This window comes from Humulus lupulus, chromosome 9 (genome assembly GCF_963169125.1).
Source record: "Humulus lupulus chromosome 9, drHumLupu1.1, whole genome shotgun sequence".
Taxonomy (NCBI): Eukaryota; Viridiplantae; Streptophyta; class Magnoliopsida; order Rosales; family Cannabaceae; genus Humulus; species Humulus lupulus.
The window spans coordinates 142,712,288-142,784,376 of record NC_084801.1 but is presented as its reverse complement, the minus strand read 5'-3'; positions in this window follow the sequence as shown (position 1 = coordinate 142,784,376).

Sequence of the window (72,089 nt, the reverse complement as noted above, 5' to 3'; positions counted from 1 at the left end):
TTAAAAAGACAACGGTAAAGGGTTAAATGAAATATTCTCTTACATAAAAAATGCTAAATGAGAAAATACAGATCCAAAAGATACGATAAATTTAGGCCTATCAAGTTAATTACAATATTCAAATTCAAAACTTCTAAAAGAAAATCAATATAGAAAACTCCAACTAAAAAACCAATAGAGTTCAAGCAACCAAGATTCACTACAACAAAAAAGGTCTTTAGGGGCGACGAATGTCGCCCTTAATAATACCCAAAGTCGTCGCTGATAGTCAATAGCGACGACATGTCACCGCTAATATTTCGACACTAATGTCAATTATTAGTGGCGACAAAAAAGCCGTTCCTAATAATAAGTATTAGCGACAACAGTTTTGCCCCTAATAAATTGATCGTCGCCCCTAATATTGGTGATTCCCGGATCATATTTCGCCGCTAATAATAAAAAGTTGCCCCTAATAATATAATGTTAGCGGTAACAAATGTCGCCCCTAATAATTTTATATAATTAAAAAATAATATTTTTTTATTAAAATAAAATTTTTAATTCATAATATCAAAATTAAATAAGCATAAATATAATAATATTAAAATTAAATATGCATAAAATTAATAATTTATTAAAATTACACAACTAATAAAATATTATCCAAATTAAATATGCATAAAATAATATATTAATTAAAAGTTATTGTTTAATACAATAATATATAAAACATCTCAACCCTCGGCGTCCTCCGTATTGTCCCATTCTTCTGGTGCTCGCAATGGCTGCGGTGCCTGTGGTGTGTGTGGAGGCATTGACCATGGATAATGTGGAGGTAATGATGATCCTTCAAGTCCATACATGTATGGATAAGGATAGGGCGGAGGTTGAGACAATGGTCCATTCATATGAGGAGGCGGGGCTTGGGGCGAGGGTTCACTCATATGAGGATGATAAGCCTGAGGGTACAGAGGCATCGACCATTGATACAGATATGGCTGGGCCGAAGGTTGAGATGGAAACATTGGTGCATGCATGTCAGGATGGCCTGGTGAAGGCTAAGAAGCTGAAGCTTGAGACGTGTGCTGTGTCTGACGTTCAAAAGACGAACCTACATACTTCTTGAAAAATCACTGACATGTATTCTGCATCTCCACATTTGTTGTCAGTCATCTTTCAGGTGGAAGCTGTTGATACACGTATTGAAGCTGCTCATTCATGGTCTTCACAATATCAACCAATTCACGTATATCCTCAGTCGACTGGTGAGGTGGTGCCCGAGACTGAGTGTTTTGATAGGGACGGGGAAACGCTTTACCCTTTAATTTGTGGCCAACTCCTCACTGGTGGCCACACCTTTCACCAAGAACTTGACTTAGTATCTTCATTTGATCGATTGAGGAAGAATCATCGGTACCAGATTCAACTGTCTGTTGAGTCTCGGCTTCAAGAGTTGACTTCAACTTAACCTGTTTTTAAAAAATTTTATAATACAAAAGAAAAATATAATTATTTGAATTGATAATAAAGTTAAACTTACATAATCTCATTCAACATCCTCGTTGACAAAATTCTTGTTCTTTTTCATCCCGTGATACTCCTTCCATTCCTCAATGAGGTTCAAGTTCAAATAATAAAGAAAATGTGAATGTTAGAGAACTTATAAATTCATACAACTTAATTAAGTCGGTGTTTTCATTTGATTTTTTCATGATGAGTGGCTATTAATGATTTTGTGCCTTGTGTTGTAGAGTACTTCATTTGGCCTCGGTTTAAATTGTTCTTCACTGAGTGTGCAATAAACTCTGGACTCCTGAAAAACTCACAAATTTGTTTCCATTCATCGACGTTGAAATCTTTGGGTGGATTCTTTAGGACCTCGTCCCAATCATCTGGTCATACAAAAAATTAGGCAGCATCTCCCCTATACTAATGACCTAGCCATTTGTAAACAGTTAAAAAAATAATTCAAACAACACACTATACGTTTCTTCCTTATATCTTCGCAGCACACAAAATTTCTTAGAACCTACTTCACTCATGCATGCAAGTTCATAACCTCCCTTACTACCACAACACACAATGTGTATCTCAGAACCTACTTCACTATGGATGAATATTTAAGATATTCAAACTCCTCTAACAAGAATAATAATAATAAAGCAAGAAATAAGAGACACATACCAATTAATAAAATGCTCCAAAAATTACCCAAATTTATTTTCTCCTAAATAGAAAACAAAGTAAAAAAAAAATTATAACATGTAACGCTCTGATTTCCCGAGACGTTACTTATAAAAGTCTGTTTTAAATCGATAAAAATTTATGATAGAAAAGCTTATTTATTGAAATAAAACTAGGCATGAGATCTCATTATTTAAAATAAAATGTTTGACACTTAACTAAAAACCATAATGACATTCATAAACCATTTCAAGTCCAAAACCAAAACTAAAACCTTCCAATCTGAAAACATTTTAGAACTCTAAAACATCGCCCACTGCTAACATGTAAGATCCATGCCTCGAGCCCGCACCACTCACTGCTTTACCTTGCCTTTACCTGCACATAGAGTACCTGTGAGCTAACGCCCAATAAGAAGAGCTATGTAGGACATAACCCCCCAAACCAAATAACATAAAATTTCAACTAAACATAAATAAACATTGTAAGCATAATAATAATTGTGTGATATATACACACAATATCACACTAACATAATGTGTGTTATACTCATACACATAAATACTAACAAGTCATGTTGATCAAACATGAAATGTAATCTGCCTTGCTTGCGCTGTACTCACACTCGACATTCCCACGGTGGCACCAAGTCTAGCCCGCGCTGTACTCACACTCGTCCATTCCCTCGAGACATCGTTGCTCTGTCTATGATGTATTCACACTCGACACTTCCATGGTGGCATCCTATTATCCTGAGTTATACACACCCAAGATAATTCCTGCAAGTGCTACACACAAACAAGCAACTAGACTCTAGTAGCACACCTACTCTATCATCTAAGCATGTCTACTGTAATGCTCTGCTAATTTGGGTCTATTACCAAGTGTGTTTAAAATTAGTGTTGGACTCGCTAAACGAGTCATTAGGACTAAAACATGTGATTAAGCCACTAAGGGTTCAGGTATTTAAAATTTTGGTCAAGACATAAACATTTTCATTAAACAAAACTTTAGTCTTTACATGGGATCCCAAAATACAAGTTTAAAAGTTTGTTACAACCCACATATTACAAAATAAGCCGGACTACATGGAAAAATAGGGTCCAACCCTAGCTCCCCTATGATATCTCGGCCACGGCGGTCGAGCGGACTGCATATGTACACATCAAGACATACACACTTCTCCTTACCCTTACCTGCACCACAAAGCATCATTGAGCTAAAAGACTCAGCAAGAAAACATATTCAGACAATTCACTGAATATAACAGTAATAACTGAAACTAAGCATACACACTATACAGATAAGTGACCATAGGTTCACACAAGTGCATGTCGCACTCCCATTTATTCATATGGTATCCGAGCCCTTCAAGTGCATAAGGCACTCCCAGGGTGGCCTAGCCATAATGGCCTGCGCTCAACATGCATAACGTCGATCACAACTTATAAGCCGAGCCTTACAGACCCTCAACTTAAGTCAAGCCTTGGAAACCATCGACTTATAAGTCGAGCCACTTTTTAACCAGATATACCCTTAACTAGTAGGTCAAGCTTTAATTAGATACAACAGACAGATCCTTAGTTAATAGACCGAGCTTCCTAGCCAGAACAACATCCACATAACACATTGATCATACATGCAAACACAATGTGCTACAGTATACTAAACAGATATGCACAAGCATAATTATAATCATGCTCATTAGCTGGGCCCGAGCCCTAATCACATTACATTTAACATACGGGCCAAGTTCCAATCATATTACATTACTAGCTGGGCCAAGCCCCAATCATACATTTCACGTAGCAGGTGCAATTTTCTTACCTCGATCCTCTTGCAAATAATGGAACGACTTCGAGTCCTAATCCTGACCCGAGCCTGGCGGAAACCCTAGTTACAACATAAGTAAACGTTCATTAGGACTTAACCCTAGAATTCGAGTTCCAAACTGAACTCTAAATCTTAAAACCATGGTTCCCATCCCTGAGGCCCTGAGCCCCTAAGCAGCTCTCAAGTCAGATCCCTTGAGCTCCCCGGGCCTAGCCTTAAAAATTAGAAAATAAGCATTTTGGGGCCCTTGGTGTGGTCATGCCCACAAAAAATTGGGGCTTCTGGGCCATTGGCACGGTTGCGCCCCTCAACTCGAACCCCCAAATCAAACCAAATTTCCCCCTTTCTGGGACACTAGCGCGGTTGTGCTAGGTCACCAGAAACTCAAAAAATGGCCTAGAACACAAGTGTTCTTCCCCAAATCGCAAACTCTACGATTTCTAGCAATTTCAAACCTTGAATTCAACCCAACCAAGTGTTTCTAACAGAATTCCAACCACAGAAACTATATACCAAGCCTAGGTAACAAAACCCACTAGTTAAACCATCCCAAATACCCATAAACCTTCGATTTAGAAATCAAATTCAAAAAACTTCAAGAATACCAAGAAAAACAGGGGCCTCACCTCTAAATTCGAATTCCTTGAAGTGATAATGACTTTAGAAGTCTGTAGCCCCAAATCACAGCTGCTATTCCACAAAATTGGCTCCAATCTCCTCAAAGAAATCCTAGCTTAGTCTAGCTTTAGATTGCCTTATGTGCTCTTCAAAGAAAAATGATCCCAAAACTCAAGAAATGTGTTTGAACATGAGTGAGCCTATGTGCCCAGCTGCTGGCCTATTGGTAACCCATGTGGTCAAATCACCATTATGCCCCTCAACCCTTATTATCTTAAAAGTCACCCCAAAGGGCAAACTAGTCATTTGGCATAATTCTCGCTAACCTCAAATTATCTCATACAATCCCAAATAATCTATCAAACCAATGTTCATCAATTCATTCCCGCTACTCAATAATTCTCGGTAATTTACCAAATTACCAAAATACCCCTAAGCTCCCTCGAGCTGGGTATTTTATCCTGTTGTGACTTTTCCGCTAACTAGCTCCCTAGGATCGCCTCGTGTCAGGTAACTCAAATATGTCCACCTAATAATGTGGTCACAATCATATAACACATATTTACAATTATACCATTAACGAGACAAAATTACGAAAATGCCCTTCTAATAAGAAACGGGTCCACATGCTTATTTAATACACCTAAAAATGCAATTATAATCATATCATAATACAATTAACATAATTACATGCTCATAACACATAAGCACTCAATTAATTAAAGTATTGCCTCCCGGCCCCCTATTCCAAGCACTCAATTAGGGAATTTGGGGCGTTACAATTATCCCCTCGTTACAAGAATTTCGTCCTCGAAATTTTATCTGAACAGCTCAGGATATTGGTCTCGCATGGTTGATTCCAACTCCCAGGTCTCTTGCTCGACCTTGCTATTCCTCAATAACACCATAACTAGAGGTATGGTTTTGTTCCTCAAGACCTTGTCTTTTTTGTCTAATATCTGGACTGGCTGCTCCTCAAAGGATAAGTTTGCCTGTAGCTCCAGATCTTCATAGCTCAGTACATGAGTCTCATCAGATACATACTTCTACAACATTGAGATATAGAACACATTGTGCACTGCTAACAATGCCAGAGGTAAGCCAATCTATAGGCCACATGACCAATCCTCTTTAGGATCTCAAAAGGTCCTACAAACCTAGGGCTTAGCTTTCCCTTCTTCCCAAACCTCCTCACCCCCTTCAGTGGTGAGACTCTAAGGAAGACATAGTCTCCCACCTAGAACTCCACGTTCCTGCGCTCCAGTTCCAAATAACTCTTCTGTCTACGCTGTGATGCGAGCATCCGAGCTCTGATCTTCTTGATAGCCTCATTGGTCCTTTGAACTGCATCATGACCCAAGTATCTATGTTCACCCATCTCATCCTAGTGAATAAGTGATCTACATTTCCTACCATACAACTTCTCATAAGGAGCCACTCCTACGGTCGCCTGGTAGTTGTTGTTGTAGGAAAACTCTATCAGGGCTAAATATTTACTCTAGGGCCCCTCAAAGTCTAGTACACATGCTCTCAACATGTCCTCCAATATCTGTATGGTACTCTCATACTGATCATCGGTCTACAGATGATAAGCTGCACTAAACTTCAGCTATGTGTTCATCGCCTTCTACAAGCTTCCCCAAAACTTGGAAGTAAATGTGGGGTCTTGATTTGACACGATCAACCTCGGAGCTCCATGAAGACGTACTATTTCTATCACATAGAGCTCCTTATATTGGTCAAATGTATAAGTCATCTTCATTGGCAGAAAGTGAGCTAATTTGGTGTATATGTCCACTATAACTCACACCGAATGATGTTGACCCACCATCCTAGGCAACCCCACCACAAAATCCATTATGATGTCTTCCCACTTCCACAATGGGACATTCAAGGGTTGTAGTAGCCCTGCTGGTATTTGATGTTCAGCCTTGATATGCTGACACGTTAGACGCTTGGCCACATAATCGGTTACGTTCCTCTTCATCCTTAGTGTAGAGTCCCAGAATTTACTTAGCTAGTTAGATAGTAGTAGTAGTAGTAGTAATAGCTAGTATTAGTTATAGTATGTTCATTACTGTGGATTTTGGTTCAAGCCGGGACTTAGTTGGAAACTCCTAGCAATAGTTATGGATTTTATAAGTTTAACCTATATTTTAAGAATATTAATTATAACATAAGGTTTGATTAATATTGTTGGTTATTAATATGATAATTATTATAACCTAAGGTTTAGATAGAGCTAATAAGAATATGACATTTTTCATGAGCATGGATTATTCCTAAGGTTTAGATAGAGCCAATAGGAATATGACACTTGTCATATGTATGATTATTAAGGAATTGTTATTTTAATGATAAAATAAGGGAAATATAAGACTTAGTCTTCACCAGAATTTGTTCGGAGCATGACATTTGTCACAATTTTATTTATTTGTGATTTAGATAATTAAATAGATTTTTCGTAACTTTAGGGTACTGTAACTTCCGACTTATTTTTGACCCAGTTATGTTATGAATTTCGAAAAATAGTATTTCTAAACAGTTGTAGATAATTTAATTAGCTTTCTAACAGTATAAAGATATTCTACATCAGAGTCCTACAGATCCAGATATGTTAATTTTATTGTAGGTTAGTTTAGAGTTACATGATTTAGAAAGTTAGAAGTTAGGATTCTATTTTAAATTTAAATTTAAATTTGGATTATAATTAGAAGATTTTTATTCCTAGAACTCTATAAATAGGACCTAGCACCAATCTTTTTCATTCATTCTTCAAGCATTGATCAGAGCCTTCTAGGTGCTAATGAGACTATAGAGTGATAAACACTTGGGTTGGGGTTATAAGCTTTGTCATTCTAAGCTTATTAGACACTTGGGAAGTAAGGTTCATAGAGTGTATTTCGGTTTCGAGGTGTAGTTCGGTCATAGCAATTTCAAAGGTATTCCTATTCTTAGTTCCTTTTCTGTATTGTTAGTTCTTATAGTTTTTCTCTACTCAATTCCTAATCCAATCTTCTCTATTCTTGGTTAGGCATCTAAGTTCTTCGAACTTGAGATTTCTTGTTGGTAAGTATCTTCTCGATGGTTTAGTTCATTCCTCTTCATCTCTTTCTTTTAGAAAACTCACCTCTCTATTAATGGTTTTTAGGAGTGTTCCAAAATCCCGACTTTGTTCTCATCATCTCGGTATTTTGGTAAGGAAAATATGATAGATCTTGTATGTTTGTACGATATGTTATGATATGTTTATGCTATAATATGTATAAGTATAATATGTTTTGTAGTCCTTGGGCATATGACTTATTTATATAGCAAGCCCCAAGATTATGTTTTTAGTCGCTTGGGCATATGACTTGCTTAGATAGCAAGCCCCAAGATTATTTTATCATTTTCATGGTTTAGAGTTATGGTTTACCCTACCTCAGATATTAGACAGAGGACCTAGATGGGTTATCATATACTACCATGTGATCTAACCTACCTCAGATATTAGACCGGGGACCTAGATGGTTTATCACATACCATGTTAATGAGTTAATGGCCATTAATATTGTAGTCCTATATGATATACGTTTTTATAGTCATATGTTTTTAGTGTATGCTTATGATTTATTATGTATGTTTTAGATAGTATTATGTTTTATAGTATATGATGTAGTTTTATGCTTATGATATATGATGTATGTTTTTAGTAGGTTTTCCTTGCTGGGCATTAGGCTCATTCCTTTATTTTTAGTGTGATGCAGAAAAATGAATATGGAAGGCGGAAGGATTCTTGGTAGCTTGGTGTTGACGGTGAAATCTCGTCAACGAAATTAGGTCAGAAAACTCAAAGGTAAATGTGGCGATGTTTAGATAAAAACTTAGAATGAACTTATGGAAGGATAAACATTGATGAACAATGGAGTGAAAAATGTATATTGCTCAATGGCCCCTACATACAATGAATTTTCCAACCCCCATCTCTGTGGAAGGGGGGTTCATTTTATAGTAGGCTCTAATGGCCTTGGATACATGGTGGTCCAGGGGACCAGGTGGTACACAAGTACTCTGTCAGGAGAGTGGTCTCAGGGGTAGTGGTGCCGATACTAGTACATAGCCAGGTACCATGAGGAGGTCTCCACTACTCTACCGTATGAATGTCAGAGGAGTGGTATAGGTGATAGTGGTGTCGACTCTGACATCTGATTGGGAGTATGCAGGCCATGTCCTTTCTCCTAGTGTTCCCACTACCTGACTAGCATGAGTGCCACGGTCAGACGTACGGGGTCTTACAAGACGTACCCCGTACGAGATTGTACCATCGTGACCTTTCGGAATCATACTTGGGTTTTCACTTCTAGACGGCGGGGTTTCCATAGGTGATGCCATCACAAGGTGAGGGGCGCGAGATGTTATCACGTGAGGCCCTCGCATAACCATGGCGGGGCTATGCAAGGTCGCCCCTCGTGGAGATGCTACGGGATGCTCCCACGCGAGGCCCCCCCCCCCCCCACAGGGCTAGGAGATGCTTCTACACGCGGTCGCCGGGTCTAGGAGAGGCTCCCACGTGAGGCCTTCGTGGCGCGGCCGAGGCAGGGCTACGCGAGGCTGCTGCTGAGTGCCGCGGCGCGCGAGGTGGTGGGTGAGGTGCGCACGCGAGGCGGTCCACGCTGGGGCACTGGGCGCGTCGAGGGGTGGCGCGAGGCTGGGGCCTCGCGAGACTCCTGCTGAGTTCCGCGACGCGCAAGGTGGTGGGCGAGGTGCGCACGCGAGGCGGTCCACACTGGGGCGTTGGGCGCGCCGAGGGGTGGCGCAAGGCTGGGGCCTCGCGAGACGTCCGCTAAGTGCCGCGGCGCGCGAGGTGTGCACGTGAGGCGGTCCACGCTGGGGTGCTGGGCGCGTTGAGGGGTGGCGCGAGGCTGGGGCCTCGCGAGACGCCTGCTGAGTGCCGTTGCGCGTGAGGTGCACACCCGAGGCGGTCCACGCGGGGGCGCTGGGCACGCCGAGGGGTGGCGCGAGGCTGGGGCCTCGCGAGATGCCATGTGCCTTGAGTTGATGCGAGGCCGTTGCAAGAGGATGGTTTCCCGAGCGTCCTGCGGCTCAAAAATGTATTTAGGCCTTTATGGGACCTTAGCACGCGCCTTGGATCATTTACAGACATGGGATATTGAGCATCCACAGTGTCCAAGGTGGAGTGGTCAATTTGAGCAGGGTCATTTTGAGCACTAATTTGAGGGTTCAAATGGACTTCAAACACGATTGCTTTGGACCTTCCAGGGACCTTAGGCCTGAGGTGTGGGTTCTTTACCCGTGTTGAATTTTGAGCATCCACACTTGGCTTGTGTGTTGAGGATGGATGGAATGTGTGGACTGCGTGTCGATCGAGGATGAAGTTGTTTATTTTTTTTAGTCTTTTAAATCATGTTTTTTTTGCATTTAGTTTTGTAACACAATTTTCTGTAGTTTAAAATTATGTTTTATGTTTTAAACAATGGGTACCCATGCCATATTTTCTATTATTATGTATTTGATACAATATTTCAAGATTTAATAAAGTTAGTTATATTATTTCTTATGTATCTTTCCCAAAATAGTAGTTATGTATAGTAGATCTAATGGTCCAAGGTCTTAGAAATAGTTGGGTCATTACACTCAGCCACCAATGTAAAGTTCTCAGGTCCTAGTACATGTTCGTGGTGCTGGAGTTCAAGAAGTACGAGGTAGTATGAGATTCATCCAGAATCACTCGTCTGATAACAGTATCCATTGGAACAAAGATTTGACCTTTAAATCTCAACAAGCCCATATTTAATACTGTATAGTCCCTAGCCACTCCTGTAACATCACAAATTTCCTAATAAGGCTTAGGGCCTTGATTAAGGGGCCAAATTGGCAAATTATGGGTTTTATATGATTAAACGTGAATTAATTGTCATTTATGTGTATATGAGATATATATGTATATCATCACTTGATTATGTGAGTTATATTAAGATATGCATGTTTAGGTGCATTAAATATGCACGTTGGCCCGTTTCTTATTAGAAGGACATTTTCGTAATTTTGACTTGTTATGGGTATATTTGAATATATATATATATAGGCATATATGTGATATATGTGTGAGACCACATTATTATGTGGATATATTTAGATTATTTGGCATAAGGCGATCCTAGTGAGCAAATTAGCGAAAAAGTCACAACGAAAATAAATAACCAGCTCGGGGTAGGCCTAGGGGTATTTTGGTAAATTAGTGCATTGCCAGGAATTGTTGAGTAATGGGGATTTGTTTGGTGTTTTGGAGATAACTAATAATTATTTAAAGAAATGGTGGGATGAGATGGTGAAAGACTAAAATGCCCTTGAAGGCATTAAGTGGCAAGTTATGGGCTTAAGGGCATATTGGTCATTTGATGTGTTGAGGATTCATATACTTAGGCAACCTAAAACTCTGTTGAGTTGCAAAGGAAACAAACAAGTGGAAAAACTCTCTCTCCCTCCCGTACTCTCTTCTCTCTCTCAAAGGGTTTGAAGTTTTGGGAAGAAACCTTGAATTTTTGGAGTGGAGTTTTCGATTCGAGGCTTGGGAAAAGTTTAGGCAAGCTAGGGGATTGCTAGGAACCCATCTTCAGTAAATAAGGTAATGGTTTTAACCCTTGATTCTCTCTGAATTTTTGAGTTCTTACTCTGTTTTTGCTATTCTTGAGTTTTACAAACTCAAGATTTGGATTTTGAGTTTTACAAACTCAAGACTTGGATTTTGAGTTTCTATGGAGATTTTGGGTGTTTGTTGCTGTTTTAATGTTGCTAAGCTATTGGGTAAAATATTTGGAGGATTGAAATGTTGATTTGAGGGGCTAGGGACTCATAGGGATCGGATTTGAGGCTTTGAGGTTCGGAGAATTTTGGAAAAAAACCCAGAATTTTGGGTTAGCTGGGATCAGTGCTGTAGCGCTAGGTATGTAGCGCTACAATGCTAGTCTGATAGGCGATTGGAGTTTTTGACTCTAGCGCTGTAGCGCTACTCAGCTTTAAGAATTTTTTTTTTGGTACTTAGGGCTTTTGCTCAAGGGCTCGGGGGATAATTTCACCACCCTATTTGGCAGAATTGGAGGTCCCGGAAGCATGGGATTGGACCCGGGGTTCTATTATGGAATCAAATGTTGATAAGACATTATCTATGGGTTGTGACTAGGTTGTCGCTAAGGCTCAGGATGGGATTGTACTCGGGGTTGCTTATATCCAGTGTTTGGACCAATGGTAAGAAAACTACACCCAATGCGTGAGATACGTGATTAGGGCTCGACCCTGTTGTTAAATGTATTATGATTAGGGCTTGGCCCCGTTGTTGAGTGTATTATGATTAGGACTCGACCTCGTTGTTAAATGTATTATGATTAGGGCTTGAACCTGCTGTAAAACGTATTATGATTGGGGCTTGACCCAACTGTTAATTGTAATATGATTGGGGCTTGGCCCAACTGTTAAATGTATTATGATTGGGGCTTGGTCTAGCTGTTAAATGTAAACATGATTAGGGCTCGGGCCCAGCAAATGAGCATGATTATAGTTATGCATGTGTATACCTGTGTAAGTACATTGTAATGTGTTGTGTCTGTGTATGATGAATGTATTATATGTTTGTCTGTTCAGCTTATAAGATAGAAGCATGTCTCTCACACCTAACAAAGAGCTAGGCCTGCTAGTCGAGGGTATATTTGATTAAAAAGGGGCTCGACTTATAAGCCGATGGATAAAAGAGCTTGACTTATAAGCCAAGGGACTATAGGGACCCGACTTATAAGCCGAGGGACTAAAATGGGCTCGATTTATGAGTTGAAGGATTTACAAGACCGACTTATATGTCGAGGGATTACAGGGCCGACTTATAAGTGAAAGGATTACAAGGCTCGGCTTAAAAGTCGAGGGTTTACAAGGCTTGACTTATAAGTCAAGAGTTCACAAGGCCCGACTTATGAGTCGAGGGTTTGCAAGGCTCAGCTTATGAGCCGTGATTGGCATTATGCACGTTGAACGCAGGTCGTTATGGCTAGGCCACCCCAGGAATGGATTATGCACTTGACTGGCTCGGATGGCAAAGGAATGAATGGGAGTACATTATGCACTTGACTGGCTAAGATACCAAAGGAATGAATGGGAGTTAATTATGCACTTGACTGGCTCAGTTGCCATATGATTGAACGGGAGTGCGACATGCACTTGTGTGACCCTATGGTTACTTGTACAATGTGGGTGTGCTTGGTTCTAGTTATTACTGTTGAGAATGCTGTCATATTCTATAGACTATCTGAATTTTCTAATGTGTTTTCTTGTTGAGTCTTTTGGCTCACGGGTGCTTTGTGGTGCTGGTAAGGGTAAGGAGAACCTTGGCCAACCATGAGTTGGAGAACGTTAGAGGCGATGTGTACATATGCATTCTGTTCGACCACCACGATCGAGGTATCATAAGGGAATTGGGGTTGGACCCTGTGTTTGTCGCTTATGTCGGCTTATCTTGTAATCCCTGAGTTGTAAACAAATTTTTAATCTTGTATTTTTTGGATCCCATGTAAAGACTAAATTTTTCTTTTAATGGAAATGTTTATTCGTTGACCAAGATTTTTAATACGTTAAACCTTAGTGGGTTAATCACATGTTTTAGTCCAAATGAATCGTTTAGCGAGTCCCACACTATTTTAAATACACGTGGTAACATACCCTAATTAGCAGGGCGTTACAAATTGGTATCAGAGCTACCAAGTTTTAAGGGTTCCTGATGATGGACTGGGCATGTACACTTTCCTCTAAAGACAAGCTCGACTTAGGGTTTGGTAACTATCAATATAGTTATGTGTGTAATTGCTTAGATGAACTATATATGCCTTCCTAGCTTGTTTAAATAAAAAGCATTAGCTATTCTGATAGGGCCTAGCCCTTGACTGCTGTGTGCATGTGAAGGATGTGCTTATTAGCACAGTAGACGTTTATAAATGCTATGTGAATGCTTATAAGCATCATTATTGTTTTTGAATATCAGAAATGCTTATTAGCACTGCTGTATGTGCACGTATGCCAGGAGATGCTTATTAGCACTGTTAAATGTTAAAAGGAATGCTTATTAGCATCGTTAATTGTCTATGCATGCTAGGAAATGCTTATTAGCATCCTTCTTGCCCTTAAAATGTTAAGAAATTCATAATAGCATTATGTTATGTATGGGAATGCCAGGAACATGCTTATTAGCGCTGTTAATGTTTGTAAATGTTAAGAACGTGCTTACTAGTATTTTGTTTGAGCATGAATATGAATCTCCATGCTTATTAGCATTGACATCGCTTATGAATGCAAAAGGAAGCACTTGTTAGCATTGTAATATGGACATGTAGGTCATTAGTGCTGTTATAGATACATGTATGCTAGGAAGTGCTCATTAGCACTGTTAAATATTAAAGAAAGGCTTGTTAACAGTGTTATTTGTATGTAAATGTCATGAGATGATTATCAGCATCGCTAATTGTTTATGAGTGCCAAAAAATTCATATTAGCACCGTTACTTGTTTATAAATGTTAGGAATTGCTTATTAGCAACCTGTTTGGATATGAATATGGATTGACATGCTTACTAGTATGATGGTTGAGTGTGAACATTTGTTTGTTCGGTCTTGAACCATAAGGCCGCGAGAGGTTTAATTATTACTACTTAATTGGCCGAATTGATTACTGCAACAACATACATGTTTGGAAGTATGTTTCCACGGTAGTTAGATCTACAAGCCGGCCAGGGAATACAGGCCAAAAAATGGTAATTAGGGTCAGACCCCTTCGCCAACTCCTAAAAAATGGCAACAGATGCTTGGTGATATGCAAGCTAGGCTGTAGAGGCAGGAAGAAGAGATTCATCAGTTGAGGCAACAACGGCTTCCAGCAGGGAACAATGCGTCAGAGGCCCCACCTGCTGCTATAGTACCGGCCGTACAATAGTAGTTAGGGATAGAGAACCATTGGGAATTATTATATAAACGATTCAGGAAGTAGCACCCTCTTTTTTTTTAGGGTAGCGCAGATCTACTCAAGGCAGGACAGTGGATGGTCATGATCACATCCATCCTATATTTCATGAGAATGGTGGGCAACGAGAGAGTGGCCTATGCCACTTATATGTTTCAGGAGGATGCCAGAATCTGGTGGGAGGTAGTATCCCCGACTAGGGACATTAATACCTTTGATTGGGAAGAGTTTAGAACTCAGTTTAATAAACATTATTATAATGAGGCAGTTAGGGCTGCAAAAGCTAAGGAGTTCAGCAAATGGTTTCAAGGGAATATGACAGTGGCAGAGTATGCAATGAGGTTTGATAGATTATCCAAGTTCACTGCAGACTTGGTGTCCACCAATGGGATGAAGAAGGAAAGATTCCTTCAGGGGCTGTGGTCTATGATAGCCCGGGATGTCAAAATCACAACAGTACATGGAGTGACGGGATACGCTCAGGTAGTGAAAAGATCCCCATACTGCAGAGGGCATTGAGAACAAGATCTAGCACGTGAGTGCGGCTAGAAGGGATAGGAGAATGGAACCTCCCTTTACAGGACCGGGTAGGGGTGGAGGCCCTAGTGACCAGAAAAGGAAAGCTCTGGATACTGTGTTGGCTTCCGGCCCTGATAGGAGCCACATGGTGTATAGATTGGCCGCAAGAGAGGCAACGGGAACTGGAGGACATATCGAGAGTGTACCAGATGTAGAAGACATCATCTGGGGGGAAATTGGTAGTATCTAGGAGATGAGTTAGATCACTGTCAGTGATAGCAGATGACAAAAAGTTGTCAGTTTACCTAGCAGCGTTGGTTATGATCGACTTTGACATGGTTTCTGGGTAGGGATTGGTTAAAAGAAGTATGGGGAAACCATAAATTGCAAGAAAAAAAATAGATGGTAACCCTTGGGTTTGAGGGTGAGAAACCTTTTGTACTTGTTGGCACTATGCATGGACCCCACATACTTATGATATATGTACTTAGAGCTAGAGACCTATGGCAAGGGGAATGCATAGGATTCTTTGCTAGTGTGGTGGATACCACTCTAGTCGTGCCAGTGGGACTAGGACATACTAGATGAGCCGGTGAATTTCTATATAGGTTACCATAGGATTTTCCAGGGTTACCTCTACACCGAAAGATAGAGTTATGATTAATGTGGTGACAAGGACGAAACCAATGTGTAGGGCACTGTATTGAATGACTTTAGCAGAGCTGAAGGAACTAAAGGTTCAGTTACAGGGTAAGACAATATTCTCCAAGGTGGATATTCGATCTGGTTATCACCAGTTGGGGATTAGGGAGAAGGATATACCGAGGGATGCTTTTGTACTAGATATGGGTTTTATGAGTTCTTAATCCTGTCATTTGGATTGACTAATGCACCGACATCATTGATGGATCAGATGAACAGGGTGTTCAAAGAGTATCTAAATTGGTTTGTGACCGTCTTTATCGACGATATTTTGGTATAAGTTATGTCCTTGTATGGACATAAAAGGTGATTGCCTAAGCTTCATGTTAGTTGAAGAATATGACCAGATCTAGAATAGAGTTACTGGTGAGCCAGTTGGCCAACATTATGCTTAAGTTTACTCTTTTAGAAAGGATTAAAAAAAATAGTTGAGTGACCCACAATTGGGAAAGATTAGAGGGGATGTCCTAGCTGGAATAGATGAGTTTGTCGAGTTATAAAGGATCGGATTTGTGTTCCAATGGACACTGGGGTTAAACGAGAGATTCTGGATAAATCCCATACTACCCCTTATTCTCTACATTTAGGCAACATGAAGATGTACACGGATTTGAAAGCTTTTTATTGGTGGTCTGAGATGGAGAGGGACATAACTGAGTATGTGGCAAAGTGCCTGACCTGGTAGCAGGTCAAGGTAGAGTATCGGAAACCAGTAAGACCATTACAGCCTTTGAGTATTCCATGATGGAAGTAAGAGGACATCACGATGAATTTCAAGGTAGGATCGCCCAAGATAGTGGGCCAGCATGATTCGGTCTGGGTCATTATGGACCAGTATATAGAGTCAGCTCACTTTTATTAGTGGGGACAAACAATATAGTAGACTAGTATTTAGCTCTTGAGGTGAGAGAGATAGTAAGTCCTTAATGGACTTTGAGGTCTATCCTGACGGATAGGGACCCCATATTTGCTTCCAAGTTTTGGGGAAATTTATAAAAGGTGATGAATATACATCAGAGGTTGAGTACCGCTTATCATCCTCAGGCCAATGGTTAGTCTAAGAGGACCATCCAGATATTGGAGGACATGCTGAGAGCATGTGTACTAGACTTTGAGGGGTCCTGGAGTAAATATTTACCTCAGATAGAGTTTTCCTACAACAACAGCTACCAGGTGACCATAGGAGTGGCTCCTTATGAGATGTTGTATGGTAGGAAATGCAGATCACCTATTCACTGGCATGAGATGGGTGAGCATAGATACTTAGGCCCTGAGGCATTTTAGAGGACCAGTGAGGCTATCGAGAAGATCAGAGCTCGGATGCTCACATCACAGAGTAGATAGAGAGTTATGCGGATCCGAAGCACATGAACATGGAGTTTCAGGTGGGAGGCTATGTCTTCCTTAGAAGGGGTGAGGAGGTTTGGGAAGAAGGGCAAGCTGAGCCCTAGGTTTGTAGGACCTTTTGAGATCTTGGAGAGGATCGGTCAGGTGGCCTATAGATTGGCCTTACCTCCGGCATTATTGGCCGTGCACAATGTGTTCCATATTTTGATGCTACGGAAGTATGTATCTGATGAGACTCATGTACTGATCTATGAAGATCTGGAGCTGCAAGCAGACTTATCTTTTAAGGAGCAACCATTCCAGATATTAGATAGAAAGGACAAGGCCTTGAGGAATAAAACCATACCTTTAGTTAAGGTATTATGGAGGAACAACAAGGTCGAAGAGGCGACCTGGGAGTTGGAATCAACCATGCGAGACCAATATCCTGAGCTGTTCAGGTAAAATTTCGAGTACGAAATTCTTGTAAGGAGGGGATAGTTGTAACATACAAAATTTCCTAATAAGGTTTAGAGCCTTGATTAGGGCACCATATTGACTAATTATGGGTTTTATATGATTAAACGTGAATTAATTGTCATTTATTTATATATGTATATCATTACTTGATTATGTGATTTATATTATAATATGACTAGATATGCATGTTTAGGTGTATTAAATATGCATGTGGGCCTGTTTTTATTAGAAGAGCATTATTCGTAATTTTGACCCGTTATGGGTATATTTGAATATATATAAGCATAAATGTGATATATGTGTGAGACCACATTATTATGTGGATATATTTATATTATTCAGCACGAGGTGATCCTAGTGAGCAAATTAGCGAAAAAGTCACAACGGGAATAAATACCTGACTCGGGGTAGCCCTAGGGGTATTTTGGTAAATTAGTTATAGAGTAATGGGGATTTGTTTGGTGTATTGGAGATAACTAAGATTTATTTAAATAAATGGTGGGATGAGATAGTGAAATACTAAAATGCCGTTGAAGGCATTAAGTGGCAAGCTATGGGCTTAAAGGCATATTGGTCATTTGCTATGTTGGGGATTAGTATACTTAGGCAACCTAGAACTCTGCTGAGTTCCAAAGGAAACAAACAAGTGCAACAACTCTCTCTCCCTCCCGTACTCCCCTCTCTTTCTTAAAGGGTTTGAATTTTGGGGAAGAAAGCTTGAATTTTTGGAGTGGAGTTTTGGATTCGAGGCTTGGGAAAAGTTTAGGCAAACTAGGGGATTGCTAGGAACCCATCTTCAATAAATAAGGTAATGGTTTTAACCCTTGATTCTATCGGAATTTCTGAGTTCTTACTCTGTTTTTGCTGTTCTTGAGTTTTACAAACTCAAGACTTGGATTTTGAGTTTCTATGGAGATTTTGGGTGTTTGTTGATGTTTTAATGTTGCTAAGCTATTGGGTAAACTATTTGGAGGATTGAAATGTTGATTTGAGGGGTTGGGGACCTGTAGGGATCAGATTTTAAGCTTTGAGGTTCGGAGAATTTTTGAAAAAAAAACCTAGAATTTTGGGTTAGCTGGGATCAGCGCTGTAGCACTATACCTAGCGCTACAACACTAGTCTGTTGGGCGATTGGAGTTTCTGACTCTAGCGCTATAGTGCCCAGTAGGTAGCATTGTAGCGCTACTCAGCATTCAAGATTCGATTTTTTGGTACTTTTTAGGGTTTTTGCTCAGGGGCTCGGGGGACTAATTCATATCCCTGTTTGGTGGAATTGGAAGTCCCAGGGTTCTATTGTGGAATCAAATGTTGATAAGACATTATCTATGGGTTGTGACTAGGTTGTCGCTAAGGCTCAGGACGGGATCGTACTCAGGGGTCGCTTATATCCAGTGCTTGGACCACAGGTAAGAAACTGCACCCGATGCATGAGATACGTGATTAGGGCTTAGCCCCATTGTTAAATCTATTATGATTCGGGCTTGAACCCGTTGTTGAGTGTATTATGATTAGGGCTCGGCCCCGTTGTCGAATGTATTATGATTAGGGCTCAACCTTGTTGTCAAACATATTATGATTGGGGCTTGACCCAACTGTTAAATGTAATATGATTGGGGCTTGGCCCAACTGTTAAATGTAAACATGATTAGGGCTCGAGCCCAGCTAATGAGCTTGATTATAATTATGCATGTGTAAACCTGTGTAAGTACATTGTAATGTGTTGTGTCTGTGTATGATGAATGTATTATATGTATGTATGTTCCTGACTGGGAGGTTCGGCTTATAATTCGGAAGCATGTCTATTGCACCTAACCAATAGCTCGACCGACTTGTTGAGGGTATATTTGATTAAAAAGAGGTTTGACTTATAAGCTGATGGACAAAAAGGGCTCGACTTATAAGCCAAGGGACTATATGGGCTTGATTTATGAGTCGATGGACTAAAAGGGGCACTATTTATGAGTCGGGGATTTACAAGGTCGACTTATAAGTTGAGGGATTACAGGGCCGACTTATAAGTTGAAAGATTACAAGGCCCAACTTATAAGTTGAGGGTCTACAAGGCTTGACTTATAAGTTGAGAGTTCACAAGACCCGACTTATGAGTCGAGGGTTTGCAAGGCTCGGCTTATGTGCCGTGATCAGCATTATGCGTGTTGAGCACAGTCCGTTATGGCTAGGCCACCCCGGGAGTGCATTATGCACTTGACTGGCTTGGATGCCAAAAGAATGAATGGGAGTGCATTATGCACTTAACTGGCTAAGATGCCAAAGGAATGAATGGGAGTGAATTATGCACTTGACTGGCTCAGATGCCATAGGAATGAATGGAAGTGCAACATGCTCTTGTGTGACCCTATGGTCACTTGTATAGTGTGGTATGCTTGGTTCCAGTTATTACTGTTGAACATGCTGTCATATCCTATGGACTATCTGAATTTGGTAATGTGTTTTCTTACTGAGTCTTTTGGCTCATGGGTGCTTTGTGGTGCAGGTAAGGGTAAGGAGAACCTTGGCCAACCATGACTTGGAGAGCGTTATGGGCGATGTGTACATATACAGTATGCTCGACCACCTCGGCCTAGGTATCGCACGGGAACTGGGGTTGGACCCTGTTTTGCTGGTTAGGTCGGCTTATCTTGTAATCCCCGAGTTGTAAACAAATTTTTAAACTTGTATTTCTAGGATCCCATGTAAAGACTAAAGTTTTCTTTTAATGGAAATGTTTATTCGTTGACCAAGATTTTTAATACGTGAAACCTTAGTGGCTTAATCACATGTTTTAGTCGAAATGACTCGTTTAGCGAGTCCTGCACTATTTGAAACACATGTTGTAACAAACCCTAATTAGCAGGGCGTTACAACTCATGCTAGGACGTCCTCTCTAATCATCACCAGTTGTGGCTCTTGAAGCTAACTCTCCTTTATCCTTTTGAGAAGAGTAGACTGTAGGGTAATGTTGGCTAATTGGCCCACTACTAACTCAATCCCTGCCCTGGTCATATCCTTTGCCAACTTCTTGGATATTTTCCTCGAACTGTACAACTGCCCTGGACCTCTCCGACTTAGAGCATCTACCACCACATTGGCTTTCTTCAGATGGTAAAGGATGTCACAGTCATAGTCCTTCACTAGTTCCAACCAACGCTTCTGCCTCATATTCAAATCCTTCTGTGTAAAGAAGTAATCGAGACTCTTGTGGTCAACATATATCTCACACTTCTCTTCATAAAGGTAATGCCTTCATACCTTTAATACAAAGATCATTGTTGCTAATTCCACATCATGAGTAGGATACCTCTACTCAGAATCCTTCAACTAGTGTGATGCATAAGCAATCACCCTCTCTGCCTGCATAAGAACACAACCTAACCCTTGTCTCTAAGCATCACAATAAACCATGAACTTCTCCTAATCTGTCGGAAGACTTAGAACTGGGGCGATAATCAAACACCGCTTCAACTCTTGGAAGCTGTTCTCGCACCTGTTTGACCATGCAAACTTCCAATTCTTGTGTGTGTGTTATGTCAGTGGGATAGCTATCCTTGAGAACCTGTGATAGTTAGAATCCCGTGATCCATAGGGGGAAAGACTGGGTAAAAGCTACGCAATTCCACATCGCCCGGGGAAGGTCATGTGTGATGATTCTAAGACTGTGTAGCTATGCGACTACACAGTTGAAGATTGCTTAAATGGATTGATGGGTACTACCTATGCCAACAAGATGCATCTTCTTTTTGGTAGCCCATAACTTGAACTCCTAAGTTAAGTGTGCTTGACCTGGAGTAATCTCATGATGGGTGACCTCCTGGGAAGTTTTCATAGGAAGTGTGCGAGTGAGGACAAAACACGTTGGAAAGACTCGTGTTGGTTTGCAGGGCCAGTCTTCATTCCAGGAAGAAACCACAGTGACGTGAGGCGTTACAAATGGTATCAGAGCCTTGACCTAGTCGAAAGTGTGGCCAACGGGGACATCGAACCCTTGAAGGGGGCAGGGGTGATTGTGACAATCAGAATCCCATGATCTGCAGGAAGAAAGATTGGGTAAAAGCTGTGCAATCTCACATCGCCTAGGGAAGGTCAAGTGTGATGATTCTAAGACTGTGTAGGTATGGGACTACACAGTTGAAGAAGGCTTAAATGGATTGATGGGTACTACCTATGCCAACAAGATGAATCTTCTTTTCGATAGCCCATCACTTGAGAATTTCAAAGTTAAGCGTGCTTGACCTGGAGTAATCTCCATGATGGGTGACCTCCTCGAAAGTTTTCACAGGAAGTGTGCGAGTGAAGGACAAAGCACGCTAGAAAGACTCGTGTTGGTTTGCAAGGCCAGTCGTCCATTCCAGGAAGCAACCATAGTGACGTAGGGCATTACAAATGGTATCAGAGCCTTGAACTAGCCAGAAGTGTGGCCGACGGGGACGTCAGACCCTTAACGAGGGGTGATTATGATAGTCAAAATCCCGTGATCCGTCGGGGGAAAGACCGGGTAAAAGCTCTGGAATCCCACATCGCCTAGGGAAGGTCAAGTGTGATGATTCTAAGACTGTGTAGGTATTGGACTACACAGTTGAAGATGGATTAAATGGATTAATGGGTACTACCTATGCCAAGAAGATGCATCCTCTTTTCGGCAGCCCATCACTTGAGAACTCCAAAGTTAAGCGTGCTTGACCTGGAGTAATCTCATGATGGGTGACCTCCTCGAAAGTTTTTCCAAGAAGCGTGCGAGTGAGGAAAAAGCACGCTGGAAAGACTCGTGTTGGTTTGTAGGGTCAGTCGTCATTCCACGAGGCAGCCATAGTGACATTGGGTATTGCAAAACCCTTCCACAAACTTTCTATAATAACCTGCCAATCCATGGAAGCTTCTAATCTTAGAGGCATTCCTTGTCCTCGGCCAATACCTGACACCCTCAATCTTAGCTGGGTCTACCTTAATCCCATCTCTACTAACAATATGACCCACTAAAGTCACCTGAGGTAACCAAACTCACACTTCTTGAACTTTACAAACAATCTGTGTTCTCTCAGCCTCTGTAAGACCAACCTAAGGTGTTGCTCATGCTCTTCCTGTAACTGTGAATACACAAAGATATAGTCGATAAAGACGATCACAAATCAATCCAAATAGTCCTTGAACACCTTTTTCATCAAATCCATGGAGACTGCCAGGGTGTTAGTCAATCCAAATGACATAACGAGGAACTCAGAGTGCCCATATCTGGTACGAAAGGCTGTCTTTAGTATGTCTTCCTCCTTAATCCTCAACTGGTGATAACCAGACCAAAGATCTATCTTTGAGAACACCATTTTACCTTGCAATTGGTCAAATAAGTCATCTATCCTTGGCAGAGGATACCTGTTCTTAATGGTCAGATTATTCAATTCCCTATAGTGTATGCACATCCTTCGAGAACTGTCCTTCTTCTTCACAAATAGAACTGACGCGCCCCATGGCGAGAAACTTGGTCTGATAAAACCCAATTCTAGCAACTTCTATAATTATACCTTATGTTCCCTCAACTCTACTAGGGGCATTCTATAAGGTGCCCTAGACACTGGCTCTGTCCCTGGTGCCAGCTCAATAACAAATTCTATCTCTCTGTGCGGTGGCAATCCTGGTAACTCCTCTGGGAACACATCTAGGAATTGACAAACTAACTTAGTCTCTTCTGGTCCCACTGGTCCCACTGGCATGACCTGAGGGGTATCCACCATGCTGGCCAAGAATCCTATGCAACCTCCTCGCAATAGGTCTTTAACCCTCAATGCTGATCATAGGTACTCGGGGTCCATGCACAGTGCCAACGAATATGAATGGGTCTTCACCCTCAGGTGGTTGTCCAATATCTAGTTAACCATTCCATCCCCAAAATCATATCAAAGTCAGTTATAACCAACTCTATCAAGTCAACCGACAACTCCCTGCCGTCCACTATCACTAGTAGTGTTCTGACCCATCTCTTGGAAACCACTAACTCTCCAGAAAGTAATAACGGCCCAAACCCCATACCATAGTAGTCGCATGGCCTACAGAGTCTATCAATAATCCTACTAGAAACATACGAATGTGTAGAACAAAAGTCAATCAGCATAGTATAAGAAATGCCAACACTAGAAAGCTGACCTGTGACCACTGATGGCCTAGCCACAGCCTCAGCCTGTGTCAATGCAAACACTCGAGCTGGAGTCGAGTTGCCTGCCTTCTTCAGTTCCTCTTTCTTCATTCTTGGGCAGTCCATCTTGAGATGCCCCTCGATCCCACATAAAAAGAAAGTCTTCGCCCGACACTCCCATAGATGATGTCTTCTACATCTGGCACACTCTGGATATGTCCTCCAATTCTCATTGCTGCCCTGGCGGCCAATCTGTACACCTCGTGGCCTCCTGTCAGGACCGAAAGCCAAAACAATATCTGGGGTCTTCCTTTTCTAGTCACTAGGGCCTCCGCCCCTACCTGATCTTGTGAAGGGAGGCATGTCCTCCTCATATCCCTTCTAGCCGCATTCTCGCGCCAGATCTTGTTCTCATCACCCTCTGCGGTAAGGGCTCTCTCTACTACCTTAGCGTATGTCGTCACTCTAGGGACTGTTGTAATTCAGGCATCTCGAGATATCATAGGCTATAGCTACTGAGGAATCTTTCCTTTCTTGCCCCATCAGTGGGTACCAAGTCTGCAACGAACTTGGCTAATTTATCAAACTTCAGGGCGTATTCTGTCACTGACATACTCCCTTGTAATAACCTATTGAATTCCTCAGCTTTGGTAGCTCTAATTTCCTCATTGAGTACTTCTCATTGAATAGAGTTCTAAACTCTTCCCAGTTCATTGTGGTTACATCCCTAGTCTGGGACACCACCTCCCACCAAATTCAGGTGTCCTCCCGAAACATGTACGTGGCACAGGCCACTCTTTCATTGCCCACCACCCTCATGAAGTCTAGGATGGATGTAATCATAGCCATCCACTGCTTTGTCTTGAGTGGATCTACACTAACCTAAAAAATCATAGGGTATTGTTTCCTGAACCGTTCATATACTAACTCATAACGGTTCTCTAGCTCTGTCTGCTGTTGTACGACTGGGACTGAAGCAGCAGGTGGGGCCTTTGATGTAGCGTTCCCTGTCGGAACCTGTTGTTCCCTCAACTGGCGATTTTCTCCATCTTGTCTCTGGAGTCTAGCTTGCATATCAGCAAGCATCTGTTGCCAGTTTTTAGGGGCTGGCAGAGGGTTCTAACTCCGGTCATTACTTCCGACCTGATTCTCAGTGCCGGCTAGCTCAATAGGTTGCCCTGAAGCATTCTTCCAAGTCTATCTGCAATCAATGACTCGACTTATCAGGTAGTATTAACAACATCTCATGTCAACCCACGGTTCAAAACCAATCGAATAAGCATTCACATGCATTGACAATGCTAATGAGCATCCCAGTAATTAACACATATTCAATCATGCTAATAAGCATGGTGATTCATATTCATGCTTAACCAAGATTCTAATAAGCATGTTCTTAACATTCACATACATTAATAGCACTAATAAGCACGTTCATGGCATGCATATACATAACATAATGCTATTAAGCATTTCTAACACTCAAGGGCAAGAAGGATGCTAAAAAGTATTTTTTGGCATGAAAAGACAAATAGCGAACATTTAACGGTGTTAATAACCATCTTCTAGCATACAAGCACGTATAACAACGCTAATAAGTGTTTTTGTCATCCAAAAGCAACAACGATGCTTATAAGCTATCCCACAGCATTTACAAGCGACTATTGTGCTAATAAATACATCTTTAACATAAATACAGTAGTCAAGGGCCAGGTCCTATCAGAATAGCTCATGATTTCTATTTAAACAAGCAGGTAAGGCATGTAAATTTCATTTAAGCAATTGCACACATAACTATATTAATAGTTACAAAACCCTGAGTCGAGCTTGTCTTTAGTGGCGAGTGTACATGCCCAGTACATCATCAGGAACCCTTAAACCTTGGAAGTTCTGATACCAAGTTGTAACGACCTGCTAATTAGGGCCCGTTACCCAGTGTGTTTAAAATTAGTGCTAGACTCGCCAAATGAGTCATTTGGACTAAAACATGTGATTAATCCACTAAGGGTTCAAGTATTTAAAATTTTGGTCAAGACATTAACATTTTCATTAAAGAAAACATTAATCTTTACATGGGATCCCAAAATACAAGTTTAAAAGTTGGTTACAACCCAAAGATTACAAAAACAGTCGCCCTAAATAGCAAAATAGGGTATAACCCTAGCTCCTCTATGATATCTCGACCGTGACGGTCGAGCGGACTGCATATGTACACATCACCGCTATCGCTCTCCAACTCATGGCTGGCCAAACTTCTCCTTACCCTTACCTACACCACAAAGCACCCCTGAGCCAAAAGATTCAGCAAGAAAACATATTCAGACAATTCACAGAATATAATAGTATGCTTAACAGTAATAATTGGAACCAAGCATAAACATTATACAGATAAGTGACCATAGGGTCACACAAGTGTGTGTCGCACTCCCATTTATTCATATGGCATCCGAGCCAGTCAAGTGCATAATGCACTCCCGGGGTGGCCTAGCCATAACGGCCTGTGGTCCTCGCGCATAACGCCGATCATGGTTTATAAGCCAAGCCTTATAGACCCTTGACTTATAAGCCAAGCCTTGGAAACCCTTAACTTATAAGTCGGGCCCCTTTTTAATCGGATATACCCTTGACTAGCAGGTCAAGTTTTAATCATATACAACAGACAGATCCTCAGTTAATAAACCAAGCTTCCTAGCAAGAACAACATCCACATAATACATTCATCATACATGTAGATACAATGCGCTACAATATACTAAGAAGATATGCACATGCACAATTATAATCATGCTCATTAGTTGGGCCCGAGCCCTATTCACATTACATTTAACAAACGGGCCAAGCGCCAATCATATTACATTACTAGCTGGGCCAAGCCCCAATCATACATTTCCCGTATCGGGTGCAATTTTCTTACCTTGATCCTCGTGCAAATAGTGGAACAACTCCGAGTGCTAATCCTGACTCGAGCCTGGCAAAAACCCTAGTCACAACATAAGTATACGTTCATTAGGACTTAACCCTAGAACTTGAGTTCCAAAATGAGCTCTAAATCTTAAAACGATGGTTCCCAGTTAATGGGGCGCTTGAAATGTCCCCCGAGCCCCTACGCGACTCCCAAGTCAGATCCCCTGAGCTCCCTGGGCCTAGCCTTACAAATCTATTAAACATTCATTTTGGGGCCCCTGGCGCAGTCATGCCCACAGAAAAATTTGGGCTTCTGGGCCATTGGTGTGGTCGCACCCCTCAACTCAAGCCCCCACATCAAACTCAATTTCCCTTTTTCTGGGGCACTAGCGCAGTCGCGCTACAATCTAGTATGGTCGCGCTACAATCTAGCACGGTTGCACTAGGTCACCAAGAACTCGTAAAATGGCCCAGAACACAAGTGTTCTTCCACAAATCGCAAACTCTGCGATTTCTTGCAATTTCAAACCTTGAATTCGAACCAACCATGTGTTTCTAACAACATTCTAGCCATAGAAACTATATACCAAGCCTAGGTAACAAAACCTACTAGTTAAACCATCCCAAATACCCATAAACCTTCAATTTAGAAAAATTCAAAAAACTTCAAGAATACCAAGAAAAACAGGGGCCTCGCCTCTAAATTCGAATTCCTTGAAGTGATAATGACTTTAGAAGTCTGTAGCCAAAAAATTGGCTCCAATCTCCTCAAAGAAATCCTAGCTTAGTCTAGCTTTAGATTTCCTTATGTGATCTTCAAAGGAAAGTGCTCCCAAAGCTCAAGAAATGTGTTTGAACATGAGTGAGCCTAAGTGGCCAGCTGCTGGCCTATTGGTAACCCATGTGGTCAAATGACCATTATGCCCCCTCAACCCTTATTATCTTAATAGTTACCCCAAGGGCAAACTAGTCATTTGGCATAATTCCCGCTAACCTCAAATTATCTCATACAATCCCAAATAATCTATCAAACCAATGTTCATCAATTCATTCCCGCTACTCAATAATTCCCGGTAATTTACCAAATTACCAAAATACCCCTAAGCTCCCCCGAGCTGGGTATTTTACCCTGTTGTGACTTTTCCGCTAACTAGCTCCCTAGGATCGCCTCGTGTCAGGTAACTCAAATATGTCCACCTAATAATGTGGTCGCAATCATATAACACATATTTATAATTATACCCTGAACAAGACAAAATTACGAAAATGCCCTTCTAATAAGAAGCGGGCCCACATGCATATTTAATACACCTAAAAATGCAATTATAATAACATGTTCATAACATATAAGCACTCAATTAATTCCATTATTACCTCCCGACCCCCTAATCTAGGCACTAAGCAATATTAGGGAATTTAGGGCGTTACATCTACTAACTAAAATCCATAGCGTCATCCTCATATCAGTCATTCTAAACAAATAAGAAAAAAAGTTTGAACGTACAAACTGTGCGCATATGTCCACTCTTCATACCTCAATTGATGCAAATCCCCTTGTTCTCTCTAGAACCCCTTTGTTGAGTTTCCTTGTTGAGGGCAAAACCCTAGACACTCAACAATACAACGACATGTTCAAAATACATTCCAGCACACAAATCACAATTTCCACACAGAAACCTACTATGAAAACTCTACGCCAAAATACACAACGCAAAAAAACTTCCACTTTGCATGACACACTAACTCTATTTATTTTTCATTAAAACTCATATCATTGACCTGCATACCCACACATAAACATGTTTAACGTAACATATGTATTTACACAAACACTCTTTATGCATAAATTTACGAAAATACCCTTATATCCTAAAATTAGCCATTTATGTCAAATAATTTAAATAAAATAATTATGCACATGACCATAATTAATCCAACTAGCCCCTATGTTTATTTTATCTTAATAAACTCATAATAGTACTCAACATTTATTTTAATTATTTATTTCCAATAATTAACACTTTAATTACTCATATTCACAAAATAATTAAATATTCCATACAATTACCAAAGTCAATATCTATCATGCTTCTAAATCACTTATACAAATTATAAAACATAATTATTTATTTTAGAAACATGCACCAATTATTATAAATTACCAAATAATTATCCATAAATTATAAACATTCCTAATCATGCTTCTAAATCTGTTCTAAATAGTTTAAAATTATTTCTAAGACATTTAAATAGTACCCAAAAAGAATGCAACAATTTATACCATTTATTTCAATTTAAACCAATTTATTTCACAATTATCAACAATTAAATTCTAAAAATTCCTTACTGTAACATCTAAACTTCAAACTCATTTCCAAATTACTTTACAATTAATATTTAACATCACAAAAATCCAAACAGTCCTAGGTAATTTTTATAATTTATCTAGGAACGAAATCAAATAATTACAAATAAATACACAAACAATTAAAAACTCAAAATAACTACCCATAACTGTTTCCTAACACATAATAAACCATCAAAACTTATTTCAAGCATTTTAAAGTAGTTAAGTATTTTTAATAATTATTTATTGAAAAACACCAAATAATTCACAAAAATTCAAGAAAATTTCAAAAAAATCTGAAACTTCAACAATCTTCCCTAAAAATCATGTAGAATCTAAAACAACACAAAAATTTATGAAAAGACCTATGGAAATACCCAAATCGGGTTCGCCGGAATCTTCTTCTTCTTTGTTGCCGACGAGATTCTAATACCTCTTTCCGCTTGTTTTTGACACTCCAAACCGGTTGGAAGTTGTTCCCAAAGATCCCAACACCTCAAACAATCATTGAAGCTCAAGAAAATCGATCCATGATGGTCGGATCGTTGTCTTCCCCGTCGCCGGTGTACCGCCAAAAATGGTGGTCAAATTGAATTTTTTTGTTTTAGAGCTTTTTGATCTGTGTCTTCATATCCAAAACACTTCTTATGGTCCCTTTAAGCTTTCTAAACACTTCAAACAAACCGGTAACCTCTCATGTTCCCTTAGATCCAAAATAATTTAAGAACACCCACTTTAATGGTGAAAAATGGTGAGTCTCGAAAACTAACATTATAGCCCATTTGATTACATCCAATACCCTTCTTAGATCATAGGAAAGACATTAAAAACATTCAAAATCACCCGAAAATTTCTTAGAGCTCTTAAACCTTTCATTTTCTCTATCTTGAAAATTCAAGAACGTCTCTTTCTACCACTTGTGCGACTCTTTCTCTCTTCCCAAAATTTTGAACTGTCCAGTGGCCCTCTAAATCATGCTTAACCAAAAAGAAATAAAGCCTTAACCACTTGGTTGTTGTTGAACGATTCTAAGCCTATGGTTAAGGAATTTCTTTTAAAATTAAATAAAATAAATGATCATCTTATTATAACTGATTTAAATTTTGAATTTAATCAGTCATATTCTAATGTCCTCTAAATGCCCCTCAACCAAATTAAAACATATGGACATTATGGTCATTTCATAATTACATACAATTACCATTATTGAATCCATTTAAATAATAATGTATAAACCATATAATAAAATAGAATAAACTCAATCATATTATTAATATTATTATGTTCATAATAATATTCACAACACAAATAAATAATTAAATTAACCCAAACAATTAATTATTTATTAGGCATTATGCACATGCCGAGATTAACACACATACTATAACGTCCCGAATTGGTTATTAAGGCTGAGTGCCTCGATTACTATGCTTGGAGGGCATAATCAGAATTATAGGTGGGATTAGTGAAGCATATGTGTGATTATGCGGTATTATTGATTTATGTGGTAATGTGAATATTTATGCATGTTTATGTGTATTAAATATGCATGTGGGCCCGTTTTTGTAAATTGGGGCATATTTGTAATTTTTGACTTGTTGAGGGTATATTTGCTTTCTATATGTGTAATTAGTGAGACCCCGGTGTTATGGGGATATATTTGAGATGTGTGGTCCAAGGCGATTCAAGTGAGCATATTATTGGAATAGTCACAACGGGGTCAAATACCCAGCTCGAGGTGAGCCTATGAGTATTTTGGGAAACTTAGCGTTTGGTGATTATTTGGGCACGTCGAGATTAATGGGGAATTTATAGGACCACTTGAGGATTAGCGGAAAATGCAGTAAATGATGGGTTTGCCCTTAAAGGCATTAAGAGGCTAAGAGTATTTTGGTCATTCTCTATGCTTTGGATAGACTTAGTTTTGGGCTCTAGACTTTAGTAGAAAAGCTAGGGAAAGGCAGAAGGGAACAATCTATCAGCTCACACTTTCTCTCTCTCGTTCATCTCTCTCTTATGTGAACCTTGGGGAAAATTTTGGAATTTTTGAGAGATTGGCTCAGGAAATTGAAGATTTGAGGCTGAAGTTGATTGGTGATTTAGCTCAGGGATCGAAAAAACTTCTGAGGTAAGCTCTACAACCTAATTTTACTATGAATTCTTTGATTAGTTTGTGTTTTTGGCTAGGTTTTAGTGTTAGCTTTAGTTACTGAGTCGGGGTAAGATTTGTGGTTGGTTTTTGGGGTAATTATAATTCCTAGGCTGTGTTGTTAAGAGTCCTAGACTCAATTCTTGTTTTGGTTCAAGGTTATAATAAATTTTGATGAATTTGGTTCGGAGAAAACGCAGGGAAAAGCCCCAAAATTTCAGGGTTCGTAGGGTCGCGCCACGACCTTTTTCTTGGGCCGCCGCGACTCACTTGAACCTAGGGTCTGATGTTTTTGATTTTCTCGTAAGCACATCACAACCTTGTAGGGCTGAGTCGTGGCCCATGTCCCCCAAAGAATGTTCAATCTGTTTGACTTGTAGCGTGCCGTGTCCCTAGGGGCTAGGATGCGGCTCAAATTATAGGAATGTCTAAAACATATTTTTTAAGTTCGAGAACCCAAACTTAAGGGCTCAGGATGGATTCTACTACCTGATTTAGTAGAATTCAAGGTCCCGGAGGCTAGTATATTAGTACGAATGCTTTTAACTGATTTAGATTGTGATGGCTATTTATTATTACGTTGTGACTAGATTTTACCTCCAAGGCTCAAAGTTAGGGATTGTGCTCAAGATCGCCTGGTATTGTCAACTCGGGACTCAAGGTAAGAAAATTGTATGTGCATGTAGAGCTATATTGTATTTACTGTCATGTGTATTGTATATAACTTGTGTCATAAATGTGTTTGTGATGGAAAGAAAAAGGTCGGGAACAACAATGGCCGGGAGCGGTAGAGGTTGGGAGCGGCAAAGGCCGGGATCGACAGAGGTCGGAAACGAAAAAGGCCAGGAGCAACAAAGGTCGGGAGCGACAAAGGTCGGGATCGACAGAGGTCGGGAATGGCAAAGGCCAGAAGCAGCAAAGGTCGGGATTGGTATTAAGCATGCCGAATGCAGGCCGCCAGGGTGAGACCCTCTAGGGGTGTTGTACACACCCGCTTGGTTAAGACCGTGAACTTGGTGCTTGGTAACACACCCTGATCAGCGTAAGCCGCTGTTGTGAATTCCAATAGGATCTTGTAAATTGTTCATTGTCTTTGATTAAATATGTATTCGTTGAAATAAATTATTATATGTTGTGCTATAAATTTTTCTTGCTGGGCCACGGCTCATGGGTGCTCTATGTGTAGGTAAGGGCAAAGGAAAGGTCGACCAAGCATGAGTTGGAGGGCATGGAGTGACACGTACATGTTTGACCTACCTGGCCGCCACGACTGAGATTGTTTTGAGGAACATGTTATAAATGTTTAGTTTTGTTGCTCAGGTCGACTTTACACTAACTTTTGAGTTGTAAATATATTTTAAAACAATGTTTTGGGATCCCAATGTAACGTTTTTATAATTTTAATGAACGCCCAAATCTTTCATACTTAATTTTCATTAAACGAGTCTTTACTTTAATTTAATCACACTTTTTGGTCTAAAACCTCAATTAGCGAGCTAATGTCACATTTTAAAATCACATGATAACGACTTTAGGGTAGTAGAGCGTTACACATACATATATATATACACATATACATATATATATAAACACACATATAAGCATGATCACACACACATATATATAGCCTATACATATAAATATATATATAAGCACACACATACACATATACACGCAATCACATATATATAATCTATGCACATATATGTATACACAAATATAAATATACACATTTATATATTTATATAGTTATACATATACATAACAAAAAACTAAAATAATTAAAAACAGAAAAAAATTAAATAAAAATATATTATAAAATTATACATATATACACATTCATTATACGCATATATATACACATATATAAATAAAAGTAAGAATAGAAAAATAAAATAAAAAAAACAAAAATAATATAAACTGAAAAATATAACAAACCTTGTTCAAGTTGGTGATCCCCAACACTCTTCACTTTGGTTGTGTGAGTGAGAGTTTCTTGTTATTTGTTCTTGTTCTTATATTTTCTACCATTTCCTTTCTTCTTATTCTTCTTGTTCTATTTGCTTTTATTTTTGTTTAGAGTTGTAATGCTCTCATTTCTTTTGTTACAAACTTTTTTACTTTATTTGTATCATTTTCCTTAGAGTTGTATTTCACCATTCTCTTCTTCTAATCCTTCTCTTATTTATTTGTATTTTCAGTTATAGAGTTGTAACACTATTTAATCAATCTAAAGTTTATTTGTATTATTTTTTCTAGAGTTGTAATATTTCTTACCAATTTCCATTGATACAACATATATTTTCCTAACATTCAAAAGCTTACCCTTTGTTTGTTTCAATGGAAGGTGAGACTATCAAGATTATGAACCAATGCCTAGTGTGGTTGGATATGTTTGATGGGTCCAATTTCACTAGATGGCAAGACAAAGTGAGATTTCTTTTGACCACTCTCAAGATTGCCTTCATTCTAGAGTCCACTCTAGAACCTCTCCCAACACCATCCGACAAGGACACTCCCGAGGAGGTGGAGAAAAGAAGGAAGAGGGAGGAGGAAAATCTCCTTTGTAGGGGTCATATCCTCAACGCCCTTTCCGATAGGCTCAATGAACTCTACACCGAGACAAAATCAACAAAGGAGATATGGGATGCACTTGAGACAAAATTCAAGGCGGAAGAGGAAGGTACCAAAAATATTTTGATATCTCAATATTTTGATTTCAAGTTTTTTGGTGATAAACCTATTCTTCCTATAATACATGAATTACAAATAATTATTAACCAATTGAAAGTTTTGAAGATTGAGCTTCTCGAGGCCTTTCAAGTAGGTGCTATAGTGGCTAAATTACCAAAAACTTTGAAGAGCTATAGGAAAAGAATCCTTCATAAAAATGAGGATTATTCTTTGGATGAAATCCAAAAGCATATTCGAATCGAGGAGGAATCGATATGTAGAGATAAACTTGTGGAGGGGTCTAATGGAGAGACTTCCAAAGCAAATGTGGTGTCATAGCCAAAACATCCCAAAAACAAAGGGAAAGGCAAGAAGGGTAACGAGATATCCTTGGGTCCAAGAACCAACCCAAACAAGTTTAAGGGCGAGAAAGGTCCTTGCTTTGTGTGTGGGAAAAAGGGTCACTATGCTAAAGAGTGTATGCATAGAAAAGACCAACAAGCACCTAAGGTAAACACAACTCAAGAGGAGAATATAGTTGCTACCCTTATTGAGGTGAATGCAGTCAAAGGCAAGGTGAAAGGGTGATGGTATGATACATGTGCCACCGTCCATGTGACCTATGACAAATCATTGTTCAAGACCTTTAAAGAGTCAAAGGGCAACCATGAGATTCTAATGGGAAATGAGGGCAAATCCAAGGTACTTTGCAAAGGTGCCATTGAAGTCAATTTCACCTTCGGCAAGAAAGTAACATTAGTGAATGTACTTTATGTTCTCGAAATGAGTAGAAACCTGGTAAGTGGTGATTTGCTTGGCAAGCCCAGCATTAAAGCCGTTTTTGAGTCCGGTAAACTTATTCTTACCAAATCTAATGTATTTTTGGGAAAGGGGTACTCTTGTGAGGGTATGGTTAAGTTGTGCACCAATGATGTAACTTTCAATGTAATCAATAAAAATGCTAATTCCGCCTATATAATTGAGTATGATTCTTTATTTTTATGGCATCTTAGACTATCTCATATAGGTTTTTCAATCATGAAAAGTGTAGTAAAATGTGGTATGATTGCATGCAATATTAAAAACTATGGTAAATGTGACACATGTGTTAAGGTAAAAGTGATTAAGAAACCATTTCCTAGTGTAGAAAGATCATCTAATTTACTAGATTTTATCCATAGTGATCTTTGTGAATTAAATGGTGTTTTAACTAGAGATGGTAAAAGGTATTTTCTTACTTTTATAGATGATTTTAGTAGATATACCTATGTGTTTCTTTTAAATCATAAAGATGAAACTTTTGATGCTTTTAAAATATATAAATTAGAAGTTTAAAACCAACTTAATAAAAAAATTAAGGTGCTAAGAAGTGATAGAGGAGGAGAGTACTTCTCTAATGAATTCAATACATTTTGTGAAGAAAATTGTATAATTCATGAGTGCATTGCACCTTATACACCACAACACAATGGTGTTGTCGAAAGGAAAAATAGGACTTAATCTAGAGATGATAAATTCTATGTTGGTATTTTCTAAGTTGAACTTCAACTTATGGGGTGAAGCGTTGTTAACCGCTTGTCAAATTCTTAATCGAAGACTAATGAAGAAAAATGAGATATCTCCATATGAATTATGGAAAGGAAGAAAACCCAACATAGGGTACTTTAAAGTGTAGGGGTGTCTTGCATATTGCATGAAAAATGAACATAATAGAACAAAGTTAGGTTCAAGAGCCATAAAGTGTGCTTTTGTTGATTATGACAATAGTTGAATCTAGAGAAGTTGAATTTTTTGAGAACATGTTATGTGACAACAATTCTCAAGCTTCAACATCTCTAAAGAATAATTTGTTATATGAGAACAATTCTCAAGCTTCTACATCCAAAAATGATTATCAAGAGGAGAATTCTCAAAGGATTGTAAAGCAACCCTTTGAACTTAGAAGAAGTCAAAGGCTTAGAAATGAGAAAAGTCTAGTAGTGGATGAGATAAATTCTCAACTAATTTCTTTCTACATGGTAGAAGGAAATAGAGAGGAAGTCATTAGGAAAATTCCTATTGTACTTCTCAATGAGGATGATCCTAAGACTTATAGAGAAGCCATGCAATAAAGAGATAATGCATTTTGGAAAGAAGCCATCAATGATGAGATGGATTCCATTCTTTCCAACAACACTTGAGAATTGGTAGACCTCCCATCGGGGTCTAAGCCAATTGGGTGTAAGTGGGTATTTAGGAGAAAATACCACACTGACGGCACTATCCAAACCTTTAAATCTAGATTAGTAGATAAAGGGTTTAGGCAAAAAGAGGGTATCGATTATTTCGATACCTATGCGCCTGTTGCAAGAACAACTTATATAATAATTTTGTTCGCTTTGGCTTCTATACACAACTTGTATGTTCATCAAATGGATGTCATAACGGCATTCCTTAATGGTGACCTTAATGAGGAGGTATATATGGAACAACCCGAAGGGTTTGTCCTACAAAAATATGAACATAAAGTATGTAGACTTGTAAAATCCTTATATGGATTGAAACATGCTCCTAAGCAATGGCATGAGAAATTTGATCAAGCCATCATGTCTAAGGGGTTTAGGCATAATAATGGAGACAAGTGTTTGTATTCCAAAACCTGTAAGGGATATGTGATCATTGTTTGGTTATATGTGGATGACATGATTATTCTATGTGATAGCATGAAAGGGATAGAAGAAACAAAGAGGTTTCTATCATCAACCTTCAAGATGAAAGATCTTGGAGAAGTTGACACCATACTTTGTATCAAAGTGAAGAAACATAGTGAGGGTTTTGCGTTAGGGCAAGCCCACTATGTTGAGAAAGTATTGAACAAAATTAACCATCTCAAGGATAAAGATGCCAATACTCCATTCAATCATAGTGTAAAACTAGAGAAGAATAAAGGAAGCAGTGGCTCAATTGGAGTACGCTAGTGCTATAGGGAATCTTATGTACGCTGCCCAATGTACTAGACCTGATATAGCATTTGTGGCAAGTAAACATAGTAGGTTTACAAGAAATCCAAGTGTGGATCACTGGAAGGCTATTGGAAGAGTCCTAGGTTATCTCAAGAAAAACAAAGGACTATGCCTTCACTACTCCAAATTTCCTTCAATCTTATAAGGATATACAGATGCAAGCTGGATATCCAATCTTGGGGATAACTTGTCCACAACTTGTTGGGTATTTACACTTGGTGGGGGTGCAATTTCTTGGGGTTCCTAGAAACAAACTTGTATATCTCATTCCACTATGAAAGCAGAGTTTATAGCTCTAGCTGCTACCGACAAAGAGGCCGAATGGTTAAGGGATCTATTGATAGAGATACCCATAATCAAAGAGAATGTATCCACTATATTGATACATTGTGATAGCAAAGCGACATTGGCTAGAGCATACAGCGGAGTGCATAATGGGAAGTCTAGACACATTAGTCCAAGACATGGATATTGTAACGACCCAAATTCGCTAATAAGGCTTAAGGGCCTTGATTAGTGTGCCAGGAGGGTATTGATGGAATAATTTTGATTTAATGAGTAATTATGTGTTTAATATTGTTTATATGATAATTGATTGTATTATGTGGTGATATGATATGTGATATATGTGAGAACCACATTATAATGTGGACAGGTTCGTTGAGCACGACTCAAGACGATTCTAGGGCCAGATAGTGGGAAAAGTCACAACGGGGTTTAAGATATGACTTTGGAGAAGTCGGGGATACTTTTAGATAGCGGATAGTGATTTGGGTTATCGGGACATGAAAATAAATATATGGAGATATATTTGAGGTTAGGATGTCTAGGCGGGAATAATGAGAGATTTTACCATTTTGGCCTCGGGGACGGTTCCGGCACCCCGAGCCTCGGGATTAGCATAACACGTGAGACAGATTTAAGGAAGCCTTTAGAAGAAAAACATAAACCGACTTAAGTTAGGCTCAGCTCTCTCTCTCTCTCACGCTTAAGGGAAACAAAGGGGAAAACCAAGGGAAGAAAACACAGGAAATTAAAGGGGAAACAAGCTGGAATTCTGGGTTTTGAGGTGAGGAATTGAAGGTCTAGCTTAGGGGTTTGTCAAGCACTAGAACAGGGATTAAGGTAAGCATCTAAACATCTTTTCTGTGGTTGAATTCTGTGCTCTAGTTGGATTTTTGGTTAAGTTTTGAAACCAGTATAGCTTTGGTGTTTTAAGGCAGAATTAAAGAAGGGAACTTGGGGACCTAGCTTGGCTACAGCTTGGTGAAGTGGTTCTATAGCAAAGGTGAGTTCTAACTCCAAGTTCAGAGGTTTTAGATTGAGTTTGGTGGCTGGTTTGTGTGTGTTTTAGCATTTGGGTTTCAGAAATTGAAAGGAAGAGATTGGAGTGTGTTAGGCTGTGTTTTCTTGGGAGTTATGCTGTTTAGATCATGTTAAAGAGGTTGGGAATTAATTGGTTAAGAGTTAGGGAGTTTTAGGATGGTTTAAGGTGAGGTTTTGAGCTTTAGAATGGTGAAAAATCTAGGTTCGAAGGGGAGGTCCGCGGCTCTGTTCTAGAGCGCTGCGGCCCTAGCATGCAAGGAAGCCAAGGGGGCTCGGCCAAGGGGGCGCGCCGCGGCGCCCAAGGCAAGGGCTGCGGCGTGTGTGTGGTTCAGTGAGGGGATAGGCTCTGTTTTGAGGAAGGGCCGCGACTAGGCTTTGGGGGCTGCAGCCCTTGGTTGCACACTTGGGATTTTGAGGGTTTTAGGCATGGGAGAGTGGTCTTGGGTGCTCGGGTTTGATTTCACCACCGTGTTTGGTGGAATTAGGAGTCCCGGGAGTTAGTTTTGTAATTGCGAACCTATATTTGATTATTTATGAAACCCTATGCTTTGGTTGTGGTTAGGTGATAAAAGCTTAGGCTCAGGAACGAATCGTGCTTGAGGGACGTTGCTCGCAATTCGATAACCGTACAGACTAAAGGTAAGAAAACTGCACCTGGTTGAATATATGTGACGGGACTAAGGGCTCCCTATTGTAGAGGCTTGAGAAGATGGTATTATGCCATGCAAGCCATTTAGTGAATCAACGGCCTAAGGGTGCCAAGGGTCTCACTAGCGCACAGGGCGCGGCTCGGCCACTGGTAGCCAAGGACAGCTTATTATGCACTGAGCTTGGTTTAAGTGAGCCAGAGTCAGTGGGTTAAACAGAGGGTGCGACCTAAGTCGTCGACCCTGAACATTATGTGTTATGAATATTATATGCGATGGAATGAATCTGGTATTGGAATGTATATGTTGAATATCTGATGTGGGTTATCTGATGAGTATAAATGCTTACTGAGCTATTTGTTTGTTGTTGTTGTTTGAGTTATTCGTGATGTTTTCTTGCTGGGCCTTGGCTCATGGGTGCTACGTGGTGCAGGTAAAGGCAAGGGCAAGTTAGATCAGCCCTAACTGGAGAGCTCGGCGAGCAGAATGTACATAGTCAGGTGCTCGGCCGCCACGGTTGAGATCTAGGCAAGGACTTGGAACCTGATGACTGTCTGTTTTGGCCTTAGTATGGCTAGTGGTTCCTTATGTATTTTGGGAGTCTGTAAACTTTCTTTAACTTCGTTTTGTATGGGATCCCATGTTACTACAGTTAATATATGCTAAATGAGTCTTTTGAGACCAAAACCTTTTAAACCCTAGCTCTTACATGTTTAGCGACACGATTTCAAATTAATGACTTGATTAGCGAGTCTTGCACCTTTATAAGTACACAGTGTAACGGTCTTGGCTATCCAGGGCGTTACAGATATGTAAGAGAATTGATTCAAAGAGGAGTCATCTCAATATCCTATGTGAGAACAAGTGAATATCTGGCGGATCCTTTCACTAAGCCACTAACAAGGGATTCAGTGGCTACATCATCTCGGGGGATAGGACTTAAACTCCCTAAAGAGATTCACAATTGATGGTAACCTATCTTAACACTAGTTATTTAACTAGTGTTAGGTTCAATAGGTAACAACAAGTGAATATTAGTTGTACTCAAAACAAGTCCTATCTGAGATGTTGAGTACTTGTGAGTTACCAAGTTGAGGGTTAAAACCGAGTGGCTTTTTTTAATAGAATTAAGTCTTGTGAAGACAAGTATTTTTTGGTAACTAAATATTGTAAGAGTTCTACCTATATGGACCTAGGGGTGGTACCGCCTCTCATGAGAATTGGGAGTATTCTCAAGAACGTCTATGATTGGAAAGTGCACATGGCCATTAACGGTGCAAAGCGAGACATAGAGGTCTCAAGTGAACATGGCAAATGTGTGTGTGTTATCACCGATTTGTTATCATGGAAAGATGGTTCAATGCCTAGTGCAACCAAATTTTCAACAAATGTTGTGATAATTACATTATAGTAAAGTTCAAGTTGAAAAACACTTTACTTTATGCACCAATGCAATGACTCCTATAAGAGAGTGTTATTATTTAATCAAGTGGGGGATATTTTAAATAAGAGAGAGTTATTACATTATAGTTATATTTTAAAAATATAATGTTGATTGATTAAATAAGTTATACAATAGATAACTATTTAATCTAGTAGGGGAATGTTATATTAATTTATAATATAATGTAATATTATATTGTTCTATAATACAATGTTTTAGATTAAATAAATGTGACAAAGAGTGTCACATATTGTAACATATAATAGAGAGTTACAATATTTAGATATGTGTGAATATCCAAATATGTAACATATTTGGTGTTACAAATTCAGTCACAAATTTATAACTTCCAAATTTTATCCATTATTGTGTAGATTTGATGTTACACAATATTGAGATGAATTTCTTAAAGCAATTTGTGAAATGGCTGTTAGAGATATGATTTAAACTCTAATAATATGTTTGGGGTTACAAAATCAATTGGGACTGGATTGGAATCATTTGGAAAAACAAGTGCTGAAATTGGTTAGTGGCCGTGACCTGGGGAACAAAGACCAGTGGCCACAACCACTGATGCTCCTGGCCGTGGCCACAGGTGCTTAACTGACAAACTTTTTTACAGTTTTTTCCAACCTTTTTGAACGACTCCAAAAATCCAAATAACTCCCAAATCACATTTTTAATTCCATAAACATCCAATTAATCATTGGTAACATCCATGGGGGTTGGTAGAATTTGAAATTCAAAGGGTGTCTCTAAACTCCATAAATAGGAGTCTATTGCTCACTTGTAAGACACAACTTTTCTTACATTAGAGCACTTGGCTAGAAAAACACCTAGAGGCTTGATTATTCCAGAAAGCAATTTCCAAAATCTGTGAGAGATCCCTTAGTGCTTGAGTTAAGGGGAAATAAGCCTTTAAACAAAGGTTTCAAACCTTGTTCAACTTGGTGATCCCCAACACTCTTCACTTTGGTTGTGTGAGTGAGAGTTTCTTGTTATTTGTTCTTGTTCTTATATTTTCTACTATTGTTTTTCTTCTTGTTCTATTTACTTTTTTTTGTTTAGAGTTGTAATCCTCTCATTTCTTTTGTTACAAACATTTTTACTTTATTTGTATCATTTTTCTTAGAGTTGTATTTCACCATTCTCTTCTTCTAATGCTTCTCTTATTTATTTGCATTTTCAGTTATAGAGTTGTAACACTATTTAATCAATCTAAAATTTATTTGTATTATTTTGTCTAGAGTTTTAATATTTCTTACCAATTTCTATTGATACAACATATATTTTCCTAACAGGCACTTCCTGCTTCAGATTGAGATTGAGATTGAGATTGTGTCTGGGCTTCTTGCTACAAGGCATCCTGCAGTTTAGAAACAAGACAATTAATACATAATATAATTGAATAATATACATATATACAAAACTTAGAAAGTTACTTACATATGCATCCTTAGCATTCATGTTCACCCATTCACGTGTCAGATGATTGTGCATGTCATGTAACATATCGATAATATTGGGCAGTTCCTTAATCTGAAGATTCATCTTTAGAAAATAAAATTTAACAAAATCTCAGTTAAATATTGAAATTATTATTAATACAACTTAAAATATTTCAAATTATCTATATATTTTTATTTACCTTCGTAAATCAAGCAGAAGCATAAGAAGTCGATCCATGGAGACTTGGATACTTATGTTTTGCTCTTGTAAAAACGCCCTAGACTAATACTTTGTAAAATATCTCCATGCTCATAGACTTATAGAAGAAAACCACTTATTATATGAAAATTTCAGTGGGGCATTGCTAAAACATGCAAGTTGGGCCCAATAGTTTAAAATAAAATAAAAGTTCTCATGCAACGTTTTTAAAAATAAATATAGTTCAAGTCCCACTGATAAGTTTAGAATCAAAATAAAACATAACATCGTTCTTTAAAATTGACATTTAAGCTGATCGTTTACTCACCCATAGGATACCCCCACACCATACACACTCTGACGTCGGAACTCCCCACATCACCACGCGTGCCAAAGAGAAACTGTATTTATTACCTGAAAGGGGAAAGTAAGGGGGTGAGCTAAAAGCCCAGTAAGGAAGTACAAACAACATACAAAGAAAACACAACAAAAAAACATAATCATATTCATACATCATTATTTATCATACTTAAAGGTCATCATCATGCAACATGCAATAATGTAATCATCATACATCATTCATCAATAGCATATTCAAGCATCAACGTCATAGACATCATCATTACATCCTTGTGAACATGGCCCCCTCTCTTGTCCATGTCACACCTTGAGATAAATAGGAGGCTCTAGTCCTTGAATAACCTCGGCGCATCCGCCCTATGAGTTACGTCTTTATATCCTTAGTAACCCCTTTATTGTGTTGCATTCAGCATGCTAACAACTATTCACTTTTTCATACAGCATACAAAACACATGCAATCCAGTCATATCAACACAAATGGAAATACATGATTCATCAAATTCATCACATCATCTCAAAATAGCATTTTGTACTTCATATCTCATGGTACTTCATCACACATAGCATATATCTGTTGGGTTTTATCCCCTTATAAAACCATGTCAGACATGTAATGCGATTTTATATTGTCGATAGAAGTAGTAGAAATTATTTAGTTTGACAACCGTGTTGCTTGCTTGTTTAATACTAACATTTATAAAATCCTGAACATATGGATAGTTACAATTATAGTGACTAGGTCACAGTGGATTATAGTTGTAATTATATGTTCAAAAGAACGAGTCCTAAGATTAGATCAGTGCATTGGATTTTCACTGATTAGGCAATCTACGATATGATCTACTTACACATTCGGGGTGTGATGTCTTGTCCAAGGCATTGACCAAGTAGATAAGATCGGATGTATTTGGTTACATCGGACTAGGACCGATATTCATTATTGATTGATAAATAAGTATTGTTGCTATTGAATCTAATCAATGTCATAACGTTGACCATAGGTTAAGTCGATCTTAATTCTGAGTGATAATATTCTGCTAATTATATTATTTAAATCTTTTGACTTGTTCATTACCAGCTTACCCTACGGTCTAGCCCATATTTACATCTTGGAGATTTAGTAGTGTAATTGAGTGGGAGTATTATTCATAGATATGAAATCTATTACTTCTGTATGAGAAGTGAAAAGATGATTTCCTCAATTGCTTTGCTCAAAAGGTTAAATGATTGAGATCTCATTTCTGTGATTAAATTTACGAAAATATCATTTATAAGGAACTTAGTGGGAGTTAAGGATAAAATACTGATGAGGGGTATAATGGTAATTTACACCAGCTCGTTAGTAAGTCATCGATAGAGGATTGACTGACTATAATGGTTATAACAATGGAAATGTATTTATGGTTTGGAAAATACGTTATATGAGTTCAAGAGTTCAATTCCAAGTCTATAGTGGAGTTACGAGGAATTAATAAGGTAGTGAAATTATTCATAAATAAATTCACGGTAACTTATTGGAGCTTGATTTCATGGATCCATGGTCCCCGCATCACCTTTGAGTAAATCATCTAGAATGTCAATTAATTGATTTAATTATCAATTAGGATTTTTAAAGCTGACTAGGTCAATTTTGAAAAATTTACAAAGATATGAGATTTGGAGAATAAAAGAGAATCATTGGGTAAATTTATTAATATTGATAAATTGGTGTCAATATAAATAAATCAAATTAAATCAAGTTTCAAATTATAATTAGTTAATTTGAATAAGGATTTAATTAATTAATTAAAAAAATAAAAGGATTTGAATTTATGCCCAATTGAGATTTAAATTCAAAATCAAGGTATTGGGCACAAGTCCATTTGTGGGAGCCCAAGACTTTTATCTTTTTGTTTATTATTTTAATTAATTCAAATTTAAATAAAGCCCATTAAGTTGTCTATATAAGGAATATGATATCTAGGGTTTTCAGAAGTCAATCTCAGTTGATTCATTGGGTAAGTGAAAACCAGCACTCTAATCCTTTCTTAGCCACTATCTCTTCTTCTCTTCTAGATCTCTATCTCATGTGTTGAGAACTGGCCCACCCTAGTTCTAGGTTGATCAAAGGCTTGGTGAGGAAGACTGTGTTGCTGATCTAGTTCAATCTCTTGATAATACTCTGCTACAGAAAGGAACCAAGGGTTAGAGAGATTGAAGGAAGGAGTTGTTCCAGTTCCGCTACGTATTCGTAAGTTATACATTTTTGTGTTTATGTTAATTTACGATCTGATGTTCATATGTATATCATGTTATTCTATGTTTCTATTATGTGTTTGGAAAAATAATAGGAAGCGTGTATCTAGATTTAAATTCCAAGATCCTACAATATCCTCATACAAACCAATCATACCGTTTCATAGCATAATTATAAATATTCTATCTAACTTCCTTACCTCAAGTCCGAGCAAAGCAAAAATTGAACAAATTTCACAACGAACCTATAATCATAATCAATAGAATTCTTTAGCATCACATAAGATTTTCTTGTGCCCAACTCATACATCCCATGTGTGCATGGCCCATAATTTCAAGTAATTTACACATAATTTCCATGTGTGCATGGCCCATGATGCAATTTACACATAATTTCCAAACATGCACATTTTTGACATAAAATCACAAAATAATAATGCAACTTCTACTTATTATACATGCATGGTTTTCAAGTAAAAATTATATGGTTGAATATTAGACATATTTTTTAACGTAAAAGTGCATTTACATGCGACATTCATACGTGGGAGCGTTGTTAAAAAATGACATTAAAAACAATAATTTCTACACGCTTATTTCTAACCTTTTTAAAATAAAGATTTAACAACACAATTTCTCACCACTATTTATTTATTATAAATTCCTAAGTTGATTAAACCTCTTAAGACATTATTTTTATTTCATAAAAATAATTTATTTAGCCATTTTCAAAAATATAATAATTCTATTTTCAATTATTTTTTAAATTGCATAGAAAATCACAAAAACTTGAATTTATCTAAAGGTACTTATAAATATCATGTTTCTTTTAGAAAATAACATTTTATTTAAATTAATAAAACTACAAAATTTGATGTGTGAAAAATTAAATTTTAAGTGTGAGAAAAATATATTTTTGCTTGTATTATTTAAGACTTAATTTATGTAGTGTAAACTCATATGTGATAACAAAAATAATTATTTTTAATTTATATTAAACTAAACTTTCAGCCACCATTTATTTTGTTTAAAAATTAAAAGTGAATCTAAACTCAACATTTTTCTTAATTAAAATAAAGAAAACCATACTTATTAAAATGTGAACATTCAAGGCTACATTTAAAATATCATTTTTAATATATATATATATATAGTTTATGGTATTATATTATTTCAACAAACGCACAAACTTCATTTTCATTTAAAAGACATTTCATATTTTTACCGAAACTTCCAGCAACAATTTAAACCCTAAAAAATCACCATCTTGGAATTACAACTTATATTTCCTTATAAAATATAAAAATACTATAGGTATTTATTTGAGTAAAAATATCATTTTAATGCAAATTAGAATACCATTTTAATTTCATAAAATCATCATAGCACTTGCAAAAACATTTATGCATACAAATCATTATTTCACCAAATTTCTCATCACTTAAACACAAAAATCTGCAAGCATATTAAGTCATGAAATTCATCCTTTTACATCATGCTTCACAAAACTCATACAATAATCATACATGTTTAATCAACACAAATTTAAACACAAATCCTAACATGCACTTATTATCATATTGTCATTCTAAGAAGAATCCCTAACATCACATATGGACATTCAAATAATAGGCATGTTTCAAGATCAATCATACACATACACGAGACAATAACCCTAGGTGGAACTCTCATGAAATAAACATAAAATAAAAACCAAAATTCTCAATTACATTCACATGAATCCTAGCATGTTTCTATCATTACTCATGCATGCCTTAGCCTATTGATACATCATAATCTCATAAACATGTTCATCAAACTTCATGGATTCAATAACAAGAGTCCAAATCATTTATTATGCCAAAAATCACATAGGATCCTAGAACATGGACCTAACATAAAATAAAAATATCAAAAATATAAAGGGGATCCCTTGCATAGGCCGAAACCCATCATCCAAATAATCAAAACCACCATGTATCTTACAACACAACCTTTCAACCAAAAATAAAAAAAGTAACAAATAATTATACCATTATCTCATATAACCCAAGAAAACATAAAAACAAAAGGGTTAGGGTTCATTACCTCTCTTGATTGTTGAATCAAGAACACCCAAAGTAACCAATACCTAAAACTATAATTACCCCTTGTTCAAGCCTAGGGTTTTCGAAAACCCACATGAAGAGAAGAAGAAATCCAACAACACAAACAAAACACTAGTCAAAATACTAGAATCAAAAGAAGAGAATCTATAAACCATAAGTATAAAGAGATATACCCTAGGATTGAACCCTTTTTCTTCTTCTCTTTCTCTCTCTAACTCGTGCCTCTCCTTTCTCTCTCTCTCCTTCTCTTGAATTCGGCAGCCCAAGGAGCATAATGGCTCTCTATTTTCATTCATCCCTTTTTATCTAACCTAGCCAATAATAGCCTAATGGAAAATGAGTAAGTTTCCCAAACTATTTCTTCTAATTAAGCCTAAAATCAATTATAATAAAAATGATAATTAATAGAAAAATGTCAACAATATCCTTACCCAAAATAGCTATAGTCATCCATTTCATTTTATTTGATTGAAAAAAAATGAGAACAATTTCTTTCCCTTTTTTTCACCCATTGCCGTCCACTCTCTTTCCCTTTTTTAATTTTTTTTCTTCATTTTAATTAACTAAAATTACCCTAATAAAAAAAAAAGTGTGTAGAAAATTCTATGCAAGTGCACCATGCAACCATGCACATGCACACACTTAATTACTAGGGTGCATCACTACCTACCATGCATCTTGGTGCATTAGACCAAAACTTATTTATTCACAAATTAAATTAATATATAAACAAAACAATTAACAATTAAATTCACAAAATTCTACCGAAAAATTATAACAAATAAAATAAAATTCACAATACTTAACAATTAAATAAAACAAAGCACAAAATTAAATTAAGAAATTTTTGTGCGCTACAACTCTGTTGGCAGCATTTTCCTTTGAGCGTGCCATGAACTGTGGAGTGGTGAAAAGGTCAACCAACTTTTGCCAACTCTCGTTGTCCATGTCCTCCGGTGGATTCATCTGGCTATCTCGATATCATCATACCCTCCATGTTCATTGAAGTGTCTTTTCTTGTGACCGTTCTATCTTTGTAGCGATCCTTAAACTCTCTCTCAATCCCAATCTCTATCAGTCGCCACTCAAGGAGAGCTCGGGGAGGAGTGAAAAATTCCTTAAAAAAATGGTGAGATTTTTTAAATTATAAAAAAAAACATTACAAGTGAATAAGTAGATAAAGTTACCTCAAGCTTCTGCATCAATCCAATCTTGTGCTCATCTGGAACACTCTGCCACGAGTCATAATATAACGGGACATGGTGACCAATAAGGTTACCAATAAGTCTCCTGAACAATGTCCCAAAATCACCAACTGCTTTGTAGGTTCCCTCCTTCAAATCAAATTGTAGAGCAAATGGACCTTTATTGTTGTTGACGAGCTGCTGCAAATTTTTAGATTGAGACCGACCTTTTCTTTTTGCAGCAGCCGCTACATATGTTAATTAAACAATACAATTAAATTGAATAAAATAATAACAATTTGTCATTTATTGATAAAAGATAGACTAATTATAGTTTATTACCTGTCTCACAGGAAGTAGGAACTTGCGTGAGATCTGGAGGAGGAGGATCTTCTCCATCACCGCCATGAGAACAAGCAACAGTAGCAGGCATATCTTTGTAGTTTGAATAATTATCAACTTAAATTCAGTTATAGTTGTAGGTTAATTACATAACTTAAATAATTTCGGTAATGCAGTTGAAACTATTGAAAAACAAACATTGTTGAGAAAAGTCATATATTGATTGTAAAGTCTTGAAATTAAAACATACACATTAAACATACAAATATGAATATGCATAAGGAAATAATATTCCTCATCAATGTCAATTCCTACATCATCATCTATACTTTCTAAATCATCCTCACTAATTTAATCATCATCATCATCATTGATGAAATCATCATCCACATCCGGAAGAAAACGAGACGTTTCCCCAATTATGCTGGTGTGACAAGGTCGATCCAAATGCATAATCTCCAACTCTCTTAATTCCACACTAAGTAAAAAATTGGAGGAAGTGCTATCATGCACGTCATCAACCTCGTTATCATCATCAATACTTGGATGATCCAAGATCTTTTGATGATTTACTTTTTGTACTACCTTCCAATTTTTGTTTCTTGAAGGATCTTCCATGTAGAAAACTTGTTTTGCTTGAGTGGCGAGAATAAACTAATCGTTCTTGTACCATTCAGAATTAATCATGATACTAGTTATGTTATTCTCAGTCACATTTTGACCCTTGCTTGCATCAGTGTTGAACCATTTGCATCGAAACAATACTACCGAGCAACCATGGGAATAACATAACTCTACAGTTTCCTTAAGTTGGCCATAGAAAGTAAAACCATCAGTTATTGGCACTGAAACTCCACTATTTTGAGTGGTACGTCTTTTGTCATGACTATGGAAACTTCACACTGTTAACAATGCAAGTCGTGTAGGAGTATGAATTCTGATTGGACTCGTTTGCTAAAAAAAATAATTCATCAGTACACTCAGTTGACTGTACTTGTCGCAAACGACCCGTCTATAGAGTATGACACAAAAAAAGAAAACACAATGAGATGAGTATTAATCGATATGAATTTCGTAAGAATTCTACAGTTTCGATACTTTACCTTCAATTTAAACCAGATAGGGAAATCTTTTTTAAAATTTATGTTTGAATTTTCTCGAAGGCATTCACTATATAGCACAAGGATTAAGGTAAGATAACAGTTTGCCATGAATTAAATTTAATGAATTCATATATGTGTTGAGCTACGTACTCCATATATAATTGGATTTTAGGGCAATTGTTGAGTACAAACCACTTTGCTTCTTTTCGATGAAGATAGTCAAGGGATATGATTTTCTTTTTGCTACTTGGATGACATTATGATTCAAAAACTGACAACTGTCTTCTAGGAATAACAATATCCGCATTTTTTTCCGCACGATTAAATTTAGTTTGTACGCCCTGAAGATATTGCGAACAAAAATTCAAAGCTTCATCGGCAACATAACCCTCCGCTATAGAACCTTCAAGGAGTGCCTTATTCCTAACATAATTTTTCAACTTCTTCATATATCGCTAAAACGGATACATCCACCTCATGTAAACTGGTCCTCCGAGGATAGCTTCTTGCGGTAAATGAAGAATTAAACAAATCATTATGTCAAAAAAGGCTGGAGGAAAAATTAACTCCAACTTGCACAAAATTTGTTTCTCTTGATCTTCTGCATTCCCCATGTCCTTAACAACCAATGTCCGGGCAAAATTTTGCTTAAAGAAATTGCAAAGCTCAATGATTGTCTTCGAAATAGAGTTATCCAAGTAGCCTCGAACTCCTACCGGCAACAGACGTTGCATAAGAATATGACAATCATGGGATTTCAACCCAACAATGTTGCCATCATTGTCAGTTACTTTCATAGAAAAATTTGAACCTAAGCCATTAGGAAGTCTAACTTCGTTTACGAACTGACAAAAAAATTGTCTATCATCCGGTGTGAATGAGTACATAGGATGTAGTTTGATCAACTTTGTACCGTCTTCCTTGAGGTGCAACTCTTCTCGGATACCCCAATTCTTAAAGTCTACTTGTGCGTTGGTGGTGTCTTTAGATTTCTCATTCATAAGAAAAGTACCAAGTAAATTGTCGCAAATATTTTTCTCTACATGCATCACATCTAAATTGTGGTTCTGTTCAAGTTTGGACCAGTAATCAAGTTCAAAGAAAATACTATTTTTACTCCAATTAAGCTCTTTTGGATATCACTTTCTTTTCACACCACCAAAATTGACATGTTTACCCGGCAAACATGCGCTAATTGTTTGAGTATGTCTTGACTACTAAATTTTCTTGGAGGACGTTCTTTTTCATAATTCCCATCAAACAAGAGACTCTTCCTCCACTTATGTGTAGAACATAAGAATCTTCTATGACCAACATAAGTTGTCTTCCCAATTACCCGACATGAAGGAGTGTCTTTGTTGCATGAAGTACATGCCATATATCCTTGGCCACTCCAACCAAACAAACTATTGCAGGCCAGAAAATCATTGATAGTCCATAATAGTGTTGCACACATTCTGAATACATTGTTCGTTGCAGCGTCTCTAGTTTGAACTCCTTCATCCCACAACTTCTTCAATTCGTCTACCACAGGCCTCATAAAGACATCCATGTCCTTCCGAGGTGATTTCAGATCGGGAATCAATAAGGTCAGCATGAATGATGACTCTTTCATGTACAGCCAAGGAGGCATATTGTATGTGCAGAATATTACCAGCCACATGCTGTAAGATAGACTCATGTTACCAAATGGATTAAACCATCAATAGCCAAACCCAATCGAACGTTTCTGGGCTCTTTGGAAAAATCAGGATATCTGGAATCAAATTGTTTCCAAGCACCCCCATCAATAGGATAGTGCATCACACCATCTTCTTTTGACTGTCCCATACTATGCCAGGTCATATCATTTGTTGTATGCATTGTACCATAAAGACGCTTTAGCCTAGGAGTCAAAGGGAAGTACCGCAACACTTTGTGGGCGACTTTTTTCCCCTTTGTGTCTTTGTCAACCCATCGACTCTCACCACATACAGGACAACTCTGTTTTTGGGAATTCTCCTTCCATAACAAATAACAGTCGTATTTGCAAGCATGAATTGATTGATAACCTAACCCTAACTTCCTCATTTTTTTCTTAGACTCATAGAATGAAGTCAGAATCTTATTCTCCTTCGGGAATGAAAATTTCATAAACTTCAAAAGTTCATCAAAGAAACTTGTAGTGCACCAATTTTTTTTATTAATTTTGTGCTTTAATTTTTTTTATTAATTATTAAGTGTTAGGAAATTGTTTTTTATTGTTTGAATTGTTTGGTAGAAATTATGTGAGTTTATCTTTGTTAATTATTTATTTTAATTTGTAAGTAAATGAGCTTCGCTTGTGTGCACCAAGGTGCATAGTTAGTAGAAATGCACCTTAGTACTTGTGTGTATGTGCATGTGCATGATTTCATGGTGAGCATACAAGGATTTTCCCATGCATTATTCTATAGATTATCCCTTTATTAATTAATTAGTTTTATTTTATTATTTTTATTAAATTAAAAATAGGATTAATGAGAAAAGTAAATAGTGTAAGCTTTTGTTTTCACACAAATAAGAATTGAGAAACAAGTGTAGAAAAGAAGTTGCCTTTTTCTGATTTCCCGTAATCATGGACCCAACCTCAGTAAAACAGGCATAACTTAGGCTGTGAATATTCGATTTAAACATAGTTGGTACCAATAGAAAGCTAATTAAATTATCTACATTTTTTTATGAAATAGGATTTTTCCTAAAATACAACTAAAACAGGTCAAAACCCAGCCCCAAGTCGCAGGACCTTAGAGCTACGAAATCACATTTTCCTTATTAGTGTAGAAATCCAAGGAAGGAAAGGGGGAGTGGACAATTACAGCTGCCTTTTTGGGTAAATCAAATGTAAATATTTAATTAATTAGTTTTTGGAATTAAATCAATTTATAAGAAATTAACTTTTATTATTTTAGAATAAAAAAAAACCTAGACACTATAAATGGAACCTTAGAACCCTAGAGAGAATATTCCAAGTGCTATGCCGATTTTATGAAATTAAAAGGGTATTTTAATTCACATTAAAATGATATTTTTACTCAAATTAATACCTACAGTTTTTTAATATTTTATGAAGAAAATATAAGTTTTAATTCCAAGTTTATGATTTTTGAGTATTTAATATGTTGCTGGAAGTTTTTGGTAAAAATGAGAAAATATCTTTTAAATGAAAGGAATTTGTGTATTTGATGAAATGAATTAATACCCTAACTATGTATAAATTAAAGATGATATTTTTAATTGTAACCATGAATTTTCACATTTTTATTAAGTATGGTTTTCTTTATTTTTAATTAAGAAAATGTTGGGTTGAATTCTCTTGTAACTTTTAAACAAATAAATAATTGCTGAAAGTTTAGATTAATAAATTAAAAATAATTATTTTATTTAACCTACATGAGTTTACACTACATAAATTAAGTCTTAATTAATACAAGCAAAAATATATTTTTCCCACACTTAAAATTATATTTTCTCACACAAAATTTTGTATTTTGTTAACTTAAAACAAAATGTTATTTTCTAAAAGAAACATGATATTTACAAGTACCTTTAGATAATTTCAAGTCTTGTTATTTCTCTATACAATTTAAATTGGAATTTTTTTTAGAAAGTGGCTAAATACATTATTTTTATGAAATAAAAATAATCCCTTAAGAGGTTTAATCAAATTAGGAATTTAAAAGAAATAAATAATGGTGACGAAATTATGTTGCTAAATCTTTATTTGAAAAAGTTAGAAATAAGCGTGTAGAAATTATCGTTTTTAATGTCACTTTTTAACAACGCTCCCATGTATGCATGTCGCATGCCAATGCACTTTTACGTTAAAAAATATGCCTATTATTCAACCATATAATAATTACTTGAAAACCATGCATGGATAATAGGTAGAATTTGCATTATTCTTTTGTGATTCTATGTGAAAAATGTGCATGTTTGGAAATTATGTGTAAATTGCACCATGTGTGCATGGCCCATGGGGTATTTGTGTTGGGCACAATAAATCTCATGTGATGCTAAAGAATACTATTTTATTATGATTATAGGATCGTTGTGAAGTTTTTTCTATTTTTGCTTTGCTCGGACGTGAGGTAAGAAAGTTAGAAAGAATTCTATTTATTTATGATATGAATGGTAAGATTGGTTTGTATGAGGATATATGCTATGTGTCAATGAAGTACCATGAGATATGAAGTATGAAATGTTATTTTGAGATGATGTGATGAATTTGATGAATCATGTATTTCCCTTTGTGTTGATATGACTGGATTGCACGTGTTTTGTATACTGTATGAAAAGTGAATAGTTGTTAGCGTGTTGAACGCGACACAACAAAAGGGTTACTAAGGATATAAAAACGTAACCCGAGTTACTAATGATATGAAGACGTAACTCATAGGGCGGACGCGCCGAAGTTATTCAAGGACCAGAGCTTCCTGTTTACCTTAAGATGTGACATGGACAAGATAAGGGGCCATGTTCACAAAGATATGATGATGATGCTTATGATGATAATGTTTATGATGATAACATTTATGATGATTATGTTTATGATGATGACATATGATGATGGAGTTAAGTATGATGTATAACTATGTATGAACGTGAATATGTTTTGTTGTGTTTACTTGTGTGTTGTTTGTACTTCCTTACTGGGCTTTTAGCCCTTACTTTCCCTTCCAGGTAGCAGATAGGTTTTCTCTTTGGCACGCATGGTGATATGGGGAGTTCCGATGTCAGGGTGTGTATGGCGTGGGGGTATCCTATGGACGAGCAAACGATCACCTTAACGCCAATTTCTAAAGAACAATGTTATGCTTTATTTGACATTTTCAAAACTTATCAGTGGGACTTGGACTTTTATTTATTTTTAAAACGTTGCATGAGAACTATTATTTTATTTTAAACTATTGGGCCCAACTTGCATGTTTTAGTAAGACCCCACTGGGATTTTTCATATAATAAACGACTTTCTTCTATAAGTTTATGAGGATGTAACAGTTTTACAAAGTATTAGAGTATGGCGTTTTACAGAACTATTTGTCAATTTATTCATAACCTTCATGTGCATCATCTTCGCCAAGAAGTTCAAGGAAGACAACCAAGTACAACCAGGGTATAACTCAGCTTCGACCTCTTGAAACATGTCATCAAATTGATTCTCCGCACTATTGCCATCGCCATCTAAAATTCCTTCATTAGTTTCTTATTCACCAATAACATCATTGATGATATCAATCATCTCATCAGTCACTGGAGCCCCGTCGTCCACTACTGGAGGCATATCAACTTCACCGTGGTCGGTCCACTTCACGTATCTTTGCAAAACCCCATAACTGTGTATGTGAGCCTCCATCACATTCGGTTTCTGATTCAGCATATTGACATACGTACTGAACGCATGGGCACCTGACTTCTCCTGAAGCATTCACATGATTCTTGGCCATTTGTATAAATGATTGAAGACCATTCCAAAACTCATCAGAGTTACGATGCCTATTGGTTATCCAACTCTTGTCAATCGTCATAACTGATTCAAGTGGAAAAAAATAATCACAATGTGATAATCATAAAAACTACCTTTATTTGGTAATAAATTTTGTATCACCAAAGCACTAATTTTTTAAGTAATTTATGATATCTTATTGAATCTTATGATGAACAAATTATTAAGTTTTATGAATATATATTATCAAATTTTATGAACATATATTATTGTTAGCTGTGAATGCATTATAAAGTTTCATTATATAAACAAATAATATATTTTTTTTTTTATGAAAGAAGAATTATATTGAACCACAAAACCAACAATACAAAACAAGCTCAAAAGAGCCCCTCCAACCGAGGATTACAAGAGATTAACACTCTCAAGAAAAATTACATCCTTACTAGTAAGCTTAGATCTAGGCAGGTTTTTAACTCTAGCACATAAGCTTTTTTGTAATAAAGCAACAACTGAATTCACAAAGGAAGAACACTGATTAAATAAACACTGATTCCTGTTCCACCAGATCAAATACACCACAACAGCTAAACCAGCAGCTAGAAGCTTTTACTGAATTCTTTTCGGTTTCCCCTTCATCCACTCAAGCCATCCCTGGTATTGGATAGTCCAAACATCACAGTTCAGCCAAGTAGCCACTCTAAGTCTCACCATTTGAGAGAAAGGACACTGGAAGAAGAGATGTTCATGACATTCTTGCTACAATTCACACGTAGGGCATAAAGCTGAAGAAAGCTGTAAATGACACTTTAGTAAGTTGACTCTAGTTAGTAAATGCCCCAAAGTATAAACCTATGCTTGGGCACAGATAAATTGCACCAGACAACATGATAAAAATGAACTCTATCCTTGTGAACCAACAGTCCATACAATTTACTGGTGTTTAACTTGTTCTTCACTGATGCCTTAGTCAAAATCTCTGAGTTGATAACAGTAGTTAGCTTAATGAGTTTATGCCAATACCAACTCACATCCACTTGAAACTTATAATCCCAAATAGATTGACCTTTAAGGTAAATGGCATCTATCCACTTGACCCAAAGAACATCCTGTTTAGAAGAAACATCCCATATATATTTGGCAAGTAAAACCATATTCCATTTAGCACTTTCCTTAAAGCCAACACCCCCCATCTGTTTAGGAAGACATACTTGGTCCCAAGCTGTGAGATGTAACTTACTCCTGTTATCATTCCTCCCATTAGTACCCCACAGAAATTTCCTGCAAAGATGATCTATTTCAGCAATGACTTTCTTAGGGAGAAGGAAGATACTCATCCAAAAGGCTCTTATCCCCAAAAGCACAGAATGAATCAACTGAGTTTTTCCAGCAAAGGATAAGTGTCTGTTAGACCAGTGAAAAAGCTTAAGCTTTATCTTCTTTAATATGCTATCACAGTCCCCAACTTGCCATTTTGTAGGTCTTAAAGGCACCCCAAGATACTTGAGAGGAAACTCACTTTCAGCAAACTGAATCTCCTTCAAAATACCGCTGGTTTCTTTCTTAGAAAGACCACCAAAATAAATTTTCGACTTCTCCAAATTTGCTGTTAAACCAGAAACAGCACTAAAAGATTTAAAGCAAGCTTGAATAACCTGAAATGAAGTGTTGTTCCCCTTGCAAAACAAAACTAAATCATCCACGAAGCATAAGCTCACCAAACTCAACTTTTTGCATCTAGGATGAAACTTAAAATCTTTATTCTGAGTAGCTTGGATGAGACATCTAGTAAAGTATTCCATGATAAGCACAAACAACAAAGGGGAAATCTGGTCCCCTTGTCTCAACCCCTTCCTTCCTGTAAAACAACCTTGAACTCTACCATTTAACAAAATAGAATAAGATGAATCTTTTAAGCAAGTCATAACCCACTTAATAAAAAGGCCCGGAAAACAAAAGGCAGTTAGGATGTCCTCTAAACAGTTCCAATCAATTGAGTCATAAGCTTTGCTAAGATCAACTTTCATCACACATCTAGGAGAGATATGTTTCCTCCTATAGCCTTTAAGAATATCCTGAAAAATAAGGATATTATGAGCTAAAAGTCTATCTCTAACAAAAGCTCCCTGGTTTTGGTTTATTAACACTGGAAGGACCATATTCAGTCTACCACAAATCATCTTCGAAATGCATTTATATAAAGCATTACAGCAAGCTATAGGTCTATACTCCACTGCCTTAGTGGGATTCGGAACTTTAGGAATCAAAGTCAACAAAGCATTATTTAGACCTTTAGGAAGTGAACCGTGCTGGAAGAAGCCTAAAATAGCATCTGAAATGTCATCACCAATCTCATTCCACATTGCTTTAAAAAAACCGGAACCGTACCCATCCGGACCCGGACTCTTGATAGAACCAATGCTAAACATAGCATTTTTAACATCCTTCCTAGAAAAAGGTTTGATTAAAGCCAACTGGTGCTCAAGAGATAGAATGTTACCATGTATAAAACAATCCTTTTGGATAGTACCCAAAGTCTTACTGTGACTGCCCAAAGCATTCCAAAAATGCACAATAAAATGATCCACCACCTCTTCATAATTCTCAACTAACTGCCCAGTTTCAGAGACAAAGGAGGTAATACGATTTGTTTCCTTCCGTTGCTTCAAACAAGCGTGAAAATATGTCGTGTTATCATCTCCAAATCAAAGCCAATTCACTTTACTTCTTTGTCTAAGGTAGCTATCATAAACTTTATACTGCTGGGCCAAGACAGTAAAAGCTATTTGTTCTTCCATTTGAAAACCAGCAACATGAGGATCTTGCTGACATTGAATTTGAGCCCGATTATACCTCTCCTTAGTAACCTGAAAATTACATTCAACATCTCCAATTTGCTGCTTATTAAACTGTCTCAGAACTCGAGATAGCCTTTTAAGTTGCACCAACACTTTATCAAGACCAAATGCCTGAACTGGTTTGTTCCAACAGTCCATAACAGTCCTCTTGAAATTAGCATGCTCAGTCCACATGTTAAAAAATTTGAAAGGCCTAAAACCCGAAACCACCTCTTGTACAGTCTTAATGAGGACAGTAACAGTGATCTGAAAAAATGTCCCACCTAAAAACAGCAATTGACTCAGGGAACAAATCAATCCACTCTTCATTCTTAAAAATATGGTCTATTTTAGAGTAAATCCTAGCTCTACCATCTTGGTTATTAGTCCAAGTAAAGTGTGAGCCAATAGACCTAAGTTCATCCGCCATACCTAAAGCTTTCCAACCTTGAGCATCATTCATTTCAGCTGCCGTCACAGGACGACCCCCAAGCCTATCATCACCATCAAAAACTGAGTTGAAATCCCCTGTCATTAACCAAGCAGCAGCAGGAAACTGAAGACACGATAAATCCCTCCATAATTGGCTTCTTTCCTGAATAGTATTTCTGCCATAAACAAAAGTAACACAGTACTTCCTATTAGATTTGACCTCTTTAATAAGTGTATGCATAAATTGGTCACTTTCTTGAATTAAATCCACAACCAGCATATTACTTTTCCACACCAGCAGAATTCTACCATCATTAACACCCCCTTTATAAAAGCTCCAACCATTAAAATAGCTCCTCATCATATCCTCCACTTTTTCTCCCCTTATTTTGGTCTCAAGAAAAGCACCTAATCCAACCTTATTCAGTCTACAAAAATCACTAAGGGATCGCTGTTTTTCCCTTTTATTCAGACCTCGAACATTCCAACTAAGAATGTGGAATTCCCCCATTTAGAACTTTTGCTGACTTATCATCCAGTTTCAAACCCTCTACTCTCTTATCCTGTAACACATCATAAGTGTTTTTCAATTTATTATGAACTTTATGAGTCAACTTCTTCACCCCACCCACTCTCTTAGGTGTTACCCAACCTTCCTCATGAACTACATTGTTGTTCGAAGAGCTCTTGTGCTCATTTTCCTGAACTGTCTTGGATATCTGAGTAACTACATCCGCAACATTTTCTGACTTCTCATGAGCAATAGAATTCTCCAAAATGCCAACCACCTGTTTAGAACTCGAACCAGCAACAGGCTCTGCTATAACAGAAGTAATGTCCTTCTGTGTCTCAGACGAGCTGTCCTTCTGTGTCTCAGACGAGCTACCCTGTTTTACTTCCCCAGCTTTCGGCTCTTTTGGTTTCCATACCTCCTCTTTTTTCCTATTACAGAGAGACATTATGGCCAAGGACTTTGCAATTCTTACAATAAGTAGCAAGCCATTCAAACTCAACCAATTGTTCCATTAATTGGCTTCTTTCATTCATGAATTGGATATATTTCGGAATCTCATCAGCTATATCAATCTCCACTAATACCCTGGCAAATTGCAACATAGATCTATCCTTTGTGACCTTATCAACTAGAATTGGTCTACCAAGAGTACTCACCAAAGCACTTAAACATTTGGTTCCCCAATATTGCAAACCCAACCCAGGTAATCTCACCCAAACAGGGACTGATTTGACCAACCTCAGATGATCTAAATCAGTAGTCCAAGGTCTCACAATAACTGGCTTCCTATCAAAATGAAAAACCCCATTCTCTAATAACAAATCTCTAGTAACTTCATCTCTGAATTTAACAAGAGTATGGCCAGCATTTAACCTTGCAATCTTCTCAATCCCCAAATATCCCCACATTCTCTTTATGAACCCTTCAAAGACAGCAAAAGGGGGATTGGCCCCTAAAACCATACAGACCACAGCTGAGTTCCAAATAGATGCCTCAACAACAATTTCCTCCAAATCTACTTGAGCAATTCGATGGCCATCTTGAACCAAAGGTTCTGCAAATTCCAATCGAGCACCACCCTGATTTGGTAACAAATTTTTAAATGAAGACCACTTATCTTTGGCTTGAGTCAAAAAATCGGTGCCATCATCATCTTGTTTGCTCCATTTCAACCCAGCATTCTCATCATCATCCAACGTCCGATCCTTCCTACTCGAGCCACCAACCTCAGGGTATTCGGCCATAGAATCCTTAAAAACTTCCTCCAAATCAGTCGAAGATACTTCATCATCTACTGCTAATAAACTTTCCCCCTCTTTCTCACTTCCTAGTGTAACCTTTCCTTTATCAATTGTAGCAGGCTTCTGGTGAACCTTCTTACGCCTCGCCATGGAGAAGCTAGAAGAAAATCCTCACGCCTAACAAATAATATTTAATTATACTTATTATTAAATTATTTAATAATTATCAAATTATTTTTATAATTTTTATTATTTTAAATTACTAATAAAATTTTATTATTTTAATTTTAACTTAATTTTAAGAGTAAATTTAACTTGATTAATTATTTTATCTATATATATTATTGTATTTTATGAATATAATATATTTATTAATTTACCATTAAAGATTACTATTTTAATTTATACTTATTTTATAAAAAAATATTAATAAAATTTTATATTTGGAAAATTTTTATTATAATTAACACTATATTATTTTATAGAATTAATTGATTTAAAATTAATTAAAAATTATATTGTAATGTTTAATATTTCTAAAACTACTAAAATTTTGACAGCATATCGACTATAATCTAACATATCCCAAAATTTAAAACCTGCATAAAAACTACAAAACCAGTCCCAGAACATACATATAATTGAATTCAAAGATTTATATCTCATATCAACAACATAAATCATATTACAAACATTTAATTATATTTATCTAACATAATAATCTAATTATTATTTAAATTCTAATATTCACATCCACATTAAATCATGTAAACATATTCCCATTTTATACATACATTCATATACACATAAAAAATAAACATAATATAAATAAATAAAATTATATCATCTAAAATCTAAACCTATAATATGCATTTTTTTATAACATAATATTTAATTAAATTAAATTAATAAATATATTTACAATCTATCCCTAAATATTACAAATATAATTAAATTAACAAACAAATAAATAAAACCTAAAAAATACAAAATTCAACACTGTATAAAATAATCACTTACACAATCAAAAACTTAATTTAACAATTAATCAATAATAAAAAACTTAAAAACAATACCCAAAAGTGGCTAATGTGTTATCCAACACTAATAATCCAAGTAATCTGCACAAAAAAAAAACCCCACAAAAAATTCATAAACCCATTTATAACAAATACAAAATACACACATATATTAACCAAAAAACACAAATTAAACCATAATATACAAAGAAAATGGGTATAGATTATGAAAATAAGGATTAAATGACCACAAAACAGCCTGGAAATCGTTAAAACGCCGGTGGGGGACGGTTTTCGTCGTCTCCTCTAAAAGGTTTTTTTTGCAGAAAATGAAGAAGAAGGCTCGGGTTGGAGGTTATATCGATAGACTCTATAGCGACGACATGTCATCGCTATAGAGTATATGAATGTCGTCGTTGATATCAAACGCACAGTTTCACTCAAACGGTGAGACCCTACAACGATGATATGTCGTCGCTATAGATAAGGGAACAGTTCACGAATAGTGCACGAATCCCCTACAGCGACGACAAGTTGTTGATATAGGCAGTGAAAATTTGACTTAAATTTTTTGGCGGTTCACTTTACAATGTTTTTTTGTCCAATTGGGACGACATGTCATCGCTATAGAGTACAAGTGAAAAATAGTAAACCAACTCTTGGTGGTTAAGTTCCTCCTTGTCGTACAGCGATGACATGTCGTCGCTCTAGAATAACATATTTCCCTCCTTTTTTTTCAACGATGACTCTACACTGACGACAAGTCATCGCTATTGGGGTTGCAAATAGGCAACCAACTCTGGGCGGTTGGGTTCCTTGAGCATTCTATAGTGACGACAGGTCGTTGCTATAGACAAACATATTTCTCTCTTTTTTTCGACGAAGACCCTACAACGACATGTGTTGTAGCCGTAGAGTCATTTCCCGCCTCGTGTTTCCTCCAAATTTCTGGTTACCTAAAGCGATGATGTGTCGTCGTTGTAAGGTATCAGGAATTTGGAAGACCTGGTCGTGTGTTGTTGCCGACCCTATAGTGACGCATGTCGTCGCTGTAGCTTATTTTTTTAATAAATTGAGAAAAAATAATATTTTGTGGATTTCGAGTACATACAACGATGACTTTGGAGTCGTTGCAATAGATGTCGATCGTCGCTGTAGAGTCTTTTTCTTGTAGTGCATACCCAAAGACATCGGATCTAGGGCTAACCAATCTCATGCATTTAAACCTCTGCATCGGAACCTCCACTAGAGTTCAATGCTATCGCCAACGCCCGAGCCAAAAGTGAACAAGAGAATGCCACCTTCTAAACATCGGAGTTGATGTTTTCCTTTGACGCCAACAACAGCCAGTCTTTCCATGCCAACAACAGCATCTCCTCTCAGCGAGGGTATTACCAGCAAAGATGGCGACTTCCCTAGCTGAGAAGACACAAAGAGATGAAACCCTAAAGTAATAGTAATAATAATACAATATAAAAATATACATCCTTTTTTTGTATAATTTTGGTTCTTTTAAATTAATAACGTAATCAATATTATATTACATTTTGAAAAAGAAAAAAAAAAGCAAGCTATTTACTTTTTATATAAGTATATTTAGTTCTTGTCATTGTCAAACAACAAAAAATTCTGAAATAATATTGTTAAACCCCTAAAAGAAAATGAAAATTCTACGATGTTAAGGTCAACATTTAGTTCTTATTACTCTAATTTTGGAGTAATCATTGATTAATATACATAAACTTAACGGTTAAACAAAGATCCTATTATATTCTTGTCATTGTCTTGGACATCAAATCAATGATATGAACAAATAACAAATCGATCGACCTTGATTCTGTCAGTTTCGTTGATTTATCTAATTAATAAATTTTTATGGTCGTAACCCAAAATAAGAGAACTTGGAAAATTATGGCATGCATTATATATGACTCTGTCAAGCTTTGGATTGTATTATCATATAAAAATCAAATGGCTAATAAATGTTAAAGAAGCATCTTATCATCGAAATTCTTAGTTTCCAGAAATTCAATTTGGACAAGAAATTAATCACTGATTTGACTCGATCTAACATCTATTAAAATATCTCAATATTACTTGTCGCTATATATATGTGTGTGAACGCTTATTATACATAAACCTATAGATTCTAATAATAGAAATAGTCACCATATACACACACATATGTATATATATATATATATATAGACAGAGAGAGAGAGATAATTAAAATCCATGGATGGTTTAAACCGCTATAAAATGGAAGTTACCTCAACATTTCGAGGAAGCTATAGCTACATTGACTAGAAATTGGTCCAAATTCAAGAAGTAGAAGACTTTTATTTATTTATTTATTCTTCAAGTCTTGTGTATATAAATATAGGAATAAGTGATATGATGTCATTTATAAAGGGAAGAGAGAAATAAGTAAAAAAAAAAAATTAAAAATGAAAAGCAATAGTAGAGTAGTTGGTTTTGGGTTATGTTTAAGGTTATTAGTAATGTTATTAATAATAATTATGTTTGAAGAAAAAGCAATAAGATGTGATGATGATGGTGATGGACTAGTAGTGATGAGTGCCATTGTAGATGAGAGTAGCCGAGTTGGGAAGGAAGAGAAAGTAGCCATAACAATGGCAGTCAAGGATATCCACATAAAGAACTCTCAAAGGGATCCAATGAAAGCATTCCTAGCTAATAATATATAGTAATTTTAACTCTTTTAGCTTATATTCCTCTACTCTTAATTTATTGATTGCATACTTATAAAAAGTTATAAGCATTCTCAGGGTTAGTTTTTGTCGTTAATAATGATCTTTACTACCCTTGTTTTATTTTGGCTTTTTTGCTAAGCATTCTGTTTTCGATTTTTATCACAAGTTGTAGGTCTGTTTAAGGTAATTTTTATATTTTAATAGAATGCGTGTTCGTTGATCCACCAAAATATTTTAGAAAATAAAGGTGGGCTCATCGATTAATAATTGTGTTCATATTAGTAACGACTTGGTTAGCCATTGTAGGTCTATGAGCTTTTCTGACCAATGTTTATTAGGGCAGCTTCTTTTTTTTTTTTTTTTGCTTTCTCTTTTTTGACGTATCCTTAAATATATTTTGTCACCTCCTTTTCTATGGTGACTGCGAAAGTTAAATTATTACAAGTAAACCAATTATTGGCTTATAATTACTACTCCTAGATCTTAGGCCATATATGGCCAAATTATGAGTTCTCTCATGGCCTACCACACTACGTACACGTGTGCGATAACAAGGTTATGGCTGTGAAGAAATAGCTGCAGTAATATTTTGTGGTCCCCTGCATTAGCAGCTGTCATTGTAAGGAGTTCACCCACTAAGAATTGTGTGGTCCTCCACCAATTCCGTTGTAATTATAATCATTAGGATTTATGTTTTTATTTGTTTATATGTTTAGTTTTTATTTTGTTTGCTCGCGGACAAGCAAATGTAAGTGTGAGAGAATTTGACAAGTATAGAATTTGTTTATTTTTAATTCATTATTCATCTATGATTATGCACTTGATTATTTCTTTATATATGTTAAATAAGTTTCTTTTGTGTTTTTAGGACTTCCAAGATATTTGGATGAAAAATAATGAATTTGAGATGTTTTACAAGTAATGGTTAAACTCAGAATTACAAGTCTAAAAATTCACACTTGACTTTGATAATTTTTCAATACTCTTTTGGAAATCTTTCAACAAATACAAGTTTTAGATCTTTTTCTTAGATTTCTATAGCTTTTTGAATCGTCCAATTCTGAGTTATATCGAGAACGTTATGATTAAAATACCGTCAGTGGATGCACCTGAAGAAAACTGAAAAAAGGAAAAATTGCTACGGCCGCAACCTGAGGGACAGAACGCAGTGGCCACGACCAGCAATGTCCCGGGCTGCGGCCAGAGCTTGATTTTCTAGAAAATACATGTTCCAGTGGTCGCAGCCGCTAAGAAACACTAGCCGCGGTCGGCGTTCGATTTTTCCTTAGTTTTTTAATTTTAAATGTATTTTTGAAAGAGCTATAAAAGGGGTTAAGATTAACTTTAAATATAACCTTGGATTGCGAATTTTAGAGGTTAGAGTAGCAGAGGAGGAGAAAATACTTGTTATTTGGCATTTTCTTAGACAATGAGGGGGAGAGAGAGAGAGAGAGAGTAACTCTATTTTTGGTGTTTGATTATGTTGGTTGACCTACAGTTTCTCATTGGTTTTTGTTAACTGTTTTTGTCTTGTGCTTTGGTTATTTTTGGCAGGGGGAGTCATTTTGTGACTCTTGTGAATTTAAGCACTCACTTGTGTAATGCATGGATCTTTTAAAAAATAGATATACTTTATCTATAAAATTGACAAAGGGGGAGATTGTAAATCCTAAAATTGGCATATTTTATGAAAATATATTTTTAATTAAAAGATCATTTTTACTTTCCCTTTCTTGTGATTTTCGGAATATCACTTTCCTTTTCTTGTGATTTTCGGATTATTTAGCTTAATTTTATCACAATTTGATTATAAAGGGAAGATATATCTTGTTTATTTAAATGAAATATTCAGTACTTATTCAAAGTCATTTATGAAATATTTGACTTTAAATTTTTGTGCAGCTCAAGATTATAAAATCCAGGAAACTGAATCTTTGTGTCATTAATTATTATTTCTATCTTGAACATTTTGATCCGACACAGGTATTAGCTGTCCACCAAAATTTTATCTATTGGATCAGCATATTCTAAAAAAGGCAATTCTTTATCAATCAAGAATATCTTCAAATATTCTTGCATTTATTAGGAGATTCATTCTCAGCCTTTATGAGCACGAAATTGACTCTATAAATAGGTCTCTAAGGCTTTGAGAAAAAGTGAACTCTTATATGCTTAATTTGTGAGTGTTTTGTAATATTTGTGAGAGTTCCTTATTTTTATTCAAGATCAAAGTATTCACGTGATCTTGTGAAAAAATGAGTGTTTAGTTTTTTGTGGTGAGTTTATACCACGTTCATGAGTGAATACACATTATAATTTGAACACAACTTTTATAGTCTTCGGGAGAGGATTTTTACAAGCCTTGCGTGGGGAGGATGCAAGCACTTGCTGGCCATTGAAGGGAGTTCAAGTGGTTAAGCATTTCAATCAAGATCAGATTAGTGATGAGAAGTAGAACGAAGTTGCGGCAAATCTCAAGAAGGAGTCTTGTTTTGTTTAAGTCAATATTTTGTACTTGTGATTCTTTATTAATTGGTTTTATTCTCTGGGCGTGGCCCCAAGGAGTAGGTTATTTGGAAGGATTTCTGAACCTTGTAAAAATTCGTTGTGTTCTTTATTGTTTTGGCACTGTCTTTTTATTGTGTTCAATTTTTTCGTGACAAGTTCGGATTTTGTTCCGACAGAACTGAAATCTATTTAAACATTTAATTACCATTCCACACTTTAATTAATTCACATGAATTAATTAATTTGGTAATTACTAAAAACGGAATTTCACAACTTACCAATGTTTAGAAAACCACATGTTCAAAGACTAGATTGACAATAACATGGAAGTACATGTCGATGACATGCTGTTAAAGTCAAAGATAGCTGGTGGACATGTAGCTGACCTCGAAGAGTGCTTCAACATCTTGAAGAAATATCAGATGAAGCTACATCCTCTCAAATGTTTCTTTGGGGAAGGTTCTAGGAAATTTCTTAGATTCATAGTAAACTCGCGGGGGATAGAGGCCAACCTTAATAAAAATCCAAGCTCTAATTGAGATGAAATCATCGACTAGAACCAAGGACGTTCACAAAATACCCCTAGGTTCACCCTGAGCTGGGTATTTGACCTTGTTGTGACTATTCCGCTAATCCGCTCACTAGGAGCGCCTCAGACTACATATCTCAAATATATACCCATAACACTGGAGTCTCACTCATAACACATAATTTCCTTACCTTGAAAATGGAGATAAGAGAATGATTGCGCTAAAATCCTTGGAACCATACGCCTATAGTGCCCTTTAAATCATACAAGTTACATAAACTAGCATTAAAGTCCAAATAGTATACCTTAATCGAATACTAAACCTTAATAAATCATACCTTAACTTCCTGAATCAATACCCTATTCCGGACTATGAATGAACCACGAAACCTTGAAGAATAAAGCTAGCTCCCAATGTCTTAAACACCAACTAAGTTTCGACCAACAATAGCCTTAGGATTTTGACTTAGTTTAACTAAGGTTTCAATGTAGAAATATGTTTATAGTGGTGTAGTGTTCAGGTTTGAGAGGATAGGATAGCGAGCTAGGGTTTCAAAAATATGATAGGGCGGGGTGTATTGTATTTCGGCCAAAGAAGAAATGAAGATGAAAATGAAGAATGTTTAGGCACTTAGGCTTGTTCGAAATTGATGAGTAAAATGAAAGGCTTTATAGACCTATTTATAGCCTCCAATCTGAATTCCTCCCAACCCATCATGACAATATTTCTGGTATGGGATACAACTTCCCACCACGTTCGGGCATCCTCCCACAGTATGTACATGGCACAAGCCACTCTATTATTGCCTACCACTCCCATGTAGTCAAGGATGGAGCTAATCATGCCCATCCACTTTTCACCTCTGAACGGATCCGAGCCTCCCTAAAAAACTAGAGGGTAATGCTTCTTGAAGTTTTCATACAGTAATTCCCATCTGTTCCTACCCTCCGGTTGAGCCAAAACTAGTGCCATTGTTTCCAAAACACACGGGAAAACATTCCCTAATGAAACCCGCTGTTTCAACCACCTAATCTCTTCCTCTTGCTTCTGCAATCTTGCTTGCATGCCAGCAAACATCTGCTACCAATCCCACGGGGCAGATGGAGGATTCTGGCCCCGACTATAATTCCCAACCCCGGTATTAACAATGCCTGGTCCAATTGACTGTCTTGGATACATAGCTTCTGAATTAGTCTGCAGTCAATGAATTAACCTATCAGGAATGATGATTATATTCGAAACTACTCCACGAGTAGAGCCAAACAAAACAATAGCCACATACATTAAGCATACCAAGACACAAGTCTATAATGTTCATGCTCTCTATATTAACCAGCAGATAAGGCATTTCAGATAAGCAGTTAGACAAATATTTCACTTAATACCAACCAACCCTGAGTTGTCCTTGTCTTTGGCAACAAGCGTACATGTTTGATCAATCTCTAGGAACAGTAAACCTTGGCACACTCTGAAACTAAGTTGAAATGCCCTACTACCCTAAAGTCGCTAATTAAGGTTTTAGTCCCAAAAGTGTGATTAAGTTAAAATAAAGATTCATTTAATAAAACTTTCATAAAAGGTTTAAACATTTATTAAAATTATAGAAAAGCTACATGGGATTCCAAAAAGTTGTTTAAGACATATTTACAACTCAAAAGTCTTTATACAGTGAACTTAGGCGAATAAATAAGTCATTTACACAGTGTTCCTCAAAACAAAACTACCCCAGCCGTGGCGGCCAGGTAGGCCAAACATGTACGCACAGCTCCATGCCCTCCAACTCATGGTTGATCAACTTTTTCCTTTCCCTTACCTGCACCATAGAGCACTCGTGAGCCGAGGCCCAGCAAGAAAATTTCACAACACAACATATAATAATTTATTTAAACAAATGCATAACTAATCACACAACTGACAATCTATAAGTTTCTATCAGAATTCACAACAGTGGCCTAAGCCGGTCAGGGTGCGTTATCAGGCACCAAATCCACGGTCTTAACCAAGTGGGTGAGTGTGGCACCCTTAGAGGGTCTCGCCCTGATGACCTGCATTCAGCATGCTTAATGATAATCCCGACCTTTGCCGCTCTCGGCCTTTTCTGTTCCTGGCTTGTGCCGATCCCGGCCTTTTCCGCTCCCGGCCTTTGCCGTTCCTAGCCTTTGTCGTTCCGTCACAAACATATGTATGACGTAATAGTTACAAACAATTATACATAAATCTAGGCACAATATAAGGACCGATGATCGGGGTCATGCCCTGCTCTACGGGCACAAACGATTTTCTTACCTTGAGTCCTGAATTGATAGCACACGGTGATCCCAAGCACGATCCCCAATCCTAAGCCTTAGTGGTAAAACCTAGTCATAACATAATAACAAATAACTATCAAAACCTAAATCAATTAGAGGCTTCAGAATAATATACTAGCATCCGGGACCTCGAATTATACTAAACCGTGTAGTAGAATCCTTCCTGAGCCTTTAGATTTGAGTTCCCGAGCTTCAAACCCTTAATTGGCCAATATTCATTATTTGAGCCGCGACCCCCCTCAAAGGCGCCACGACCCTCTACAAGTCAGAGAGCTCAAGACTCTCACCTAAGGGACACAGGCCGCGACGCGCCCCAACCTGCCACAACAAGAAAAAAGGGCTTTTACTTCGGTTTTTAAGCTGGATTTACTTTAGTTTTCGCTAAAATTCGTAACCGCAGTAGTTCGGAGCGAGATAAAAAGTAGTTAAAAACCGAAGTGAAAATAGGCTTTCTACTCGGTTATTATGTAAAAAGCGAAGTAGAAAGTTGGGATTCTACTTTGGTTTTTACATAATAACCAAAGTGAAAAGTGGGGTACGCTTCCTTGGTGGGCACTTTCTACTTCGGTTATTATGTAAAAACCGAAGTAGAAAGTGGGGATTCTACTTCGGTTTTTACATAATAACCGAAGTGAAAAGTGGGGTGCGCTTCCTTGGTAGGCACTTTCTACTTCGGTTATTATGTAAAAATCGAAGTATGTAAAAATCGAATCCATACTTCCTAACTACAGACATTAAAGCAAATAACCAGGCTTTTACATATGCCGACCCTTTTGATCAACCTCTCCCAACCAGGGAAATGTATGCTCGAGCAGAAGAACTTGCCAACATGCCTCTAGATGAAAAGGACGTTGAACAGTTAGTCTCCTTGGAAAATCTCTGACTGGTGGGATTGTTACCGAACAATCAAGATATTTCCCCAGGTAGTACGACTGATGAAATAGACACGACTGATCAGTCCAACGCTGAAACCGAAGTAGTGACCGACTAGTTTTCTCCTGTTCCATCCCCTCATCCACGCCGACCAAGTTGTCCCATTATTAGAGAGCCTTCTTGTGAAAATCCTCACCGACCTGCCGCCTCTGTAAGGCATGGCAAAGGCAAAAGTATCGAGCTCGATAGAGAGGACAGCTCATCCTTGGAGGACGAAGATGAGTTTTTTAACGAAATTCTGAACTTAGGTTTTGATGACAGTAATCGTAACTAAATTTTGTGACGAATCTAATGAATTTTATTTCTCACCTATATTTATTTATTGTTTCTACTAACCCATCTTATGCTTCACTTTTATGCAGATCCGACCATGTTCAAGCAATTCAACCCCCCCTCTGGCCAAAAGAGGAAAACTAGTGAAGGCAGCAACTCAACTCCTCCGAGCAAGGTTATAAAGACTACACCACCTAGCCAGGGAAAATCATCCGACCAGTTAGTCATTCTCCCACGCCTGGCTCCTTTGTCAATTCCATTTTCTGCTACTCTATAGACTACTCGGTCAATTGGCTTAAGTGAGCCCCTTCGCGTCGTTGGTGAATATGACAAAGAGTTACTAGACCATACCCTTCATCATGCAACTACAATTCAGACTTTCGAGACTCTACCCCATCAAAGCATTGAAGTTGTCATTTTATCAAAAATATTTACTTTATTATTTATAATTCGTTTCTTAATATTTCCCTGTTATCTATTCCAGGGGCTTATCACTGTTAGTCATGCCCAACACAGAGCAGTCAACTATAAAGACTTGATCAAGTTCTTGAATGATTAGTTGAAATAGGACAAGGAAACTGATCTGGCTCGCTATGAAGAAATCTGCTTCAACTACTTCTACCGGATTCGAAAGTTATCAAGCCTCTCAACCTCGACTTTCTCGCAGAAGAGGCAAGAGCAGAAGAGCTTGCCAAATGTGATGCCAAGGCCACCGAGGAGGCAGATAATCCAGCTAGTGCTGTGCCTGCCTCTCCTGCTCTATCGTTCTGACCAGAGGAGGCTCCAAACGCTAATGATGATGTTAACTAACCAGAAATTAATTCACCTAACCAATAAACATGATTTAAGTGACCAAAAGGCTTCCCATCTGACCAACAGACACTTTGTATCTGGCCAGCAATTTACTTATTTTGCTTATACTTTTGTTGAGGCAATTACTGCTTAGTAGCTTTTATATTTTGCTCGTACGGCCGAGCTGCTTGACTCTTTACTTTTCATTTCTTAAAACTTCCCAAGTCTTTTGTGAATAGTAAAGTCAGGGTTGATCTATGTCATGAAATTTTTCGCATGACATAACATTTTATAAGTCCCTGCTAAGTATACTTTCTCACACCCTTATTGCTCTAACATTTTATGAGCTTAATGTTTTATTTCACATGAATATTTGCTTTTAACTTGGTGGTATTTTAAAAGATGCCAAGTTACTTAAGCTTTGATAAACAAGTTAGCTTAATGGTCCTTTTTACTTCAAAAACTTATAAGTCAGCCTAAAAACAAATATCTTAATTCGTGATCTCATTGCATGTGTTGAATTAATTACCAGTATACCCTATGTGCCCCCCAAGTGATCGAGGGTTGTAAGATCCTTGGTCACTTGCTACTTGACCAGATTTGTGAGAGCAATTGCTACTCGTGAAACACATTGAATATAAAGAAAATATCCAACCAGTTGAACACTATTTGAACATACCAAGCAGTTGAACACTGCCCGATTTTGTCGTTCAGTTAAACATTGTTCGAAAAATTAACACATATGCATATTTGTAGCAAGAATCGAACATGTTGTGCATAGTCTCTTTTATTACTTATCAATTTGAAAAAGGACAAAACGTGTCTAGTAATGAGTCTCAAACAAACAAAAATTGTTTAAAAACAAATGACTGGTCAACAAATAACCAGATCATAAACATACTTAAATAACAAGTAAAGCACTTGAATATAAGCTACCACTGTGCAAGTGATATTTATTGATAATATTTCCTAAGGTGCTCACCATTCCAGTAGTTTCTGATCAGTTCACCATTCAGCCTAGAAAGTTTGTAAGTGCCTGGTGGCAAGACTTGCTCGATCTGATATGGTCCTTTCCAATTTGGTCCTAGCACTCCAGCTCCTGAGTCTTTGATGAACACTCTTTTGGGAACCAAATCTCCAACCTAGAACTTTTGATCTTTAACTCTGGAATTGAAATAACGGGCCACCTTTTGTTGATGAGCAGCAACCCTTATGCTCGCCTTTTCTCGCCTTTCTTCAATAAAATCCAAAGATTCAGCCAGTATTTGATTGTTTTCGTCCTAGTTGTAA